This window comes from Thermobia domestica, chromosome 6 (assembly GCF_964235325.1).
Source record: "Thermobia domestica chromosome 6, izTheDome1.hap1.1, whole genome shotgun sequence".
NCBI lineage: Eukaryota > Metazoa > Arthropoda > Insecta > Zygentoma > Lepismatidae > Thermobia > Thermobia domestica.
Window position 1 is genome coordinate 156,356,616 of NC_137459.1, and position 72,089 is coordinate 156,428,704.

At 36.3% G+C, this 72,089-nt stretch overlaps 2 long non-coding RNA genes across 2 annotated transcripts; one reads left to right on the top strand and one right to left on the bottom strand.

The window, feature by feature from the left end:
- The first annotated feature begins 12,816 nt into the window (after positions 1-12,816).
- LOC145688283 (uncharacterized) lies at positions 12,817-27,922 on the top strand. The gene is made up of 3 exons (XR_014131868.1): positions 12,817-13,057; positions 21,716-21,936; positions 24,368-27,922. It is a non-coding gene; the product is annotated as an uncharacterized LOC145688283 (long non-coding RNA).
- Positions 27,923-50,924: 23,002 nt separating this feature from the next.
- On the bottom strand, positions 50,925-54,969 carry LOC145687727 (uncharacterized). The gene is made up of 2 exons (XR_014131725.1): positions 54,667-54,969; positions 50,925-52,780 (listed from the first exon to the last, which is right to left on the bottom strand). It is a non-coding gene; the product is annotated as an uncharacterized LOC145687727 (long non-coding RNA).
- Positions 54,970-72,089: the final 17,120 nt, after the last annotated feature.

Here is a 72,089-nt window from a genome sequence, read left to right on the forward strand (position 1 = left end):
TATATATATATATATATATATATATATATATATATATATATATACAGGGGCGGATCCAGGATATGATCAAGGGAGGGGCTAAACCATATTTTGCCGTTTTATCCAGTGTAAAGCAGGATTGAAGCCCATTTTATCCAGTGTATATCTGAGCGTCAAGGGGGGGGCTATAGCCCCTATAGCCCTCCCCTTGGATCCGCCACTGTATATATATATATGCAGATATACATGTATATATGCAGAAAACACTGGATAGATTTCCACATCACCCGAGGGGTACTATCCATGATGCGTTACCTTTTTATTTTTACAGTGGAAGGTTCCTCTGTAGGCATATGAAACCATTGATTTGCAGTTTCTGTATGCAGATTAAGCTACTGAGACTATTCACTAATGACATCCATTCACTTATTTACAATATTTACATTAGAATACGAGTAATATTTTGTAAACAGTACGTTATTGCAAATGTTTACTGTGATGAATTACATATGAATAGTACAGGAAAAGAATGACGAATATCACATTTTTAGTAAGGTTTGGTTGTTAGGTTTAGAATTTTTTTTTTCCTGCACCAAGATATATAACATGGGTGGTAACAAAAAGTTGTAATCCACTTGTGGTTGTACCCATGAGTGAACTACAACCTGCATTCACTATCCATTTTATATATTTTGGTGCAGAAAAAACATTTTCTGAACATAACCAAACCTGACTGAAAATATAGCTTTCATCGTTCTTCCCATGTACTACTCATATTTGAGTGATATATGAATTTGTATATTTACACAAAGTGACAGTTTCTCACAAATAAACTTGTGCTTAAGAATGCGTTACACTGCCCAGTACATACTTACAATATGCTTTATATTTGTGGCCACTAAATAGTTTTATTGTTACTGACACCGAAGTTCACATCATTACTTCCTTTGTACCTTTTTTGTGGATTGTCATCTGCCTTCGTGAATGGCCTGTTTGGTTCCCTGATTGGGAGCCCACGAAACACACGAGAATCAGCGAGCTCTGGTAGTATACATTTCATATACGTAAAACCATGGCAGTTTTGGCACAAGGTCATTGAGGAAGTCTTCATTACGTTCTATTGTTATAATGGCATAATTTTCATTCTGATTACTAGGTATCTCACTTGCTACAGGGATGAACACGAAAAGATCACACTTCTTCATTCCAGCACAAAGCATTTGCTGTTGAATTTGGTAGTTTTTTTGGGAGAAAAAATTTTCATTCTTGCGTAGCCAGAAGGATTTTATTTTTTCGCAAGCTTCAGCGATACTTTCGCAAAATCGTGCACTGTAAGGGCACTTTATTTCCAAGAGATATGGTTCTCCTTCATCTGGATAAACGACACCATCTGGACTTGCCCCTAGGAAGGGGTTTCGTTTATCTATGAATAGACCACAAGGAATAACAGAGACTCCTAGAACCTGTTCATATTTTCTTCGTGCTATAGCCTCGTGTGCTATCCCCCAATTTGTCGCAACAGTGTTATATTCCTTAGTATACACCAGGTCCTTCACTATCTTTGCACAACTAGTGTTTTGTTTTCTGCAAGCAATCCTTTTCGCATTTGATGCAGTAATCCGGACTTTTCTGTCCTCAAACCAAGTCTCAGTTAGGCTTTGATCACGTGTTTGTTCTAGGGGCGTCATTTCAGACTTCGATTGAGGGGGCAAGAGCACCACCGACATAAGATTTTCACGTTTTGTACCAGTATATTAGTAGACAATAGATTAAAGTATATGTATTCCTCAAACTCTTGGGGGGCAATTGCCCCCTCCTGCCCCTCCTAAATGACTCCCCTGGTTTGTTCCCCAATTATCTTGATTCTTTCACTACTGACTGCCACCTTCCGTTCATAATAGTCCTTACAGGGCCGGATCTGACACGCCGAGTTCTTTTATACAGCCCGCGAAATTGTCCGTTATTAAATTATCCGATAATTATTTCTTGTGAAAATGTCATATATTACCTTTTACAGCCCATGACGGCAGTAAGATTTCTGTGATTCGGCCAATCCCTGTTCCTACTTGCAAATGCCTGATTTATAGCATTTACACTATTAGTAAGCGCTACTGACAAGGGACATCACCCAATTGTCCGGCTCCGATTTCAATGAAATTTTTCTAGCTGATAGAGGACATATATGTATTATTTGTGATGACAGAAATTCTTACCATGGTGCAGGTTTTCTATTTTTTTATAATTTTTAAAAGTTGTGATGTGGTTATTAGAGATTACTACAGAAGTTCCTTACTAACCTTTGTAAACGGAACGTTAATGAAAGAACAACCATGTAGATACATATAATGCCTAGGGGGAAGTTGTACGGTGGGTATGACCTTGACGGAAGCCATCTTGAAATCCTCCATTTTGAATTAAGGTTAAGTTTTTTTAAATGGGAATAGGGTAATATGATACATAATTTTGGGCTAGAATTTAATCAGGAAGACAATGGTGTAGCTAGTTTTGAGATACACCAATTTGGGGAAAAGTTACAGGCATTTAATTGTTCAATTACTACGTGCGGAAGTTCCTCACCTCCGCTTCTAACCCGCGTAATAATGATAATAAGTGGATAAAAGCTTCGATAATACATATTATGCCTCGAGTGAAGTGATAAGGTAAAGGTAATCTTGACGGCAGCCATATTGAAATCCGCCATTTTGAATTAAAGTAAAGTATGAAAAATGAAAACCATAGCATATGACACCTCAATGGTATGCTTATTTCTGTTCCATAGTTAACCAGTATGAATTTCGATCCATTATTCGACCCTTCAAATTGGTAACCAGTAACGTCCATTATTCGCTCCTTCAAACTGGCAGCACTCCTAATTTTCACCACATGTTTTAAGATTCCAACTGGTACTTTGCAATTGTTGTCATGGGTCATGTTTTCTAACATTTATTACATTTTTTAAGAGTTGTGATTTGTCAGTTCATGAATAGTGTTAGAATAAACATCCAGCAATCTTTCTGAATTTTGAAGATTTGCCATGTAATTATTTATTTCCTATACCTGCCCTTCAAAAACTCGTTTACTAACATGAATCATTGCACAACGAAAGAACTCCAACTTTGCATTCAGGTAATGCCAAAGACGTAGCTTGTATAGTAGATGAGACGAAAAATCAAATGATAATCCACTTCAAAAAGGAAAACGAAATATGATTGTTGTGTAAATCTAGGGTCTTTTGTTTTGTTTTATATTTATTTCTTTATTGTATATTTATTTATTTATTTTGTATAAAAAAATTTTTAAGCTAGTCAGACTAAAGTCATTCGTTTTCTAGCGATTGTTGTCGATTTTTCATTTTTGTAAGATTTATAATCAGTATTGATCAGGAACTCAATTAAGTTACACGCCTTTATAACAAGTTACCTGTTTTGATATTATGGTCATGGTACAAACAATGTTTTGGGAACAGTCATATTATGCCTCTTTGATATTATCTATCATTGCTACTGTTCCTTTAAAGTTGTTTTTATTAAAAATATTTTATTGATTGTCGTTTGCGCAACCTGTATGCTACATTTTCTGTTAATTTTGTGTTCGTATAACACCAATTTGTTATAATTTCATTTGTATTTCTTTACGTCACATAGGTCCATAGGTGCTTCATGTGTTCTCGTTTAAAATAAATAATTACATTGCAAGTCTTCAAAATTCAGAAAGATTGCTGGATGCTTATCCCAACACTATTCACGAACTGACAAATCACAACTCTTAAAAAAATGTAATAAATTTTAGAAAACATGAGCCATGGCAACAATTGCTAAGTGCCAGTTGGAATCTTAAAACATGCGGTGAAAATTAGGAGTGCTTCCAATTTGAAGGATCGAATAATGGACGTTACTGGTTGCCAATTTGAAGGGTCGAATAATGGATCGAAATTCATACTGGTTAACTATGGAACAGAAATAAGCATACCCAGGGTGCGAAATCCCGGGGGGGACGGGGGGAATTTCCCTCCCACCAAAAATTTTATGCTTGCTTTTCCCTCCCACCAAAATCTGTAGGGGGGAGACCTTAATATGAACTTATAAGTATAGCAAAAATTCTAAAACAATTTTAAATGCATGCCTGCTCAAAACAAACAAACAAACAAAGAAGTAGTTTAGTTGCAACGATTTGAAGACCTTTATCCTCTAGCGTAGACTTGGAGCTGTCCGAAAGAAAATAAAAGTTCATTCGCTCTCTTCATGTACAATGTTTGTCCGATGCCGACGTGGTGAACGATGTCACCAAACTCAGTATGGGGGCTTATTTATGACCGTTTGGAGGATAGTCGATGAGGATGGTTGAGGTTGACAGTTTGCTTATTGACATATTTCTTTTTTCCTGCTTTTTCTGCAGTTGTTTCCTTAAGATGAACAAGCAGTTGCAAAATTACTAATATAGAATAGAGAGAGGGCACGGTGGCTCAGTGGCAGAGCGCTCACATCCCGTGCGAGACATTGATATGCACTTTTTCACATGTTCCAAATCGTGAAATATTGTACAAGGCTATTATATATTTATTATAGGTATCAAATTGTGTCGTTTGATGTTGCAGTTTAAAATTTCTAGCTCCAGTTTTGCTTCTGCTTCATTTCTGCGTCCTTTCCAGAGAGCTAATTAAGAGTAATTTTACGTTTTTATTGTTAGGATGTACTGTGCATATTTATTATTAAGATCTATTAGTCAATCTGTTTCAAAATAGACTAAAACGTTTACGAAACTTTTTGACCTTTGCGTGTATTATAGAACTTTTTTCTTTGTTTTGCTAAGCCAGTTACTATTTATACAGTACTTACTATTCTTTTTGTTCAATCTGAGTTCAAGAGCGACATTTTCACTTGCTGTGTCACATTGCTTTGGTTTTGCTGTAAAACTATTTAATGTATTTGAGTTGTAATATCCACGATCCTCCTTTTGAAATATTGTGAATTTGAAATTATCTGGTCAAATCCCCGATCCTCCTTTTGAAATATTGTGAATTTGAAATTATCTCGTCAACTCCCGTTTCATGCTCTCTCGGAATCATGTTTTAATTGGCATTGATTAAAAATCACAATGGACACTGGCCACAATAATAGACTTTATTTCCGATAACCAGAATTGTAGTGCAAAATTTATCTGTGCCGGAGCGCTTGCGGAGAGAAAAGAAAACCAGAAATATAGACCCTGATCTAAGCATACACATAAAACTGAAATCAAATTATGAAGGAATTTTATAAGTATAATTATGAATTTTAACATTACATAGTGAAGCAATACATAACAGAAACAGCCGTACCATAGCATAATGCTTTTCGTATTCTGTACTGGAGCGTTTCTCCTTTTTCAAAACCTGTGACAATAAGTAGCCCATTCACAATAGGTTAATTAAAAATTATTGCAGAGCGATTTATATTTCAGTAATGTAGTGTGTTATTGGTTTGGATTGATTTGTATTTAGTGTCCCTTTTCAGCGCCCAGACTGAATGGGACAGCAACTAATGTTTAAACTACTACTCAATTTACATTTGAGATTTTTGAGTTTTACTTCCCACGATTATACCGGCTATGCTGTGTTAAAACCATCGTCATGTACATATTTCATGTCTACGAAGAAATAAGTACTTGGCGAAGAAACGGAAATTTCATAAATAATAATAATAAAAACTATACTCTGACTCTACAGCTCATGGGGATCTATGGCTGGCCAGATGGAGCGCTTCAACTTCATAGGTCTAATGCTTACTTAGCACGTCGGTTCTCAGGCGGTATTATTTCTGTCTTCTAGATCTCATACCCTGTACCGCTATTTTCGTGAATGCAGTCCTCAATATGATGGTAAACTGTGCTCAAACGGAAGTTTAACCCTGGACCATACGCACTGAAGTGTATATTAAACGCAGTAGATAAGTGTACCAATTTAGGTTAAATGAATAAATAACATTATTAAAGTATTTTAAATAACAATGACGACTAGTTTGAACATTTATTATTATTATTATTATTATTATACCCTAATAATAATAATAATAATAATAATAATAATAATAATAATAATAATAATAATAATCCATGAATATTTAAACTTTTTGGAGCCCCCACTTCACGTGTGAAGCACAGCGAGGCATTAGTGTGGATCACTGAACTTCTTCCCCCCACCATTTTCAAACGATTTCGCACCCTGAGCATACCATTGACTTTTTGAGAAAATTTGCTATTAAAATGAGGTGTCATATGCTATGGTTTTCATTGTTCATACTTCACTTTAATTCAAAATGGCGGATTTCAATATGGCTGCCGTCAAGATTACCTTTACCTTATCACTTCACTCGAGGCATAATATGTATTATCGAAGCTTTTATCCACTTATTATTATTATTACGCGGGTTAGAAGCGGAGGTAAGGAACTTTCGCACGTAGTAATTGAACATTTAAATGCCTGTAACATTTCCCCAAATTGGTGTATCTCAAAACTATCTACACCATTGTCTTCCTGATTAAATTCTAGCCCAAAATTATGTATCATATTACCCTATTCCCATTTAAAAAACTTAATTTTAATTCAAAATGGCGGATTTCAAGATGGCTTCCGTCAAGGTCATACACACCGTACAACTTCCCCCTAGGCATTATATGTATCTACATGGTTGTTCTTTCATTAACGTTCCGTTTACAAAGGTTAGTAAGGGACTTCTGCAGTAATCTCTAATAACCACATCACAACTTTTAAAAATTATTAAAAAAAAATAGAAAACCTGCACCATGGCAAAAATTTCTGTCATCACAAATAATACATATATGTCCTCTATCAGCTAGAAAAATTTCATTGAAATCGGAGCCGGACAATTGGGTGATGTCCCTTGTGAGGTCAATAAGAGATGAATTATATTTTTGCGAGGGGCGCATTGTTATAGCATGTTTTCTAACGCACAAAGAGATGTTCTGAATGGGTGCAGCTATGTGTATGTTTAGCCAATGGGGCCATTTGTATCTTCTAGGCTTTGCACTCTAACTCCAAATAATAATAATAATAATAATAATAATAATAATAATAATAATAATAATAATTATTATTATTATTATTATTATTATTATTATTATTATTATTATTATTATTATTATTATTATTAATATTATTATTATATAACTTTTGCCTCCTGGAAATAACCAGATGGTAAAGTTATGGTCGATACATTTTTGGAATTCGAAGGCATTTTAGAATGCTTGTCTATCATCTGGCTATCAGAAATAATTGATCACCATTTTCTATACATATCTATAATTTTCTTACAGGGTAGAAACACCTCCTCGGAAGAGAGAAAAAAAAAAGAGAGAGAGAAAGTGGCCGAACTTGGGCTATTGAACGTGAGGACAGTATGTTTACATTCGCATTGACACCTGCTGTGAAAACGGTCCCTTCATATCTCTCGGGACGAAAACAGAAGAAAAGGGTGGGCGCGGATGCCTTACCCTCGTCAAACTTCTTGACAGGTGGACTTTAATACTTATATTAAAATACTATTTTTTAATTGGCGTATCAGATATGGTAGTGATTAAAACTATTAGAGTCGTTTCTTTTCAAGGAATAAAACAAAAAAAAAGTTGATCTTTCTACCATAATTGGTTCCAAAGTTAGACATATTATAATTTGTATAAAAAGAAACTAATTTATTTATTTTTTAATAATTTATTTCTGCTAAACTAGCAGACAAATATACAATTTAAGTATTTCAACTTGTTAACAAACTTCTGTAGAATGCTGCAAAATTTTTCTTTCCCATTAGAGATACCTAGTTCCTTAGTAACTGAGGAAATTCGGTAGCCATGTTCTCCCCATAAGGTCCAATATAAAAATTTTTGTGCCGAGAAAAGGTAGATCATCCCGTTAAGGTAGTACTGTAGAAACACTGTTAAAACACATTGAGCACGATTGGATATATGCCTCAGGGAAAAATTCTCCCGTGTCACTCTCTGAAATCATCACTGATGATAACACTTCCAATTTATTCTCCAGATACCACGAAAAAGAAAATAAGTAATCTTATTTGGATAACCTTGGTATGGGTTAGTATTTCCTCTTGAGTATAGCCAAAACCCAAACCCAAACCATTGAGTAAGTAGCACCGCCCCTGTATATTCGGTTCTCTAACCATCTTTTCCGCTTTGAATACTTCCAGGTGGATCACTTAAACCCCGTATTAAATAGCTAGTAGAATACGAGTTTTTAAGACATTATTACTAAGTGTTCTGCCTTTTTGCAGGTCCTAGGACTAATGAGGCGGTTTCTTTTCTGTCTTTCTATTTAAAAAAAAAATATTTTAGGCTTCTTCCACATTTCTTGATCTACAATTTCCCCTTTTACAATTTTTCAACTCATCGATCAGTTGTGATCTTTGTACTCTTCGCTTTCGTTCCAGCTTTCCTTCTATGGCGGTATGAAGAAGATAATTTCTTCGCAAGATGTGTCCAATCCATTCGAAAGTAGCTGGCTAAAAGCGTTCTCTTCTCTCCTATCTGTTTTAGAGCATCTTCGTTCGTTATTTTCTCTGTCCATTTTATCTTGTCCATTCCTCTATAACAGACGAAATTTCCAGAAATATCGGGTTTCTAACCTTATTTTATGATCCTTCCTCGTATTAAATGTTTATTTTCCACATCATCTTTCTTAAGGAAGGTTAAAGCCCGAAATCCCCTTAGGTGCGCCACTGGTTCCACCCACATGACAAATCGAACTAAGGACACTTTTGCTGTAGAGACAAGTCATTTAGTTCTGAATGTGTATTAACAAAGATAAAAATACGCAGGAAAAATAGGGAAAAAAGTATGACTTAAGAATGGCATTAAAGGTTGTTGTGTGTAAGAAGAAATCGAGAGCAAAAATGTTATAGTGATAATTCTAATGAATAAAGTGATAATTCTTGTGCTTAATGAATAGTTTATATACCAGTGGCGGGCCCAGGGGGCGATTGCCCCCAGAAGAGGAAACTTTTTTATTTTATATATATAAATAAAACACTCCCAGAGTTTGAAACTGTTAAAAAGTAGTTCTAAGTAGCATTATGACAACCCACCGCCCCCGCCCAGAGTCGGTCCTGGATTCGCCCCTGTTACATACCAAGTTCTATTCCCAAACTTGAAAGCTTCCTGGGATAGCCTATTTCCTGTAAAAAATATTGATTCTCCACCCCCTAAAGAGAGGCAATTTAATGAAAATGGCATGTTAGAAACCCAGCTCTAGATAGGTACTATGTTGAGAAATTTGTATCACACTGTCTAGCTGTTTTTCCGTTATGACGTAACATGTAAAGTCTTGTTCATTATTGCAGTACGTATAGACTGCCTGAAATGCCCATTCTTTGCACTGGGACAATAGATTAATGAAGACTATTTGAACTCTTTCTCTACCCTTAGAAGATGCATTTTAATGTAAGTGCAACGGTAAAAATCATGCGCGCCGACTACGTGGGTGCTCCGGGGCTTCAGTACTCACACAAATAATCTTGTGGGTGCGCCGCACCCACAGGATTTTTTTAGATAGAATCAAAATAAAATAAATACTTCTCACTTGCCATTATCAAAAAAAAATAAATAAATAAATAAATAAAAAATAAAATAAAATAAACAAAACATTGAGATGGAAATTAAAAATACTAACCTCTAAAACATAATTGTTTGTTTCAAATGTGTCTGCTGCAAAGGCAACCAAGCAACACACTTCCCTCTTCCTTCCCTGTCTCTGGCCTAGTCAAAAAGGCAGTCTACACAATGAAAAGTGGAACTATATTTTGAATAGAATCGAGCACAGCCCTTTATGGCAGTGTTCATAAAAGATTTTAACTAAAAGGAAATAATAAAACAAAATATCGAGAGTCCCCTGAAAACACATAACACGCTCCGCCATTGATATGCACCCACATAAATTTTGGAAAGTTGGCGCCGTTGATAAAAATCCGTAATGTTCTACCTACCACTAACCCTTCTCACCTCCACTGGAAAGGAATGTCTCTATTCATCACAGCAACCCCAGAAACTATAGACTGCACACTAATATAAATCCTTTTCAATTATTTTAAGTTTCACGCCCTTCCCTCATTCCCCATGCCAATGCAGGACGAAATTTGATTTAAAGAGTATAGCTCACTATCAATCTGAACGATGCAGAAAACAATGGATATGACACTATTATCGGTCCTTTTCGATTATTTTTATATGTATGCGCCCTCACCATGACTAAAATGTAATGGAAACCTGAATCAGGTCAGGGTTCATTCATATATAAAAAATAATCACAATTGATGCAGTTGTCTAGGCAGGATTAGAAGCCAAATATACACATTTTTACATGTCAACCACCTCAACCGTCCTTGCCGGAAATGTGCTAAACATTTAAATTAAATGAAATGAAATTTTTGAGTTTTACGTCCGACTGTTATGCCGGTTAGGCTAAAAAAGACGGTGATTATGAGAAATGAATGAAATGGTGGAATGAAGAAAGTGGGAGGAAACGGGAGAATCCCGAGGAAACCCATGCACAGGGTGTTTGTTCACCACAAAGTTCACTTGGCGCAAGCTGGGATAAAACCAGGGACCCCAAGCACCAGAGGTGAACGCTCTACCACTGCTAAACGTTTAAGTTAGGCCACGGTGCACTTATACCAAACGTAGTCAAAGTCGGTGAATGATCTAATAGTAGTTCCCAAAAAAAAAAAAAAAAAAAAAATAGTCACATTTATTTTAATTTATATGGATATAAATGGAATTGTGGCAAATTGCCAAATGAAATTACTCAAAAGATGTCCAAACTTTGAAGCAAATATGTCTCTTTAATTCATACTGTTGAAATTTTTGTTTATCATCAGTGAAAAACAATAACCTAACCTCTGCTGTAATTGTCTTCAAGATATAATTTCATTTGCTTTTGATTTAAATTATGTATATTACCACAACAGCATCTATCGATTGTAAATTGTAACAATAGCTCATCATGTTACATCAGTATCTTTCAGCAAATGCTCTTAGGTGGCGCCTGTATCGTGTGTGTTAGTTATTATAAAATTTCAAATCATCAACACGGTATGTTCAATTTTCGTTATATGTATTTCACCTACCACATCATCTGTTGTCTGTAATTTGTAACAGTGGTTCATCATGTTTGAGTAGCTTACAGTAAATGCTATTAGGTGGCGCCTATATAAGTTATTACTAACAAACGAAGGTGTACATATTGCACACTTACTATCAGGGATTTATTTGTAGCCAGGGAAGCCTGGGAATTTCCCCCCTTCTAAATTTTGATTCCCTGTCTCTAGGTTTAATTCAGCCTTACCAGCCTGGGAAGATATTTTCCCCGTTTCTTAAGCTATAAAATTTTTTGAAGTGCAATGATTCAACTTCCTGTTTTAGTAGCGATTCTTTACTTTTTTTCAGTATGTTTATTGTCGCGAGCTATGTTGGTCTTGTTTATAAAATTGCTTTCTGAAGAATTGTTCATAGAATTGCTTTCAGTTTCTTCTGCAGAGTGTAAGAGAGGCTTTTCCAACTTAAACTTACAGCATACTGACGCTAGAAACCATTTATCTGTAAAAACCCTCAAATCTCTTCTTTCCATAAACGTTAATGGGCCAGACATTACATCTTTCAATGCAGAAAAGTATGCCTTCAGCTGGGTAAAAAATGGACATCATATTGCTACCGACAAACCAACTGAAAAAGACGGTATCCGATGTAAACCAACTTCCTATTGGTTCACTATTCTAAAGTGAGGTACGCTGTGAAAATATTGTTAATTTCTAAAGACAGTGTTAGATAACACGCCGTAAGTCATGCTTCGGCTTAACTCAAGGTGAAATCGGCAGTCAATCCTTTCTCGTTATTTTGTTGTAAAAACTGTAAATATTGTAGGCTACAATGGCTGTTTCAATTTCGAGAGTAGAAGTGAAAGAAAAGGTATTTTTATTTTTTCTAGATAGCATCATATTGGTAATTGTTTAATACATGCTCATGATTCTTCGGAGACCAGATTACAGTCTTTGTTCAATTCTGGATTCGTTTTAATACCAGTATGTTTTGTTGACCAGAAGTTTACTTTCAGCAGAACAATGCTAGGCTCACACACCCCTGAATCTAATTTTATTAAGTAGAAGGAGCAAGTGCAAAAACTCACTTATGATATGATGAATAACATTTAATACCGTCTTTCCCCTTCTATTTAATAAAATCAGGTTCAAGTGTATGTGCACCTATCGCTGTTCTGCCCAAAGTAAACTCTTACCTTTTATCATATTTATTGTTCGGGCGAGGAATTTGGTTTTCAAAAACCAAATTAGAACGGACTAAAGAATTATTGTCATAACAAAACTGTTTTACGTAGGAGCGTGACACTTGTTACGACAAGTTGTGCAGATTGCAATGTAACTATAGGGCTTTTACTGGATGCTGCACACTTGTCTTCAGCAGTAGGACGAAAAGTAGCAAGGTAACACATGTAAACTAATTTACCTAACCAAATCTTATATAACGTACCTACCCGTATTTATCATAAAATTGTTTTTAAAAAGGTAAAAAAATGAAGAACTTGGGGACCGCCTATGAAACTAGTACCATAATTTTAAATTAGATAGGTTTAAAAATAACTTGTCCCAACCCGACTGTAAAGTTGTTCTGTGTGGGGGGGAAGAAAACTTTGAAGCAAATGTCTCTCCTAAATTCATACTGTTGATTTTTTTGTTTATTATCAGTGAAAAATAACCTGACCTCTGCTGTAATTGTCTTCAAGGTATAATAGCTATTTGCGTTTAATTTTCCTTGTGCATCTCAACACAACAGTATCAATTGACTGTAATTTGTAATGTTACTTCAGTAACTTACAACAAATGCTCCTAGGTGGCGCATATGTTGTTAATATTAAACCATCAAAACAGTAACTTTATTTTAAATCTCAAATATTATTGTTGTATTAGTGAAGTTAGAAGCAATTACTGACAAATGAAAATTAGAAAATGTACAATTCTGTGAGTAGGGGAAGGAAAATTGAGCACTCTGGTCAAATGGGTATACACGTGTAAGCACAAACAAATAATGGCAAAATATAAATTAAAATACTTCATGTTGTTTACAATTACGTTTTTGTTGCATGCACTTAAAAATAAATATGACTTCAGTTGTGAGTAAACTGGATGCAACACAGAACGTAGAAATGTTTATTGTAAGTTTTAAACTAAATTATACTATTAAAAAAAAAGAACTTAGTTTTCATCTGAAACTTAAATTGAGCAAATTGCATTTTAAAAAAAATGCATGTCCTAGCATGGTTTGAACCTTCGACCTTGTCCGTGGGAAAAAGAAATCGGTTGGTGGTAGTGGCTCACATAGGTGGAGTAAGTTGTAACTGCTACAGTCAGCATTAGGTAGGGGGGAGGCAGGGATCTCATGCAGCACCTCATGAGTCCGGACGCTATGTGCACCTGATCTTCCCCAGGGAACCGGAGGAGATCTTACCATTTCCGATTTCCAGCCTCCATGCACGCTGGATTACAGGTGTTCGCCACAACACCCAGCCACCAAACAACAATCAAATTCCTGTACTTAAGTAGATTTGATTTGGTGTAAGAAGCGATGATAGTAATTTCCATACCAGTAGGCTTACATATCGCTATAAATGAAACAATGGTCGCATAATGAGCAGATAAGACTGCTAGAAACTCTTGCGACCAAAGCTATAGGTCTACGGTAGATAATTTTTCGTGTACACAATGTTATAGAATAAAAGTCCAATTTTATTGTTACAACAAATGTGTGCAGATTAACAATACATCGGCCAACATATGACTACAAATTCATTGTTTTCTTGAAAGATAAACTTGGAGATGAAGATATAAGGCCAACAAATAATAATTATAAATACACTTTTAAAAAGTGTGGTTATTTTTTTTAAAGATTAGAAATAATGACTCAAAAATTAGTTTTCTTTAATTAAATATTTCGGCATACCGGTACTTTCGGATTTGGGGGGAGGGGACAGAATATTTTGCTTCAATTTCGTGCTTTCTTGATATATTTTCTGTATTTTTTGATGGTTTAGGTTAAGTTAGGTCAGTTTAAGTTAGGTTAGGATTTTTGAATTTGGAGGACTAGAATTCTTTGCATAAACTTCGTACTTTCTTCCTATATTTTCTGTTTTTGATGGTTTAGGCTAGTTTAGATTAGATTATGTTATGTTAGTAGGCCTATATACTTAGTAATTACCCTTACATAACATCAACTCATTTTCCCTGTAAAACATTGTGATTTTACCTGATTTTGACCTCCAGTTCCAAAAACGATCTCAATATTTCTCATTACATTTAGGAAAGAAAAGAAACTGATTTTTTTTTCGGTTTAATGTCACAATTATACCCTTAGGCTAAGTGAGACGATATTTAATGCAAGTGAATGATGATGGAAAAAATGGTAGAATAACAATATGGGAGGAAACTGTAGTACCCAGGGAAAACCCACGGATACGATGTTCTCCACTACGAACTTACTTGGAAGGGGATCGAACCAGGGACCCTCTCATTGCAGAAGATATGCACAGTTTAATATGGTATTACTTTTATAGGTGGGTGTGATGTTTAACTGCTACTACAGCTGTGCATAGTTTTTAGCAACATGTATACTAATGCATTATAACCTGGTACCCAACTGGCGTCTTTTATTTGTAGCGGTAGAGTTGAAAATGGCTATATATGATTAATGTAGAAATAAAATGTTTGAAAATAGTTGCTTATTACCTTAAAAGCTCGTGTTCTACAAATAAATTTCTATTTGTGTTAGATATACTAGCATTAGAGGATTTGTTTCGTGACGCACCATAAGGTGTAATAGTCGGACGTCGCGAAGGTAGGCGAGTAACTCAAGCAGTTTGGACGCCAAAGGCAGCTGGTGAAGCATTATTAGAAGTCTTGGTTGTTGCTTCCTAAAGTAAAATTTTGCACCTTTAAATTGGTGCAGGTTTACAATAGGCCATTCTAAAATGGGTTATTTTACAGTTAAAATGAGAGAATGCATATCAGAGAGGACTGTCTAGGATACAATATTCCACTGGCGGAGCACTTCTGCACAATATGAGAAACTAGTATTTTACAAGTATGAAACAATTACAAGTGACAAGTATGAAACAATTACAAGTGCTATAACCATTATAACGGTTAAAATGAGTGAGTGCATATACAAGACGACTGTGTAACATTAATTGCCAGGTCAGAGTGTTTCTGCACAATGTATGGAGCGTGTATTTTATGGTTACAAGTACACAGTTACTGGTATGAAAATATGACAAGTGCTATAACCAATACCAGGGTTCCTACTGGTCAAGGAAGTCAGGGAAGAAGACTGAAAATCAGGGAAAATCAGAGATTTTATAAAATATATTTTTTCTAACATTGATTGTACACCAATTTCAGCTTAGCCAACCATTAATGATCACAGTATGGAACGTTGCTCAGCTTTTTATGGGTGGTAAGTGGAATGTATGTATGAGCAATTGATTACTATAGAATAAACGTTCTCATATATAAATATTCACCGTTATTTATTCCTTATTTATATGTCAATGTCATCCGACATATGTCATGAAATTCAGGGAATTTCGTACCAGAAGTCAGGGAAATAGATTTCTCCAGATCACTAGGAGCCCTGTATCAAGTGCGCTGTAGGTGTAAAATGTTTTTTTTTTTTTCACTAACCTCATTTATGGGCCTACCTTTGTCACTGACGCGCTCAGTCCCTACGGACCTCCTCCCCCCGCGGGCTCCCTTCTGATTCTATCGCTAAAAATTTCAGCAGTGAAACTGCCAACAATGATGTTACTCTTTGGCCGGTTCAGTGGTCTGTAACTTCTGTTCAATTAATATGCAAGCTAATGCTACGAGCTTTGTGTTCCGTGTTTTTCGTTTAAGTTTATTGCAATTTTTATTCACGAATAAATGTACCTCTTCCTACAATATTGTGCTTAATAAATTGTTCCCTGCAAAAACTGGTCGAAGAACCGGCGATTTGCACATGTGCAACAGGTGTATCCCGCTTTATGCTTATCGAAAGTAGCAACCCTAGATTTGAATCACTGTAGTGCGTTCAACTCTTTCCCACCAGGAAACGAACTGGGGTTCTTATGCACTAAGAGTACGCGCCTAGGCCATAAGGCGAGGAAGGAGACCTTTTTTTTTTCTTTTCAAAAATAGATATGAAACGTGTGAGAACCTCAGTTGTAAGACATGCGTTTTCAGAGAGTCGTAAAAGAAGAATGGATTGCCATTGCTATTCTTCGGCTCGTAGAACATGAAACGTGTGTGAAGGAACTGAGGCAGTAGCAATCTTGGAAGGACAAATACAAGAAATGAGGAGCAAAAGATATATCTTTTTCCTAACAAGTCTAATATTGTGGTTTATGAATTATCATGTTTAAAAAATATGTTTCTATAAATATTGAAAAACAAATAATAATAATACTATAATAAAATAAACATATTTAAAACGAATAGGTAAAAACACAAAGTCGCATATCACGATGGCATGCCTTTTTATTTCAAGCGTGCCCTCGGAAAATATGTGAAACATACTTCGGCCCCACCCCCACCATCCTCTTACGGAGGAAACCTTTCCTTTGCTTCGGCTGTGTTGCCTATTTCCCATTGAGCCGTTTGCTCTTGGTGAGTGAAAATCGTAGGCTACTTAGAATCGCTAACAAAACGGTGCACAGTGAAGTCCGCGAAGTAATTCAATGTAGCAACCCTGTCCGCATCCAACCATTGAAGGTTATCGGCCACATCAATTTGTTCCTCCTCTTTCGAGGGAGGTACGGGAGAACACACATTGACAGCAGCGCTGGCAGGGGCACAGTTGAAATACAAAGGCTCTAGTTGATACGCCAATCTATTGTGTTCACACAGAGTATACTTTATCTATATGCGCAACGACCAAGGCGGAAGCCGACGCTACGAACAAAGGAACAAGGATATTCCTAGCGTAGAACTGAATTCAGCACAGTTGAAAATGAATTTTGATTATATCGATAAATACTTGATATTGGCCTTACTAATGCACTGAAGATGCAATAGACAAAAAAAAGTGTGTTTCTATATTTACTGATTAGGAATATATCATATAATACGCAATTAGTTAGAATCTCGCAAGTAGTCAATTTGTGAAATAAAGCAGTTTAAGACTTCGAAATGTTACGCAAAAGTATGGAAATTCTTCTAGAACCACCCTTTCCGTTCATCCATCTATCAACAAGTATGACAGTAAAAACTATTAGAGATAACGAGACTAAAAAAAAAAAAAAAATAGACTTAGTGTGTCAGGAGGAGGTTCCGTCTCAGAGTTTATTCCTCTATGGAAACCGGAAAAAATAGATTTAACTACTTCCGGTTTCAATATTGGATCCGTACAGAACAAAAACGGTATGAGATAATAAAACAATGCATTTAGAGTTCCAAGAATAACTTCCACCATGGCCGGCTCTACCATATGCGCAACACGTGCATTTGTACGGCGCGGCGAAATCTGTCATAACTATATTATTTAAAATAAATATTTCTTGTTAGAAACAGACTTCATGATGCTGGTTGTTAAATTTACTAAGCTCACCTTCTATTTGAATACTACATTCATAAATCATGTTTAGGTCGCATTTCTTTAAGGTCAGCTGGACAGTGCTAAAGTAAAAGGCCAAACAAATTCCAGCATGCATTGATTGATTGTTGTCAAATACAAGAACTCAATTCTTGACCAGTAGCGAACACCTGCTCCATTTAGTAGTTATCACAGTTTTGATATGAAAACTAGTTTTGTCTTTGTCACAAAGTACTTCCTTATCATTGAGGATGGAAACAAGTTTTTCTTTTTAACTTTTTAAGAAATGTACAAAGAAAACCATAAAATAAAGATAAAAGAGATAGTTGAACTGAAATTGCAAACTGATATTCAATTCTATAAAAAGGATTATCTTTCCTCTGCAGGTGTATTTGCTTTATCTTTTACTAACATGATGACGTTGTATTTGTAGTGTCTAGGCCTTTCTGAGTGCGAGTTTATTTACGCTCCCTTCGTTGTTCATGATGGGGTAACATACTTAAAATTTTTAAGATTTGTTCTTTCTGGAGAAAAGGGGAGGTAACAAATGATGCCATTGTATGGGGCGGTAAATTCCCTAGGGCCGGCCCTGGCTTCCATCTCCACCTTTATTCCTGTATTGAGTTGAGTTGATTTTAAGTTTAACGTGCCGTTCAGCAGCGAGGCTATATGGGACGTAGACATACTGATTAACGTGGAATCCGAACCACATGAGCTCTCGCCGGGAATCGAACCCGGGTCTCCCCCGCCAAAGGCGCGTACGCTAACCGCTTAGCCACGGAGGAGCTCACTTTATTCCTGTATTGAAACAAGCAAGATCGTATCTTTCTGATTCTAATTAAACTGTCTTCCCTTCACTCTTATCAAAGTCCATTATACTGATTCTGCAATACTTCTATAAAAAATTGAAAAATCCATAGTGATCGACTTAAAGTTCCCTCTTCAGATCTCGGATATTAAGACGACATTAGCTTTACTTGAAAGCCATCTGGTGAGGGATTTTGGGAACCTGGCTCATGTTTCTTTACAAAAAAAAAAAAAAAAAAAAAAAGAAAAGAAAAAAGAAAAGAAAAGTAAAGAAAAAGAAAAATGCATAGTAGATCTATTAAGCCAATATTTATAGTAATATAGTAATATTAATATTTCAGTAAATATTGACTTTCTTAATTTCTATCTTCCTGGTGAACATAGATTATCTACAAAGCACATCTGAGCCGACTGTTCGCACACTTTATTGGTTTGCTTCCAGCTTTTCACATTTCTGTTCCTCCTCTTAATATATATTATTTTTGATGCGTGTTTTGGTCTACTTGCTCCTCGATTTTCCTGATTATTCGAATCCAATATTTGCTTGACAATGTCCTTTTTTTTTCTTTCTTATTGAGTTATATTGTCTTTACTCCCCATACATCCCTCTGGACCTTGTTGTTTGTTACAACACTACTGCACGATCAGAATAGTGTTTCTCGTAAAAATTTGCGATTTTGAAGAATAAATAGTTTCTAGTAAAAGCTTGCACATGAATATTACCACTAAATTTAATTACAAAAGTTCAAAAAAGTATTTTAATCTACAAAATTATAAATTCCCAGACACACATTAATCTGAAGCTAAAAAAAAAAAAAAAAAAAAAAAAAAAAAAAAAAAAAAAAAAAAAAAAAAAAAAAACGATATTCATAAATAAAATACAAGACGTAGAGATGCATTACATATAAGAAGAACGAACTCAACTAGTTATGACACAAAGAATGTTAAATATTCTCTACTCAAAACGTATAACAAATTTCCAGGTGAATTTAAAAAATGTTGTAGTGAGTATATATTTAAGGAACATTTAACACAGCATTACTGGGAGTACTATAAAGCTGATTGTGAGTAACTACTAAGCTAAATGATATTTTCCTAAGTTTTGTTCTTAGTGTAAATTACATGTACATATAATCCATAACTATGTTATGTTCCTGTTCGTATATTCCATATATTTTTATTCTCGTTAATATTTTATGCAATATTCTAAATTTCTATTATGTGTTGTGTACTTTCTGTGTATATGGAAAATATCCTATTCATGTTTTTCCTACTTATTTACATTATATAGCTAATTATTCTGTATTTCAATTAGTGTTTCTGTATTTGTGTATCTGCTTGCTTAGTGCATTTATGGGTATTTAGTGATGACCATTTCTTTCCTTTCCTTATTGAGCTGAGCGAAGCGAAGCTCTTATACTCGGGTTAGCCGTTTGGTTGTCCGCGAACTCCTCCTAGACCGTTTGGCCGATCTCAACCAAACTTAGCACGCTGATAGAGTATGTCGTGCTGAGTGACAACATAGGTCGAAATCAAAAATCCGATGTACCATCGAGGAAAAATCACCGAAAAACGCTTGCTCCTAGACCGTTTGGCCGATCTCAACCAAACTTAGCACGCTGATAGAGTATGTCGTGCTGGGTGACAACATAGGTCGAAATCAAAAATCCGATGTACCATCGAGGAATAATCACCGAAAAACGCTTGCTCCTAGAACGTTTGGGCGATCTCAAGCAAACTTAGCACGCTGATAGAGTATGTGTAGATGTTGAAAAAGTTAGAATAAACTGATTACGTAGTTTAAGCTCGCTCAGCTCATTTCATTGCAATCGGGTATATCCATTGTATTCCTAGTATACAGGGTGTTAATGAACTATACCGACAAACTGTAAGAGGTGATTCCTCACATCAAAATAACAAAAAAAGTTCATATAGACCTATGGCTAAAACTGCATAGTTTCAGAGATAGGGGTGTCCAAAATCGCGAAAAAGCTAAATTTCAACAGGCCCTATTTCGAGTTCCAGAAACTGGATGGTGGTCCTTATCAGCGTAAAGGAAGCCCCGCACACACAATCCAAAGTGAATATTTCACCAATTTTCAATAAGTGTACAGGGTATTCCCTACACGGTATAATTTTCAGATATGCTCTCAATAGAGTTTTCAGATACACCCTGATTTCAAGGAGGGCCCAAAGTAGGCAGGAGAAAAGCTTTGACAACAATGGACATCCAATGCTTCGGAGGGAAGTTGGAAATGTTAAGAACCGGCAGCTCCATGTTTTTTTTTTTATTATTGTGTGTGCGTGTGTGTGTGTGTGTGTTCGGAATAACGTGTGATGCGATATATTTCATCATGGTATAATTTACTTTCCTCCACTTGAATTATAAGCGTGAAAGAAAACATCCCAGCATGCGTTTTCCCGAGTACGAGAGACGGTGCTGCTGACGATCCTCAACACTTCCGACATTGCGCCAAATTATTTCGTGTTCACTGCTATCAAGGCTTATCATTTGCCTAGTTTGGACCAATCATAAAATCAGAGCATATCTCAAAATTTGGTTGATGGCATGTCTGGGAATTTCACCCTGCAAGGAATACTCTGTACACCAATTGAACGTTAATGAAATATGCATTTTTGGATCGCGTATGCGTGACTTCCTTTACGCTGATAAGGAACAATATCCACAGTCTCTCGAATTCGAAATAGGGCCTCTTGAATTTTTTTTTTCGATTTTCGAGAGCCTTATCTCTGAAACTATGGACTTTTCCATACAAGCCCATATGAACTTTTTCTCTTATTTCGATGTAAGTAATCACCTCTTACAGTTTGTCGGTATAGTTCATTGTACTTTATTTCCATTACTCTTTGTAGTAGTGTTTCTTTATATATATATATATATATATATAATATGGCCGGAGCACGTGCATCCCCGTCCGTTCTGAATATACACTATCTAAAGTGAGAAACTGGCAGTGGAAATAGCAATACTTTCCTAAAATTTCTGCCATGTTTCCGTTTCGGGCTTCAAAGAAAGCGGTTTTGTTAAACACAACAGTTTGTCAGTTCTTCATACACATAACAGATACCTAAAGGCATTTAAAAAAAATTAAATTTGATTCAAATGTAACTGATAGTTATTGGCGACCCCCCCCCCAGAAAATCCTCGATCCGGTCCTGTATATATATAGCTCGTTGGGGCCAATGGAAAGTGCATAAATAAATTTAAAAAAATAATGAAATGTACTAGTATTTAACAAAGCTGTAAATCAATACAAGAGTGTTCTTGTCTGTCAAGGGTTGTAATATCTCTGTGCGGAGGGAATATCGACACCACTATTCTCGGACGATGTTTTGAGCGCAGCTTGGCTGCTGATGGAAGATTATTAAAATTGTCTGACTGACGACCGTCCTGGAGAAATCGCCGAGTTAACACACCTTCTTTCATCACCAGGAGTTTCCATGAAGGATATAATGCATGAGAGAGCATGGGCTACCTCAGATATCTTCAATGTGGAAGTAAGTACCAGTAATTCATTAGATCCATGTAAGACGCTGAAATTCTGAAACAATTATGAAGTAATAATAAAATGCCTATTAAAAAACCCTGAGTATGATTTTTAAAGATATTATTCTGATCGCGGTAAGTTTCTTTGAATGTTATAATATGTATTTTAACAATTATTTAGAATGATACTTACCTCACTTTACCCAGATCAACTTTAAAAAGAAACAAAATATTGTTTTGTGAACTGAGTTCTCTTTGTGGAAAACCACACCAAAAGGTGCAGGGCTGTTGGATTGGGAAACCTATGACAGTATTCTGTTTCTCCCAGTGAGAAATGGAATGAGAAACATCAAACCAGAAGCCTACTGTAGTGGAACGCTAATTCAGTTCTTATGTCAAACGGAAACTTCAGTTAGAAATTATTTTTCCAGCACTAGCATGTAATTATTTTCCAACAGTTCCACTAGTTTTGACTCATCTTATATTTCAATCGATTAAATTAAATAAAAATCTTTAGTTCTACATCCCACGCTTCTGTCTTATTGGTTAAATGACACTGACTATAAACGAAAGTGAATGTATGGAAGAATTGATGGACAGGGTGCGAAATCGTAAAAGTTGAAGGGGGTGGGGGGCAGGAGTAAAAATTTCGCACTGGAATGTTTCGACATAGTGAGTTTACATATTTAAACATCTAAGACTATGTAACCTCTAATTCACCCATTACATTTGGATTAATGTAATTAATTTTGAAACTTATAATAAAGTGTCATTTTTTTCACCTCCCAATAAGTTATTTTATGTCAGTTCATGTAGTTTTATATATATAATTAGGATTATGGACTCAATACTTTGTGTTTTTATTACTGTTGCACAATATAGGTTTCTATTTGCAATAAATTTTAGTTTTGAAATATTGTCTTCATAAGTATTTGCCATTATTTGTAGATATCTTACCACAAGACTCCATGCATTTCGGAATTAACTAACCCTTTCGTATTCAAGTAAGAGTTAACCATTTTAATGCCGTTAAACAATTTTAATCTAGTCTTTTCTTCTTTTGTTTTCCCGTATCGCGATACGTTCTGTGACGTCGTTCAGAATATAATTTCTTTTCAGTGTCTTTAATCAGTATATTATTCTGACCGCCCTAATATTTCTGACGCCTTCTTATTAGCTTTTGGTTTCCATGTAGCTCATTTTTTCATTATTCTCTGTACGTTTCGAGGGTCTTCGGTCGTTTTTCGTTGCTCCTTCGTAACATTCAAGTTTGTGCTCCAAATACTTCATACAAATCAGTCGATGTTTCTCGTAACTCGCTAACTAGGCTTTCCGTGGCGTTACAACCCACAAATATAGCAAAGTAATTAACGCTTGAAGCAAGTTAACATTATAAATATAAGAAAGATTTTTTGGAAGGGGGGGAGGGCTCTCAAGCCTTATATTTAAATGTTCTAAAGAAGTATTTGCCTGCTAAAGCTGAAGAAACCTGTCAGGATAGCTGCAGGAGTCGAGCCCAGGACTTGCTGATTGCGGATAAAAAACACCAAATGCTTTCCTAATAATATGACCTGCGGACTGAATATAAGTTACTGGTTCTATTTTCTTCCTTCCAGCTTCTATAATTGCCACAGCTCCCTTTAACGTCCTTAATATGATTTATCGTTTAAAAAAAAAAATTTAGTACGGACAGTATATATCGTACGCAACCTACAGAAACGGATCTGATCTCTCTTTACTTAGTATGCATGTGAAATATTTTTCTATGTAAATCTTTCATTCTCGTGCTGTTAACTATCAAAGTTGTTTTTCGAGTCACAATTTCATAAATCAGTAAATAAATAATGAATTGCTATTTGGAACAAGAAATAGAATTGCTATTTGGAACAACAAATTAGTGAAATGGATTTGTGAAACGTTAATTTGAGATGAAACATTCAATGTGAAAGTTTGCAAAATACAGAATGATAACTTTTTATATGTATACAGAACGCTTTCACATCACTCAATTAAGTAACTGAAAAAAAATCTTGGGGTAAGAACAACACTGTTTTTAGATAGGGCAAGAAGGTGACTTGTTCCCTCGCCTACCAATATCCATATAATATTAACGCATAACGTAGTATATAATAATTAACTTCAGTTGAGATGCTGTTCTAAAAGTGTCTTTTTAACAAATTCCACTGATGTAAACAATTCTACACTATGGGTGTTCTAATTCGTATTGTGAAGATTGCGTGAATGTAAACGTGCAAACATAAGTGTAGATTATAAGCCATAAAACTTAAATGTGGATTATAGGATATAAAACATAAATGTGGATTGTACGCCACATTAATCTTCTGTCTTCTACCGTAATTATTTTATTTATTTGTTTTCTTATTAAATGGGCTGTGAAAGTTATTTTCCTCTTTTTACTTTTTTTTTTTTTTTTTTTTTCAGAAGGAATTTGATCTGCTATACTAGAGCCGAGTAGTGCAAGAATTTTCTTCCGAAAGGATAAACAAGTTCAAGGTGATGATGGATAGAAAAACGATTCACCTTCTGAAGAGTAGCTGCTACCAACACATTGTCTGCATACACTTTTGTTATAACTCATAAAATCCGTGAATGCTCAGGAAACCATGAAACAAAAAAATCTCCCTGATTGTTTCTTGTGAATTCCCGTGTGTAACAAATAATTTTGCTCCAAACACAAAAATGTTTAACCCGTTATTTGGCACTTATGCTCTCAAGCAACACCGCATTCTATTGCGTCATACGCACGAATTATAACTTCAGTGATCATTTAATTGGCATTATTTCTTTCATACAATATTCATATACATGATGTGCGGGTCGCTTGTTTTAATATTTCTAATCTTCGTCAACAGGAGACAGTCAAATTTAGTATTGTAGAAGCTTCCGCCAAAGTTCTTTTTTTATTTTTTAGTCATGGTTTATTGCTCTGTAGGAAGATATTTCAACGAAACTGCTGCTAATTACTGAAAATATTGTTATGATATATTTGACCATAATAGAGCAATGCTGCTCAGTAGCAACACATAAGACCTATTTTGTGGCAATGTTGCTCTGGAATAAACATCCTGTATTTTGTAACCAAAGTACAAAAATACTTTAAAAATTAAAATTATGACCAGGAAGATATGGTTCAACCATAAAAACAAACTAAATATTTTAATGGTAATGCTATTAATGCCTGCCAATTAAAGGGTTAAAAAAAATTTAGATTTTACCTTCACTTTTTTTTTTTTTTTTTTTTTTTTTTTTTTTTTTTACTTAAAGAACGTAAGGAACACATATTTAAAATTATTACACTCACCTTCATGCTCTGTGAAGTTCCCTGTTACACAAAAATTTACCTTTCACCACCTTCATTTCTTTGTCTGTCGTTTAAATTATTCCAAGTAGCATAAAGGGTGTCGCAGTCATTACAAAAACATTTATTTACTAAATGTGAACAAAATCATAATGGGCGTTTTCAATAACCTCTGTATTGAAGAAAACTCAGAACTAAGAGTAAACTACCCCTTTTGAAGTTTTTAACATTCATTAAAAAAGACGATATAACATATTGTAGGGCTGTGCATGGATTTCCGTCATGAAATATAAATGAAATTACCCAACTTGTCTTTGAGAAAATTGTCCGAAAAGGACACAGCTCCAAGAGTAAACTACTCCGTGTAGATTTTGGCAGAACAAATGAGTTGTGCAATATTATCAGGTTATTAATGAAACATTCGTGAAATATAAACAAAATCGCGTGAGTCGTTTCTAAAAAAGTAATCTAGAAAAGCAACCCTCAAGATTAAATTACTCCCTTCTATATTCTTCCCAGAAAAATCATTTATGCCTTATTATAGGGATTATAACAAAAAATTGATTTATGGAATATGAACGAAATCCTTAGAGAAGTTTTAGAGAAAATCGTGATTTTTGATCTTACATCCTTCAGTAAATTACCCTTATTTTTGAGAGTAGAAAGAAAATTCGAAAAATGCTCTTGAAAGATCTTATAAAAACCTTAAGTTTAAAATTTGACCTTAATACGTTGAACGAAATGGTATCTAGGTGAGTGAAAACATTTACATCGGGACAGACATCCAAATCACTTTTTCGGCATGTAGAAGCCACGAAACATGTATGTTCAAATCTCGAATTCGATTTTTTCTCACTATCAGCGTACTTTCTTCTCTCCTGTTGTCGCTCAAAAGTAAAAAGAGACTCAAGTAAGGATTCTACAAAATATTGTGTGTTCTAAAAAGTTAAAGTGATAAGTTATTTAAGTGAACTAAAAAATTAAAAAAAAAAAAAAAATGTTGGTTTTTAAATGCCACTAAGTTAATACCAACAAACCTTAGTAAATTTTATAGATTTACTTAATTTAAAAAAAATCTGAAAATAAAATATGTAATAAATACGACCATATGAGCTACGTATGTTACTGTCGGGTGAAAAAAAACAACTTATTTTCGAAATGTCAGAGATATTGATATGCATTATCAGACTTTAGGTAACATGGAGTTGAGTGAAATAAATTTATATTTCGGGCACAACTTATGTAGATCTTCTGGATGAAACTAAAAAGTTAGAAACACACAGTTAAAAAATTATTTTGAGGTATTTTGAACAGGACCACAAAGGAATGGTTAAAAGTATTAAAATGACTGCAATTTAAGATAGCTTGACCGCCATGACTAGGGCTAGGATCTGAGCGGTTGCGGCCATTGCATGTTAAATTGCAGTAATTTATTGTACTACTTTTAGCTATTCTTTGTGCTTGTTTTAAATACTTTAATATAGTATTTACTTTTGTATCTTTGTCCTGGTGAAAGATGTCGAGCTGCTCCGAAATATATTGACTCATAGATTAACTACTCTCAAAAAGGGAAAAAAAATGTCATATTCATCTGCTTTTATTTGTAATTGGATTTCCCGTGCTTGACTTCTTTTAAAAAGTGTGTTAAGTTTAGACATTGCAAAACCACGCTCAGGAATTCTAACTATGATTCTACTTATAGATTTTTGCAATTCCTGAATTTTTATAGTTCCAAGTTTTGGACTTTCGCTGGAGTCTTGGTCACGGAGGTTAGAAACGGGAAGAAAAAGAATAGAAATTTCAAGGAATAGAAAGGAACAAACTTACCAACGGAAGAGCTGTATTGTCCAAAAGAGAAAAGAACATCACCCAGTTTCAGTTATTACACGATCCCAGTGAAAAATCGGGTATTTACGAAATAAAATGCAGTTGCAAAGAGAGTTATATACGCAAACGAAAAGAAATTTAAAAGTTCGAGTAAAGGAAGACATTAGAGATTCAAAAGCGGAAAATCCGGTGTCAGATTTATCGAAACATTTAAAAGAAACGCAACACAGGGTAGAAGATTCAAAAATTTTATTTGAAGCTAGAAATGAAATAGAGAGACTGGTTTTTGAAAATTTATTTATTAATTTTTTTAAAAAAAATTAAATCTAGATAAGGGATGGTTGAGTGACGAATGGGAGGCTGTAATTACAAAATTTTCACAGTATTGTCATGGCAATAAAAATAAGATGAGTTGGCAAGCAACCTCCCAACAAAGAACAGGAAAGGCGCGCAAATTGACTTCGCAATATTTTAGTTCGCTCCATCTCATTTGGAGATCTCTGACGCATTGGACAACGTGTTTTTTGTACAACACAGATCTTCCCTTGGTAAGTCCGTTTTTATTCCTTGATGTTTCTATTCTTTTTCTTCCTGTTTTTAACCTCCATGACCAAGACTCCAGGAGAGAGTCGAAAGCTTGAAACTATAAAAATTCAGGAATTACAGAAATCTGTAAGTACAATGAGTGTTAAATTTAACTTGTGCAGTACTGATGAAATTTACTTAACAATTGTGTTGAATGTTTGGATCTTATTTATTATGTGAACAAAGAACTAAGTTCGTCTTTTTTCTGGATTAGCCAGGAGAAAAAAAAATATATTTTGTTGTAATTTTTTTTGTGTTAATAAATTTTTGCAATATGTGTAATACTGTCGTATTGTCTAATGGATTATCTTTGCTGGATTTTATGTTTAATTGCAGTATAGTTACATATATAAGGATGAAGTATTATTATTTGAATATTTATCGATTTCTGTATACAAGCTTGGAACGTTAACTGACCCTCCCCTATGAACATTTGCTATACAGGGGCTGTTACTTGCATGTATACAGAGCGTATAATTCCAATGTACTTTTTTGATTGATGACATACTTGTGCTTTCGTTAGAATGAGTGCTTCATTGCCTTCAAGAATGAGCATCATTTTAATGAAGAAACTTGGTATCGGATATTTCTAACATTTTAATAGTGATATTTATGATCCTTGTGCTAGAATTTCGACAAAATTTTTATTGTCTAATACGATTTCTTCGGTAGTTGCTGGTGATCTATCTTGTACCCATTTCCAAGCAGCGTTATTGTTTGCTTTCCATTATAATACTTGATCCAAATGATAGTTCTAACATAGTTCTGTAATGTGGTGTTAATGGCATATTAGTGACCATGTAATGTCTCTGGATTTAGATCATCTAGTCTTTGTTTATTTCATGATACACACGGTATATCCATTTTTTACCAAGTGAAACGTTCTGGTAAACGTTGAATAGAAAAGGGTATAAAGGGTGGAATTGAGGCTTTCTAAAAGAAACACATAACACAAATAATTACGAATGGTAGCAATTGGGATGTTGGCAGAGCTAAAGATGGTAGAGCTGAATATAACAAATGAACTTAAGAAAAGTCTCACCAAGGTTGTTGTTCGATGATCCTCCCTCTGGCTGGAGCTGAAAAGCGTCGTTGTCGAAGTCCAAAAGTGTCGAAGAGCTAGGCGTCTCTTTCAAAAGTGCTGTCGATCAAATGCTCATCATCGAAGCAGAATGACTATCGGCAGTATGATCAAGAAATGACCAGCGGCTGACTAAATGCGAAATGACCAAGATTATGCTCTCTCAATTGCTTTTGATCCGACAGTCCCTGTGACGCCATAGACATAAAGACAGAAGAAACACTCTGTGGACCTACGTCACACAGAGGTGGCCAATTACCTCAAATCGAAGCAAAGTCCCTAGTTCATCCTTCAGTTGACCCAACACAAAACAGCCAGGCTTAGGAATCAAGCGGCTAGCGTTGCTAGATGTCACATTCTAGAACCCAGGAAGAAGAACTCATGGACGTCAAAGTTCTTCTTTACGGCGACCAATACTTCCTCGTCTCTGCGAGGAGTGGCAGGTAAACGATCAGAGAGGATATTGTCTGGATGTTGACATATGACTGTGAGGGGCCAGTAAGATACAAATTGAAAGTGCCTGATCTCATCACAATTATACTTAAAAGTAGCACGTGTGAGACTTTGTAGACATGATGAAGGAAACCTGAAGGTAGGGGTGAAAGGATAGGGAAACTCCTACCACATTTTATTACAAAAAACTATAAATACAAGGATTTTCTTGTAAGCAGCAAGCAATGAGTAGGAAGCAAACTTATTTTCTAGGTGTTTAAATGTAGCTGTCAGCTAGTGATGTCAAGGTGAATGTCGGTTGATGTTGACCATCTAGGCCAGCCATGTGCAACAGCCGACCCTAGGGCCAGATCAGGCGCATTGTTTCCTTTCATCCGTTCCGTCTGAACCATTATTTAAACTGTAAGTCTTCCTAATATTTAAAACTGAATTGAAACTACAACTCTTGAACACGCAGGGAGACTTACAATGAGAAAACAATCCTGAAGCTCGTATTTTTCTTCAGCACCACCCCTTCCCACTCACCTTTCTGTTTCAAAACTCGTCATAAGTAAGATTTTTATATTTTTCTTTAGTAAGTAAATATTTTTGGTAATCAACAAAACAGTTTTAACGTTCGTGTGATGTTAGTGTACGAGGATGAGATTCTCCATTGAATATAGCTATTCAATTCTTGTGGAAATTGTATACATTGTCTCGTACGGTCCTCGACGCCAGTAAAAGTCCTCTGTGATTGGCCCACCACGTATTCCAAATTGCACATGCCTGATCTGGGACTAGGCATGAACTAGGAGATACATGGAACTGCTTGGCTCTCACTAGGGATGTACTTGAACCTGAACCCACAAAGTGGAAGTGAAGTATTAATATATATTTCCTGAAAGCTTGAGTCAAGGTAAGATCAAAACTGTTTACCAAAATTGGGGAGATCACAAGCATTCCGTTTGAGGGCAGCACGTTACTCATTTTTATTCAAATCTTTAAGCATGTCCATAAAATCCGTTGCAACCCGAAAAATCTGAAACGGTGAGACAGATATGAAAACAGAAAAACATGTCTTTCATCATTTCAAAAGTACAGCGTGTCAAAGTAAAATAAATTGTCTCAGGGTCCCCGCAGGGTGGCAGACGGGCTCCAACTCAAAATTTTTAAATGGTGAGGAGGGTCAACTTGCATATCGTGTGAAAGTTGGTGTTAAATAAAAGAAGATAAATCAAGTCTCGACTCTCTACGATAAGCCTGGGCAAAAGAGAGGTGGGTCGATATATCAACACAATCTTCATTGCAAAGTCTATGGCCGCTCGTATGAATCTGAAACGGTAAGATAGGTGAAAAAAAAGTTTCGAAGTAAAAAAAAAAAAAAAAAAAAAAAAAAGTAGTCCCAGTTTCAACCGCAGGATCCCAGACGGGGTCCAACTCAAAAGTTTCAAATTCCAAGGGGGGTAAATAAGCACATCATGTGCAAGCTCGTGTTAAGTGATACAGAATTGGACATTGGATAAATCTTGACTGTCGATAAACATTGCAAAATGGCAGCAGGTCATTTCGTTCGATACATTCTAGTGTTTTTGTTTTGTATTTACACCTATTTCGCCGTTTCAGATTAACATGAGTGGAAGTAGACTTTTCCATCAAGAGTCGAGACTTGTTTCGTCTTCTTTCACTTAACATAAGCTTTCATACGATACCAACTTGAACCCCTTTCCATTTCAACATTTTGAGTTGGACCCCGTCTGAGACCATGCGAGGAACCCTGAAATTTTTTTTTTTTTTTTTTTTTTTACTTTGGATCATTATACTTTTGAAATAATGACGTATCCGTGTTTTTGTTTCTACACCTATTCCACCGTTTCAGATTCATGTAAGTGGCCATAGACTTTGCAATGAAGATTGTGTTGATATTTTGACCCACCTCTCTTTTGCACAGGCTTATTGTAGAGAGTCAAGACTTGATTTATCTTCTTTTATTTAACACCAGCTTTCATATGATATGCAAGTTGACCCCCTTTCCATTTAAAAATTTTGAGTTGGACCCCATCTGGGACCCTGAGACAATTTATTTTACTTTGATACATTGTACTTTTGAAATGATGAAAGACATGTTTTTCTGTTTTCATTTCTGTCACCGTTTCAGATTTTTCGGGGTTGCAACGGACTTTATGGACATGCGTAAAGATTTTAATAAAAATTAATAATATTCTGCCCTCAAGCGGAATACTTGAGACCTCCCCAATTTTGGTAACCGGTTTTGATCTTACCTTGACCCAAGCTTTCAGGAAATATATACATCAGCCCCACTTTGTGGGTTCAGGTTCAAGTACTTCCCGGGTCAGTGCTAAGCAACAGCTTCCCAATTTATCGAAATTAAAGCATTTAGCATTTAGTTAGGAACGTTTATTGGCATGATCTGTGACAAAACTTGCTCTTCCCACTGTTATTCTCTGGCGCGCGCACTTTCGGTGCACATGGTCTCGGGTTCGATTTTCGGTGGGAGGGCATTGAAATCTCAATGCACTATGGTTTGGATTTCACTTTAAACTGTTAGATCTAGATCCACGTCTCACATAGCCTCGGTGAAAATAAAGCTAACCTACAATTAATAAGTATATATGATTTAACTTAAAAAAAAAAAAAAAAAAAACTCTTTCCACATCTTATAAAGCATGAATACTTAAAAGTCAAATCGTAGCATTTGCGTTGTTTATGATTGCTTTCCTGCAAAGAGTGGCTAACTCGCATTCTTCAAGTGTGCGTGCAATCCAAGTTGGGGAGTAGATTGAAAATGAAATGAAATGAAATGAAAGTGTTTAGTTTGCATCGTAATGCAATTGAGGAGTTAGTCGTATTTAAAGTCTCCCCTCAATAAAGCCAATATATTTATATGTTCATTCACTTGTCCCAAAGCACACAACAGTACGTTTCATCACATCATCTGGTTTGGATTCTCAAACTCCCTCTCGCACGATCTTTCAAGCCCGTCAGATAAAATGGAAAGACACACTATCATCCTATCCACAGCCTGCCCATTATTTCCTCTACATATTCTTCATTCAGTATTTATCTCACTATTAATATTATTATTCTTGGCTTTTATAATTTTATATTATACTTTGTGTATTCTCCTTTCTCCAATATCCATATTGATCTACCCTCCACTAGTTTTACCTTTCTCTAGTTTAACCCTGAAAACACAATTATGCGTCTTTGCACTTCAACATGTCTTTTACCTGAATACTTCATAATCACTTTTGTCTTTGATATTTATTTTGTTCATATTCCTATCTGATAAAATATTCTGCGAAAGTGCAGGTAGTGTACATTTTTAGTATGAGTAATTTCGTTGATTTAGTATGAGGAAGGATCAGAGACTAAGGTTAGAAGACTGATATTTCTGGAGTTTCGTCTGTTATAAAGGAATGAGGAGCGTGCAGTGATTTTTATACATGGAGTTGTGTATAGTTCAACTGCATATAGGTAATTATAGTTAGTATTGATTGATGTTTTGGTGGTGAGTGTGTTCATAATAATGAATAGGTAATTAAGTCAAGTACCAAGGTGAAAGTTAGGATTAAGATTACAATTTTTAGATTTCTGAGCTTTTGTCATCTATGGCCGTGTTACAGTTTTAAGTACCTTTAAACTTACGCACAATCTTAATCTACGTATTAAACAAACTCCTTTACTGGCTTTAGATTCAAGTTTAAGGATATGGTCGTCCCAGTTCAAATGATTATCAATTAAAAACCCAAAAAAAGAATGGAATATTTTAAAAGTTCTGCATTCGAATATTTGTTATTGTAAGTAACCACAAAGTCTTTGATCTTATCAGAGATAATACAAGCAAGTTGGAAGTACACCAGTCTTTAATAATATATGAGGTGATGTTTAATATAGACTGAACTGAGTCTTTTTCAATAAGTAGCCTTATTGTTTTTATTTCTGTTATTCACAGTCATGTTAAAAAAGTCTACTCATTGTATTTATTATTATTATTATTATTATTATTATTATTTAAATTATAATAATAATAATAATAATAATAAATGAAAGATGATTATTGAAAATGAATGATTGTGTAACAATTGATGGAATGAACGGGGTGAATGAATTAATTATTATGGTTTAATGGGGCGCCAGCAGTGAGGCTATTTGCCCCCTTAATAAGTGAAATGAGAATGTGGAACGAAACAGGAATACGCCAAGAAAACCCTCGGACACGATGCTGTCTACTACAAAACTTAAATGGCTTGGGATTAAACTGGAGAATCCTTATACAAGAGTTGAGCGCTCTATCAGTTCCTCACCATGTCCTCATTATCCATCTTTGAAAAGCCTTGTAGATTTAACGAAGGGTAATATTACAAAAGGACAAAATCATATTCTTTATTCTATGAAACCCAAGTATTTGAGGTTCGTTTCTACTTTCTCCTAAACTTTTTTTTTTTGCTTTCTTTTTTCCTTTTTGTAAATGACGCAATAACAAGAAGCAATAGGGTAATTTTGTGCAGTGGACTAATTCATTAGTCGCTTTTAAGGCCTTTCATATTACACATAAATTTGAGTGTCCCACCCTTGTAATAAACTCCGCAACCAAATTTATGGTTTCAGAGGAAAGACTTCCAAACAGTTATTTGCATTTTCTAGTTTCTATCACCTCATTTTCAAAATTTACTATATTTTTATTGTCTTTAAGTTATCCAACAAGATTTTAAAAAGTGAGATCTTAAAGGGTAAGAAAAAAAAAAGAAAAAAAGGATGTCACAAAACTGCATTTTCGAGGAAACGGTGTTTTAATATTGAAAACCGCGTAAAAGGAATAATGTTAGTTAAATATTTGCCCCTTTGTACATGGACATTTCTCCATCTACGCATGCATGGCATATACAGTCAAATAGTACCAAGAGTCACCAACAGATAGGACAAAGCACCCGATAAAGCACATACATGGACATTCCTTGTTTTTCCCCCTTACTCTTCATATATAAATTACCTATTGTTATGAATAAAGCCTTTTGCAGAAGATGAAACCCATAGTTTAATGAATTTCACTCAATAAATTAATCGATACACACTAGACACATACAGTACTAGTTCATGCCTGGAGATCTTAGAATTCAACCTATACGAGAGGATTTATTTTAAATAGCCACATATCTCCAACATGTGCATGTACTCCATTGAAATCATTCTATATTTTAAGGCAATGTGGCATGGCGGAAGTTTGGAATTTCAGTTCTTACAACGGGCTAGTCAGGGGCGTACGCAGGGGATGGGTCCTGGGGGTCCGGACCCCCCCCGAAATCCCGAATTTTTGTAAATGTAGTCTACTTTTAGGGGCAATTTTAGAAATTTTCACATAATTTAGCCTCAAACTGTATTTAGACCCCTCCCGAAACGCTTTAGACCCCTCCCGAAATAAATTCCTGCGTACGTCCCTGGGGCTAGTTGTCCACTAAATTTAGTTGAGATCCAACCAGTAATTATTTAATTCGAGAAGAGAGGCCAGAAGACAGTAGGAAAGTACCACAGCGAAGAGGATTGTCCACCGAAGAGCACGAGACTACCGATAGTGATCAGTGTCTAGTATTAATGACTGTGAAAATTAAATATACAGTAAATTCAATAATAATAATAATAATAATAATCCGCATTATATATATATATATATATATATATATATATATATATATATTTGAAAATATCAGTTTTGTCTGTATATGATAAAGTGTATGGTATCTGTAATGATGTCAGTGTTCAATAAAATTGTTATTCGTAATTCTATCTTGGAGCTGTGATCTTTTAGACGTCTATGTTCCCGGAGGCAGAGGTGAGTACTCTTGAATATTTGCTTCTCTCTCTTTCAGATGTGCCACTTGAACGGGTCCAGAGGAGGCTGTAAACACTCTTTCTCAGTCTTCATTTAAATTTTATCTGATGATAAAATATTCTCCGGTAAGGAAATGGCAGAGAAAATTGAGTTATAAAGGTCATACTAGGGGAAGTCATCAAAGGGGTAAGACGACTATAAACTCTGAACTCACGTGGGAGGAGGATATTGGTTTCTATAAGAGAAATATATTAAGATTAGTTATCTAGAAAACTTCATTTTGGCTTACCTGTGCCAAATTTATTATCAAATCTAATTATAGTCTGGTTTGTTAATCGTTTAGGCCGCTTATACAAGACCTATTAAGTGAATTACAGGTGTCGATATTTCCTTCACCCATCTCTCATGTGCTGGAAAATCGATAATCCATTCATTGTGTTGACTTTAGGTGAGTACTCAACCACAGACATCCAGTTTAGAGCGTGAGAGAGCCCTCTACATTAAGTTTTCGAGGACATAGTCCACAAGTAAGCTCACCCGAAAAGTAAACTATGGCTTTTAAGATTTATTTACGAAAAATTATTTATTTTACATTGATGGTTATTAATGAAACAATTACTTATGAAATATGAACAAAATCGCCTGAAATTTTGAGAAAATCATTTGGGAATAAAAAAAAGTCACCCCCGAGAGTAGTGTTCCGTTCCTTGTGGATTTTTTCATGAAAAATGAGTTAAGCCATGTTATCAGGCTATTAAGCCATAGATAGTGTTGTTATAAAATTGTTATAGTAGTTTTATAGGATTCTTTTTCACGCTTCAGGAAACTGCCCTTATTTTCTAGGGTAGGAAGAAAATTTGAAAAGCGCCCCTAGAAATTCTTATAAAATTTATGTTTAGAATTTGGTCGTCATACGTTGAACTGTATGGTTCCTATGGGGTGAATATATTTACATCTGCACGAAGGGACATCCAAAAATCTGTTTTTCGGCATGTAGGACCATTAAACATGTAAATTCATTGTAATCTCGAATTCAATTTTTTCATGAGCACCAATCTTTCTTCCCTCCTGCAGTCACTCACAAATGACCTTTTTTCTTCTTTGAAAGCTTTAGCTGAAATCACGTAGTAATCTATTGTACCCCACTTTCGAAATAAGCTGGGAATTCTAAGATGGCTAAATAGTACGCTGTGGAAAAAAAAAAATACAAAGAACGATACAACTACTCTGAAAATTCCAAACGTGACCTTGGTAATTTAAATATGTAGGTATATATGCTTACACATATCTTGTGAAGATCAACTTTGCTTTCATACACATTACCGAAGTAAATCTACAATATAACGCGATGCCAATAGAGAAATGCGCAGTTGCAATGAAATGCGAGCCTTTCTTGGATATGACATCTAACTTATGAAAATATTCGCCAAGTTTATAAGCTCTTCCTCTTTGAAAGTTCTTTGATTTGCTGTTGATAAGGCAAGACGCGTGATAAATCTCCGCTCCTTGGTCCCTGAGCCATGAGGAGCCTTTACACCGGCTAGGGTAAAGGAGACGGTGGTGAGAAATGAATGGAATGGTGGAATGAATAAAGCGGGAGGAAACGGGGGAACCCGAGGAAGCCCACGCGCACGGTGTTTGTCCACCGCGAAGTTCACTTGGCGCGAGCTAGAATCGAACCAGGGACCCCATGCACAAGAGGTGAACGCTCTACCACTGAGACACTGCGGCCCTCCCGCAAAAAACGAATCACTGCCCAGAACTCCAAGCGAGACCTCTCAGTGCTAGAGTGCTTACCTCTGGTGTGTGAGGTCCTTGGTTTGATCCCCGGCCAAGTGTTTGTGGTGGATAACATTGTACTCCCGTTTCCTCCCACTTCCTCATTCCATCAATTCTTCCATCATCATTCACTTGATTTAATCATCGTCTCCCTTAGTCTAACAGGCATAATCATGGGACTTTAAATTCAAAGATTTCCTTTTTCAAGCGAGACCATTTTTCTCAACGTCTTGATGTTTCAGTCTCTCTGACGTGTCTGCGAGCTCACAATAGCTACCCACACAACCGCTGACAGACAACTAGCGCCATCTGCTTGAACCCTCGGGAAACAATATTCCCTCCACAATGCTTTCTTTTGCTATGGTGCTGCTTATAACCTTGTTTTTTCTTTTCTTTTTTTTTTTTTTTTTTTGATCCAACCGCATAGCTACTATCTTCAATCGTGTTTTTCCACATGCCTATAGTTTCAAAATTGCCTTAAAATATGTATTTATCAACACGAGATCTCAAGAACAGAATACCATTGGAAGAGAACATATGTTTGGGAATCTTGATAACAAATTTTGTCCGCGCTTAGTCAAATTCTCTGTAACAATGTTCAACTGTAATCTGAGACAAGAAGCAAACTATATTTCGTTTGTTTTTGTAGTACATATTCGTGTATTAGTACAAATAAATAATAAAGTGTCTTTCTCCATGTGTCAATTAATTACAATTCACTTGAAGAAGGTAATCACTAAAGGTATATTTCTGTTTACTTGGATAGTGTTGGCCTTGGGATACTATCCCAGCATTTGCCTCGCGTGTTTTGAGAGAAACTAAAGAAATGTTCAGTCAGGACGGGTGGACCATGTATTTGAATCCTGAGTGTAATATGGGATTTTATTTCTACTCTATGAGCATTTTATAAGGTGTTTGACTTACCTAAACTCCCTTATATATTTACGTTGCCCGTGTGTCAATCCGGAAGGTTAATTTGATGAATCAGCCATCAGTTTGAGGCAAGATGTAAAGTTTTTAAAAGGTAGGACTCAAGCCAATGGTGATATTCAAGCCAGAATAGGGTTTCCAACCGGCCGATAATTTACCAGCAGGCCAATATTTTTAACAGACTCAACAATATATTTCAAGATTTAAAGTACAATTATTCTTCATTTGTTTTGGGGGTTATGAGAGAGTGAAGGTAATCTTATTTTTCAGAGCTGGAAACCCTAAGGCGATCATTTCTGTTTTTTTTTTTTTTTTTTTTTTAAAGTTGAACACTATTGAGAAAAAACGGTAACGGTAATATAGATTCCGAGAAACGGTTTCTTGCAATCGATTAAACGTTCTAAGAATTCATTTCATCTGCACCCTTTACCCTTTATTAAAACCTGTAGTCATAAAAATCCATTTCTACTTCCTTTTTCAAGATTTATATACATAAAATAAAAACGATAATAGATAGCGAGATACAGCAGAAATACTTCCAACTCGGCTACGTTGATGGTCCGGAATGCGGTTATAATGCGGTCTTGCATGTTGCGAATTGTAGTTGGTCGGTTGACATACACAAGATCCTTAATTCGACCCCGGAAAAAATAGTCCATACAGGTAAGGTCGGCGACCGCGGAGGAAACTGTGGATTGGAATCTCTTCCGATCCAGCGTTGCGGAAATAGAACATTTAGCTCTTCTCTACATATGGCAGCATTATGGGTTGGACAGCCATCTAATTGAAACCACAGCGTCTGACGTATATGGAGCGGTACGTTTTCCAATAGCGGCTGTACATGGTGTCGCAAGAAATCACAAAACATTGCACCTGTTAAATGACCAGCAAAAAACCATGGCCCAATGACCTGAGTTCCTACAATGATACCCCACACATTAATGCGCCATCGGTGTTGCCGATTGACTTCTCTCATCCAGTGAGGGTTTTCCGCTGCCCAGTAATGTGCATTGTGGAGATTCACGTTGCCATCACTGCAGAATGTCGCTTCATCAGTCCATAATATGAAGTGAATGAAATTCGGATGTTCTCTCACGCGATTGACCACCCAGTTGCAGAACAGAAGCCGTAAATTACAGTCCGCATCACTTAGATCTTGATGCAGAGAGAGGTGGTACGGGTGAAAATGTGATTTCCACAGAATACGCAGGAAACTACCTTGATTGATACCACGATCTCGTGCGATCTGCCGCGAAGATACATGAGGATTTACTGCAATAGCGGCAAGTACATCAATGGCAACGTCTTCATTTTGTACTCTTCTCCGGACACCATAGCGTCCACGCATGTTGCCTGTTTGCCGCGATCGTGCTGCTAATCTCCGTAGCTTGTCGCTGTGGATAGCGTGCAGAGTATAACCGAGCTGCAGTCCTATAATTTTCCCAGCATTCCCCTAAAATCATGAGCATTTGGAATGCCTCCAAATTCATATACCGCATGAATGTTATTTACTACCGACACTTCCTACTACAATCACTCAAACATCAACACAATCAAAGAGGTTTCACTGCTTGTGGAAGTTTCGTATTCGTCCCGTCACGAGCTTGTAATGCACAGGGGTAGTAGAACTCAATGCACGACACCTTGTTCAGTACACGGACCACTTTAAGTCACTGCAGAGGTTAATCACCCTCGGACTCTACACGCTTGTGTTACCTGTTTTGGCTACAGCATCGCTCCTTCTGCCCTCCGTCTGACATAGTAGCAATCGCCTGTTCGAGGCCGCATAGACTATGTCTTGAGCAAGGTGATGTACGTGTTAGCTACTGGATCTACAAGAGTACCACCACACAATCACTGGCAACAATAAATAAGTGTGCTGTTCAAAACAACGACAAACAAGCCCACAACACATGCTCCCGGATTTGGGAGATATTTCATGTTGTACGTACGCACACAAGATACATCGCGCGTCCACGTCATTGTGGGTCTGGGCTACCCTTGGCTTAGGCCCCGAGTTAATCCTGCAAAGGCGTCGGTGGTTGTTTGCCAGGGCATGGTTTGCTCGTACCCTCCCGGCATTCGCCTGGTGTGACTGGGGACACCCTCGCACCATCTGACTTTCACCCAGTAATGCGGCCGTGTTGCTGCCACAGAGGAAGAAATTGTGATAACGTGTTTCCTCTCGACGTTTCTCTGATTGTGCTCTTGTTTCAATGGAGGCACAACCAACCCCTGTTTCCATGTCAAATTTTGCAGATGACCCCGTTGGAGATATTTATGATACGCCACTGGTGTCGCTACTATTTTTATTGCATTCTACACATACGATTTGATAATGCATTTTTTTTGTTTGTTTGTTTGAAGGCTCCACGTGCAGTATTAGCTGCGATATAGGCCTGGTACGTTCTTATTGAATCACCCTGTATATATAACGGGTGCTCTAAAATGGCGCCCACGGAACACAGAGCACTATTCTACAGGCCAAAATGAAGGGAAAATGTTATATGATGGTATGCCCTCCGGGGCCTCCTTAAGCCGCTATAAGGAATCAAGATTTCACAATGTGGCAACGTCGCAGATTAACTTGGAGCCATTAGCATTAATCTACGAATACAACAAGCAGTTGAATCGATTGCTATATTAATAAGTGATTCTAGTGTCAATCAATATCGATTTTAACTGCCATCTGGAAAGAATCGATATAACTATTTGATAGGTTGGTAGATCTAATCTATGGTTCTTTATTTGCGACGTTACCATATAGTGCAATTTGTGTCTTACGACGTGCACGCGAAAGGTATATATATATTGAGTTGTAGAATAATGTTCTGTGGTAGGTGGGCGCCATTTTTAGAACACCCGCTATATATATATAAGGATGGCAAAACACAATAAGTCACGTTTTTGCCATTTTCTAACTTTCGCTTCAGTAGTTGGTCACAGCAAGATCTAAATGGTGAAAAATTGATAATGGCTCAATTAAAAAATCTCCATATTATAGTTTAGATTTGAAAATGAAATCTTAATTCATAATTTAGTGTCATTCAGCAATCTCATTCATATCAAAAAATGGTTTTCCCGTGCTGTATCGATGAATGGAGGCTATCCTTTATTGAAGTGTGTAATATGTATAGAAAAACTAGTTGAAGGGTTATATACTAATGAAAGGAGAAAGCAACCGACTTTTCTTTTACACACCAGATCCTCTATAGGTGCGAATTCTATTAACACACAAAGAGTGAAAAAGTGACCGACTGAATCGGGATTTTTCCGTAGTGGTTAACGCACCGCTACCAGGTTATAAAAGTATTTTTTGTGGACGCTCTGTATATTTCGTAAAGACAGTGATTATTATTTTCGATTTATACTTTATTCTGCGACGCATTTAAGTTCTTTCTTCGGTGGGAATTGCTTCTCTCCCACGCAACTGGACAAAGAAGTCTTTCATTGTTTTCATATATATATATATATATATATATATATATATATATATATATATATATATTTAAAACATTGCTCTTTGGTGAGAACATTTCAGTTAGTGACGAACCTTTTCAGTGTTTCTCCTTGACTTATTAATATGCACAGTATATATTCTGCAGTTATTTGGAACTGAACTAAGTGCTTTCTTTAATCCTTTATGGAGACACTAGCTGACCAGATTTTCGAGCACCAGAGTGGCACCAACTACATTGTTTTTGCAATTTCTTATTTGCACTTTCACACGCCCGAGTTATCGCAATGTCTCGTGTATTGTGACCAGTGGACTAAAATTAACATAAATGCTTTTCCGTATTCTGTTTGCATGTGCATGCAGGTGATTTAACTGAGTGGTTTTCAGAATGAACTGCCAACACTCTTCAGTCGACCACTGCAGCTTGTATCTAGAACTTTTGAACTCGGGGAGTTTGACTCCGGAATTGTGTGCAGCCACCACGCACGTTGCGTCGGGAATTAAGTCTGATTTTGTGTTAAGGGGCACAAGCTATTAGCCGGTGAAGGACGTTTTCTTACGGCTAGCCCCAACTAGTGAAGTCCCAGGTTCATAAATCTTGTGCGCCAAAAAGTTATAAATGCGCCCTCCAACATCAGCATTCCACTTCGGAAATTATTTCGCTGAAGACTCACGTCGACTCTTCAGGACTGTTTGGAGTAGCAACCAGGATACTACGTGGGATTACTCCAGCGATCCATTCCCCAGTGCTAATCCCCCAAGTGCGTCAATGGTGTGAGAAAAGTATTTATAGTGTAATTTCAAACATAATCTCATATATACAGGGTGCGGCAGGTAAAACCGGCCCGTAAAGTGAACACATAAAATGAAATGTAATGTATTGAATATGATTAACTACAACACATAAATGAAATGTAATGTATTGATATGACTACTCACCTTCACAGCAGCCTTCACAGCAGGTGCTGAAAGTGTCCTCCGCCCACTTCAACACACATGTGAGCACGATTGAACACACGATTGGCGCACACGATTGGCGGAGCACGATTGGCGCACAAGGGTTTCATATATACCCTTGTCAGTTCTTGTGTTGTAATACTATTGGTGACATCCTGGATCCTGGTCTTGAGTTCTTCAATTGTGTGTGGGTTTGTTTCATATACTCTTCCCTTTAACAGTCCCCATAAGTAAAAGTCACACGTGGACAAGTCTGGTGACCGAGGAGGCTACAAGCCTTTGCTGATTGTCCTCTCTGGTGTAAACATCTCATGCACAAGGGACAATGATGCAGTTGATGTGTGGCATGTTGCACCGTCCTGCTGAAAGTAACATAACTGACGCTCCTCTTCGGTCAAGTGTGTATAAAACTCCTCCAGGATTCCCATATACACGTTACTGTTCACTGTCGTCTCAAAGAATATGGGCCCAATAACGCGTGTGGCGGAAATGGCACACCAAACACCAATCTTTTCATCATGCAAGGGTACCTGGTGGATTGCGTGTGGATTTTCTGTCGACCAATACCGGTTGTTTTGGGAATTTACGTACCCAGACAGGTGGAACCACGCCTCGTCACTCATGATGAGCATTAGTGGATCCAAGAAACCACTGGCAACATTGCTCAACAGCCATGAACAGAAATGCACCCTCTTCTGCAGGTCAGCCTCCTTCAGTTCTTGCACAACACTTATCCGGTACGGTTTTAACTTCAGTCCCCTTAAAACACGTCTGCAACTTCTCTCACTCGCATGAACCTGTTGACTCAATCTCCTAGTTGACTTTCGAGGACTTCTTGTCATTATCTCCTCCACCTGCATCTTTAATTCAGGTGTGCAGACAGATGGTCGTCTGTTCCTGGGAGCATTTTGAACCGATCCTGTACGCCGCCATTTTTCAATCAATTCCTGAATGGTGCTTCTTGCTGGCACAGAACGTCCTGGAAATTTCTCCCGAAACAAATTCTTTGTTTTCACAAAAGATCCAGTGAGAATGAACCCTTCAACAATGGCAACACGCTCGGGTATCGAATACGGCATTATCACACACTGACACTCACCCGGCTTAACACAACGAGGCCTTTTTCTCAACTGGTTTCGACAAGTTTCACTGGCTGCGGCTGCACGTGACTGCTGCAGGTCACGTAAGTCGACCCGACCTCGACACGCCATCTCTTGGTAGGAAGGTAGATTATTTAAGTGTTGCCAAAAACACAATATACCAGAATATTACGACGGGCCGGTTTTACGTGCCGCACCCTGTATATATATATAGGGCTACAGTGCATTAAAAAAGCAAAGTTATTTTAGTGATGAAGATTATTATACATATTCTGTGTTAAGTGTTTTGTTCATTCCTCTTCGCTATTTTTTTTTATATAATAGTATTCTAATAAATAACTATAGTGTTATTTAATCCGTGTGTTTTCGTTGTTTGTGTGAATGATGTTTGTGTGTGTTATGGTCTGGATGACCGTCTGATCGTCCGTGAGGTTTTCGGGATGAGACATCCGAACCTCTCGGCGCCTAATGCTCATCTCATCATTGAGATCGACGAGCGATTTGGAAACAATTTGTAACCCCTTCTTGGAGAGGTTCTTCATCGCTCTATCCAGGTAAGTTCTGGTCTCAGGAGAATACTTATTGGCAGGACCACGGAGGACAGAACCACGAACACCGGACTCGAATTGGTTATAATCACACATACTTAAAAGGGTTCCCTGTAGGTACTTTCGCTAAATTATTTATCAGATAGACAAGTAGTGTTAGATAAAAGAAATTAAAGAAGAAAGAAGTACTTGTGAAGTATCCAGGTAGATTCCATGTTGGAATACAGAGTCATGTGACAGTGCTATCAGGCTGACAGTAGGCAGAGGTTAATGGAAGAGGATAAAACTAATAACACAAGTGGGTTGGCAAGAGTGCAGGGGAGCGCAGGAATCTATATATATAAAAGAGAACGTACAAAATCCTTTGTCCGCTCATCACGCTAATACGGCTGAACCAATTTCTTTCATTTTTGGGGGGTTATTAGGATTTGGACCCTAGATGGTTTTTATCATATCACTTTAATTTTTAATTACCAGTGTCTTGAGATAATTGATCATTCAAGTGTCCATAACGTACAAATCCTTTGTTATTAGTTCATCATAGGTAAAAATAAACGTATTTATATGCAACCCGCATGACCGTGTCACTCGGCGGGTTAACATAAATGACAGGCGATATACAGCGGAAAATAGCTTGAATCTTCTGTTTAAAATTTTTTAATTGATTTGCTTATTTTTACAGACACTTTTACAATATGCCAGCACCGGGATGACCGCAGCGAAGCGGGGCGGGTTAACTTAAATGACAGGCGATATAATGTTAAGATTTACTGCAATCTTCTATGGTTTTTATCATATCACTTGAAAGCGAAAAAGTAAAAATTATCTAAGTAACAAAGTTTATTGCGTTCCGGGGTGACCGCAGCGAAGCGGGGTGAACGCTGCTAGTAATAATATAAATGAGAAGAAAAGTATATACATACAATATAAGGAAAGAAATGTCAACATATCCAGCCAGATTATAAATAGCTTGCCTGGATTTAAAGTAAAATATGTACAAAACTATTAACGCAATACCTTTGTGCTAATAATGAGACGAAACAACATATTTGACAGTTTAATTTCTCGTATTCCTAGCTTTTGCATATGATGACAGATGCCAGTACAATCCTAGCTTTTTCAAAATGGCGTCTAACTTAGTAGAGGGCGTTCTATATTTTGGAATATAAGAAGTGTTTTTCCGCTTGTTACCGTACATCGTGCACTCCATAGACAGTTTGCAACTGTACTGCCAGGCGACCAAAGTATTCTGAGATGGTATCGGCAAGCTTAAGTACTTTGGCTGCCTGTGAAAATGTAAAAGAAGACATTCAGGGTTTATGATAAAATAGTTGAGCGAGTGTCCTACGTAGCTCACAGAAGTCAACATGGCGCACCAGTCGGGAACTTGATATTCCACAACCAATTGACTGGAAGATTTTGCGAACCCAGTTACGACTGAAACCGTGAAATCATACCACACACAGTTTTTGTTAATGTTACAACGAGACGATATATCTTGTGAATGATATGAATTTTGTAATTCTATGCAGATCGTATAGAACAAGACCCATTGTTCTCGTAAAATATTTTCAATAAAAAATTTGCAGAAGAGCTGACGTTGGGATAACTGAACTTCTTTCATTAGAAAAAGGGTTAAAGAAATTACTATAGCCTAATTTTGAATTTTTATTCATAACAGATCAATTGTTTCATTTGCGATAGGTGAGGATGTGAGTAATTGAATGAATAGTATCCTACTTTTTGTATACTTTTCTTTTGAGGAGAGAATAGAGTTAGTTCGCTGCCCTTTTGCGTTTTCCAGAGCCAGAGATTTCGTTAGTTACTCTTTTGAAATGAAACTATTACTTGTCTTCATGATAAGTCTTCTCGGGGAATGTGTTACAAGATAACCAAGGAAACTGCTTAAGTCATTCCGAAGAGAAATTTGCTTATTACGTCTAACTATAAGTTTTGTACAATAAATTTTCTTTATAGTGTTTAATATATTCACTATTGTGCTTATCACATGTGTATAAAACTTAATTTATGTAAGTGTCACAATTTCCGCAGTAATATGCGTTTATTTATTTATTTATTTTTTATTTTTTTCATTTCAGTATATCACAGTTTTCAGACTTCGTGAATTATGAATTAAATTTCAATGAAATCAGAGGATTAAGTTCGATTTTGTATTCTGTTTGATTAAACTATTTTCGTAGTTTATCGTGAGTTAAAATGGAATCTGGATATTTCCTGGTATGCAATTGAACAAAAATGTAGCTTTTATAATTTTCGATTTTCTATAATGAATTTTTCCTGTACGTGTTAGGTTGCTCTTTATTGATGTATTTTCTTTTCCTTAACTTCAATCCGAACTCTAGCGTCTATTTGGGGGGCGCGGTGGCTCAGTGGTAGAGCGTTCACCTCTGGTGCTTGTTGTCCCGGGTTCGATCCCAGCCCCCGCCAAGTGAACTTTGTGGTGGACAAACACCGTGCTCGTGGGTTTTCTCGGGTTCTCCCGTTTCCTCCCACTTTCTTCATTCCACCATTTCACTCATTTCTCATCATCACCGTCTCCTTTAGCCTAACCGGCATAACCGTGGGACGTAAAACTCAAAGATTTGATTTCATCTTTTCTAGCGTCTATTTTTTATTATTGTTAATATAATTATTAATTGAATGCAAATTAAATAGTTGTTTTTCAAAGTAACTCAGTTGTGTTTCTCAAAGTGAAGTTTTTTCGCTCTATTTATGAACTTAAAGAAAAATATTGTGATCATTCTCAGCTTAGATAAGATTAATTATTGTATACAACATTACTTGTATTCTGAGTTCTCTTTCTTTTTCTTCTTCTTCTTCTTCTTTTTTTTAAAATAGGGTTGGTACCGAGACCGAGATTAGAGAATTTCGATACGAAACCGGTTCAACATACCGAGGCTTTCCCTAGAGAGACAGTTATAATAGGAGACGAGCCTAAACGCAGTCTCGGAAATCTTGGTCTCGTCTCGAACATTGACCAAACGTTACTGAAATTATTGTTAGTCAATTATACAATAATGGGTATTTATATTACTCATTCTTTTACTTTTAACGAAGGCGTTTCTCTTCATCATTTATTTCTCTCATTTCTTTATTTTGAAACTTTGCATAAACCTCATTCTCCCCGTGTAAGTCAGGTAGCGTAAGAAATGACACGCGTTACCGTTCGTTATTTATTTAACTTACAACATGTTTCAAAAAGAATTACCTGATTTTGGACGGTAATAATTACGGAACATGGGACATGCTGGCAAGGAAATAAGTGTTGTTTGAATGAGCGTGGCCTAGAGTTTCAGAAAATAGCAGTTAGATGTCAGCCAATGCGTCTTCTCAGTTTGCAGTCAGTCAGAAGTAAGATGGCGTCCGCCCAACAAAGGGCATTTTGTGTGCTGCAGTTTGCAAAGACTGAGTCAGTGATTTCGGTTCAGCGTGCCTTTCGTCGGCGTTTTGGCATTGATCCGGAGTGTGTTCTTCCGCTCTTTACCTCCTGACATAGAAGTGAACAACAGTATAACAGCCGCCATAACTGCTGTAAACGCAAATACATTGTGTAAAGTTTATGACGAATTTAATTATCGTCTACATGTTGAGTGATGCTTATGGTGAACGCATAGAGCATTTATAATAGCATAGCTAAAACTTGAAGATTTTGCTAGTTATCCCATTTTGGTAGTGTGCTTTAATCAATACATATGGACTTTAAAAATCATATCATTCTTTTTGAAAGACCCTGTATTTCCTTACCTTGACATTGCAATATCTTATTCTTCTTGTGCATGTCAGCTGGCCTAAAAGTTGACAGGTACAGCAACGCCCATCCCGCTGCTCTTCGTTGTCACCTATTTTACTGATTCCTCTATTTGCAATGAAGGCGTGGGAAGGGAACCGTCGGCGACATGGAGAGTGAAGTATATGGTTGGAATGAGGATGACATTGTGGATTTTTATCATTGCACTTTCGTTGAAATGCGTATGCTGAGGAAAGGGTGCATAAACTTTCCATAAACCAATTTCCTCGCTGCGAAGATGGAGCACTTCAGCTAGTATTAAAAATACATTCATAAATAAAATGTTAATTACTTCCTCCTAGACAAACAGGTTCTTCTTATTTGGATATTTGCAAATGTTAAACTCCCATGTCTTATGCATTGCAAGTACATAATAAATTTCCGAAATTTTCTTAACTTGAATACTAAAAAGAAACTGATTTGACAAAATTTGCCGCTACCCTAGGCCATGGCCCATATGTGAATACAGCCCTGATTGTTGGTATAGAAAATTTCTAGTGTGCAAGATGATAGGAAATCATCGATAAAATATCCTCAGTTGTCAGTAGCTCAGGTGAACGCACTGAGTAAGAAAGCAGCAACATTGGTATACATCCAGAAAGTGTAGGTCTTTTTTTTTTTTTTCTACAAGCAATCGTCTGTTATCCTATTGGGGTGTGTGTAGCTTCATGTAGAATCTGCAGAAAAGTTACTTTTGACCGTATCCAACACCCCTTCGAAACATTGTTGGATGGTGAACGACCTCAGGGTGTCTACACAATATGGCGCCAAAAATCCCTGACATTTTTCTGAACAAAGATCCAGATTTCCGTGATCATTGAATAATATAAAAAGAAAATAGAAAAAAAGAAACCCCAAAAAATGAAATCTTTAAGTTTTACGTCCCACGGTTATGCCGGTTAGGCTAAAGGAGACGGTGATGATGAGAGATGAGTGAAATGGTGGAATGAAGAAAGTGGGAGGAAACGGGAGAACCCCGAGAAAACCCACGAGCACGGTGTTTGTCCACCACAAAGTTCACTTGGCGGAGGCTGGGATCGAACCCGGGACCCCAAGCACCAGAGGTGAACGCTCTACCACTGAGCCACCGCGCCCCCCTAAAAGAAACCCCAGTCTCCACCTTCCCCGTAGCTGGCTTTGTTCTCTCTCCACTTCTGTTTCTTTCTTTTTACAATTTTATTTAATCCAAAAGAATGTAAATTTACAAACACACGCATAAGGCCGATATTACACTTACTATTTCATAAATTCAATAACTGAACAATGAATCTAAATCGATTTTTCCCTGACTTTCCCCGACCAATCCGCCACTTTCCTGGCTTTCCCTGATACATTTTTACTCTCCTGATTTTCCCTGACTTTCCAGAATGTGCATACCCTGGATCTGTCAATGAATAATAATTGTTGCAGGAAGGCATGAGATCCTGTAACGACGCATGCCATAGCACCCATTGCTGGCCCGATGTAGCGATGAAGAATACAGATGTCACTTAACTGTTGGTGTGCATGGCACCGTCAGATATTGATGTGGCTATCATGATGCTGCAGACAGAAACGAAATTAGTCAGAGAAGAGAATGACATGTAAGTTGACTTTCTTTGCCTCACGTTAGTGTCACCATTGCAGTTGCGAAAATTTATGAATGTAATTTTATTTAACTAATTATTACTATTATTTTTAGTTACGTTATAAAATCTTAGAATCGACATTTGGGGCTCAAAAAAATCTTAATTTAAGCCATTTTGTCCAAAATCGTATTTCTAGGTGAACTATATAATTCAATATAAATCTTTTGCGTTTTTAGAACTTTCAGTGTCGCCTTGCTGGTTTTGATGTAATGTTTTCGTAATGTGTGCAGTGTGTTAGAACAAAAACATTATTGTTCTAAAGTTACTGGGAGACTTTGTTCCCACCTAAAGCCTCATGGGAACGAACTGTAACCATTGTTCAGTTTTCTAAAACAGCATCGTGCTTTGTACTACGCAGCCAATCAGAAAGAAGGACACTTCTTGCCAAGCGAGCTTTCCGTAAACCCTGCTGTTTTTGTGGGGTTATATCCCCCCTATGGTTTATGCCTAGATAAAAGCTCTGTAGTGATTATTATATACGAGGCATTAAGCACCAGATTTTTTTTTTTTCTTTTAAGGAGCAGTACCTTAATACTCCTGGGCCACGTTGTCAGGAGTGGATTGAACCACTTGTGTCAGTCTTCAATTTCAGCAGAGGTGGCAGAATAGTTACTTCTTGGCAATAGTACGTTTCAGAGTACCTCGCGCGCGTGCGATAACAAAGCACGAACTATTACAAACACTAAATATTCAGCTACCTGACACTTATAAAATCAGTGATCTCAAATATCTCTACAAACTCACACATGTCCAGTTCAGATCCGAAACATTACTCTCAGAATTGTATTTCCGAATTCCATTCAGACAAGCTCGAAACACACATCTTTTTCATTTAGTACAACCTAGATTGTCAATAGTTCAACGCTCTCTGTTCTACAGGCTTCCTAAGTTATACAATGAAATATCACATACACCCGCACATTTAGTTAATTCTGAAACAGCATATAACTCTGCACTATGACGTCATTTTAATGGATAAATTCTAATCACTTATTGTCAATCTTTCTTGTTATTACTTGATGTTTTTTTATTATTATTATTATTACTATTATCTTATGTTATCATCTCTTAGATTTGTAAGATATTGCAGTGTAAACTGGCTTTCAGCTGTATCTGGCATTATGTTTGTAAATAAATAAATAAATAAAAGCATACTACTAACGGACACATACACACACAAAAGCAGAACTCAAGAATGAAATGTTGGATCTATGTTGGTAAAAAGACAGTGGTTGTGGAGTAAAAGCGGCACAAGAGTTAAGTAACCAAGTCAAGCAAGTTCACTGCCGCAAGTCTATTGGTAGCTCGGAGCAAATCGAGTAAACCGCGAGAAATAAAGTTCTGGAACGAAATATCCTGGAAAATAAAATACAACGAAAATATTCTTGTGCTCGTTCGCATTCACTCACACTCTCGTACAATTCAAAATAGAAAGGGCATGATTGATTATTTTTAATATTAAACACTAGGTCAACTGTGTTTAATCTTTAATAGGGTATTTAGTAACGAAAATTACAAAAGTGACGTTATATTGAAAAATTTAAGCATTTCATAAAAATTAAGAAAAGGTCAATTAGCACTCATTTTAAGTAACAGAAATATTACTATAATATTTTATTTATTACATACGATTAATAAATTTGAACGCAATTGGTTAGACTTGAAATGTTTTAAGGAACAAAAAAATCTTAAAATCAACATATGGCAATTATCACAAATTTATATTCGAATCTCACTGGTTTATGGAGATAATTGCATCCGAATTACAAAGATAATCAACAGGATCACATTAAGAAATCACATTAAGTTTTTTACCGTATCTCTATAATTTAGCACCTCATATTTTAAATTATCACTGAATTTTTGGTTGTACTAACACTATAAGTTCTTTCGGATACCATCACATTGTATACTATTATGATTTTTACATTTCTAACATTTTTTTTTTCTAATAATGATGGCTTAAAGTTTCTATTCAACAATTTACAGCACTTGCTTTACTCTCTGAAAATAAGTAAAAACAAGAACTTGGAGATAAACATTCAAACTCTGCATTGTTATTCTATTTACTTCAACAATTACATGTAAAGTATTATTGCATTACACTTTTATTATATACACAACTCTCAATAACTACGACGAAAACAATTGTGTTTGTGTACTATATTACGATACAAATATAAAATATAATAATAAACCAAATTACGATGTAATAAACTATAGATTAATATATCATATGGTAGAATTATCTCAATGCTTCACGAAATAAATAAATACACTCACACACAAAGATTAGCAAAATACCTAAACAATAGAAATCAACTACACAAACAAACACTACGTAAAGATGAAGTAACTAAATATAATGTCATACAAGAAAGAAAATGTATTTGACACTCGAAGTTTTGCTTTAACTTTCAGCATGGCAAGGCATTTTGTGAAGAAATGAATATTGTGTAATGATGATACGAAGAGACATGTGATGTATTAAAATCCATAACATAATTCTAAATCTTTAATGTTAAGACCATAGATGATAATATTTCAATAAATTTTGAATTAGAACACAGATCACTTCCGGATATATCTGCTATCGAAATAGTATCAGCAAGGACCTGAATTCTTAACACCAGAAAGTTGACAAAGCAAAACAAATATTACAGGCATGTTTAGGAAGGTTAAAAAATTACGTTCATGATAACGGCAGCCAAAAGATATCTTGTGGCAACCGAGAGATATACGCCAAGACCAATAACTGTGACAGTAGAAATTCAACTAAATTTGGTACTCGCAGTTACAATAATAAATTAGGTACAATACAAATGTTTAGCTTTCAACTCTCATTCATTCATTGATAATTAGAACAATTTTCTTTAGTAACTACATATAAATACTTATACTACAAGCTTTCATTAACGCACATCAAACTGTTACAATTGAACTTATTTTTCTGAAATTTATACCTTTATTATCTGTACAGTTTGACTTTCCGGCGCTTTATGGCCGTACATAAAAATGGTGCAAATAACTAATAATACACCTAAAGCAAACGGAAATGATGTCTGGAAGTTAAACAAGTAAATTGAGACAACGCACGAAATAACAATAGCTAATGATGTAGCAAAACCGTTTAGAATATTGTCTGCATATTTCACTACCGTAGCAACAATAAGTCCACCTGCTGCCTGTAAAATTATCACTTAAACAACAAGTTAATCACATGCAAAGAAGAATCCTTTGTTTTTGATTGCTTCATTACCAGATGCAAAGCAGGTAATTAATCCAAATGGTAAAGGTAATAAACTTAACTGCACATTTCGTATACAAACCGAGATGCCTAAACCTTTCTAGGTCTTCTCAAAATATATTCCTGTCAATCCGGAAAGAACACACGCAATGAGAGCAGCAGCAAAAACTAGAAAACGATTCTACTGAATTTCGCTGTTATAATGGAAGGTTCTGTTTAAGTAGCTGAACTAACACAACAACACTGATGATACTGAAACATCACTACTGGTAAAAATTGGTCCTGATAATAGCCTAAATTATGTAACATCTGAAAAATAAACAAATAAATAAATAAGAAAACATATGCAATTAATGAATCTACATCACAATAATGTTACATAGATATATATATTAATAATTAGCATTATGTTTTGGTGTTTAAAGACTTACTTAGTCTATTGCATAAACAATAAGAAACTTTATTGTTCCGTAACGAAAGCTCGTCAATAAGTCACAGTCTGTATCAAGTTAATCCAATCACAATTTTACAGGGTGACCCCTAATTATGTATGTGATGTTTGACTAACTGTAATATTTGTAATTCTGGACAGAAAGTTTAGATATAGCAACACTGTGTGGCCCGAGAGTTGGGATAACGACCACTGGACTTAGAACCGCTAGTGTATGTCAGATAGGATGGTGGAACGGTTGTCTCTGGAACAGCATGTGCGTTTGTATTCTGCAATAAACAATTACGCTGTGAGACGGAGGATGGCAGACGAGTTTGGGGGAAATGGCCTCTCTGTGTTAACAATCACAAAAATAAACAATAAATTTGACGCTACTGGCAGTGTTCTGCGAGCGAAGTGAGCGGGTAGCCCCGGAGTATGCATACTGACGATAACAAAGATCGTATGTTGGAAACCATTAACTCGTCCCCTCGGAAGCCGAAATATCAAAAGTGTATGTCCAGAGAGTTGAACATTTCACGCACAACACTGCAGGGAATAATGAAGGATCTGAAATTAAAGCAATATCATCCTCGTTTAATAAATTATATTAACGATGATAATCAGAATAAGCGCTTGGAGTTTGCAGAAAAATGTCTGGGAATGCTGAAAGAAAATCCAGGTTTGGAAGAACACATTATTATGGGGCGTTTTAAAGGACAAAGTGTATCAACATCACATATCAATTTGGCCAAACTACGCGAAGCTACCACAGAAGAGTTCCACAGGGTATCAGTACGGGTCTGTGAAGCTGCTTGCGATAACGTTTCTCTTCATCTTCAGGCATGTATCGAGTTGGATGATGCATTGGTGAACAAAGATTAAAATTATTGTAAAGAACGGGATGAGAGTAATGTGTTTATGTTCAAGTTGTGTTGCTAGTTTCTTTACCACAATCTTAAAAATATCATACATATAATTATGGGCTACCCTGTACATAGAAAATCAAAAGGAAAAATGTGGCTACGACAGTGTTCTGTGAAGTTGAGGGTATTATGATTTGATAATGGATTTTAGGCGCACATTAAAAAAAAAAAAAAGCAAATTACGAAACATTAATTTGTGCATAGCAGTTCTATTTACAATTTTCATATATGTTTTATAGCAGCAATAAAAAGGTATTATTTGAAACTGATATTATATCTGTGTACCAATTTGCACTGACTTACAACATTGCACTGGGTTTCTAACTTCCCGTTTTTCCTTACTCGTCTTTTGTTTCTTCCTTCGCTAATTTATTTTGTTTAAATCGTGCAGTTTAAAAAAGCGTCATATGGTAGATTTTCTATTATAATAGAAACCACAAACTTTATGATAAACTTATTGCTACTCTATGATATTATTAAAGATACTAAAGATTATTAGACAATATTTTGGTATGTAATAACGTTGAGTTGAGTTGAGTTGATTTTAGTTTAGCGTCCCGTTCAGTAGCGAGGCTATATGAGACGTGGACCTACTGATTAACGTGGAATCCGAACCACATGAGCTCCCGCCGGGTATGTAATAACGTGTTTGATGAAGGCAATGATATATATATAACCGAAATGTAACATAGATTAGGAGTAGTAACTGATTGCTTTGGTTAGCTTTTATTTGTATTTATGTAAAACTTCCTTAATCAACAACGACATAATTATTAATTTTCTGTATTCGTTCTGGCAAATAAACATTTAATACACCTAATAAAAACAGTGGTACGTACGCTATGGCCTTGATCCTGGTTTTGATCATTCATGTCATCCGATTGACCAGGTCTTGTACTTTCAGCTTCTTCTTGGTCTTCTTTAGTACTCAATTCACTGTCGAATTTAAGCCTTTTAGTTGCTGGTTTGAAATCCGTTTGAGATCCTGGCCTGATTTCAGAAGAAGAGGGTTCTATAATCTCAACTCTAGTCGATAAGAAGGTTGTAGCATGTTGTAAGATAAAAAAAAAATAAATAAAACTAGCGCCACTTCTAATGGGTGGCAAAAATAGGAACTACTATTATTGTAGAGGTAGTTAACTGACCACCTTCTGGTCATTGGAAAATTGAATTAACGACTGAGAGCACATGCTCATGTATATCGTCGGAAATGGTGCAAATTCATAGAAAATTTAGAACTTTGTCATCCACGTTTTATAATTTAGTGAATTCTTATATTTCGACATAAAATGGATAAGTATTTATACTAATTTTTTGAAAGTGACTAGCATAATCAAATGGAGTTGAATAGGAGCCTAATTTGAATACTTTTATGAGCCATTTTTGTGTTAAAATTATCTAGGAATGAAGTTTGGAATTTCAATGCCTATGTTTGATACATTAAGTAATTATATCAGTGATTGTGAAGTTTTTATATAATATTTCCAAAAGTGTTACCAGAATTAACTTTTATTGTGTGGCAAAAGATATTACAACGAGTGATTCAAGGGAACATTTAACAATATTTACCATAATTCATCAATGGAATATATAACCAGAATTGCTGTATGAGTTATTACAATTATCTACATCCTAGTGTGATTTTGAATATAATCCTTCCACGTATTAGTGTAGTAATGGATTTAGTGATATTTGTGCAAAATTTCATTAAAAGTTTGAAATCACTAATGTCACCACGTTTTTCTATTTCAAATACACTCACCCAAATTCCATTATAATAACAGTATTTTTTAATAATTTGTGTGGGTTTTATACTCTGCACCAACGGCGTCTAAATTAATACAAGACGTCGGCACAAAAGTTCAATTTTCCAATCCCTAATTATAAATGGAATTTAATTAGGAGTGTCTAAAGTGTGCTTGGTGGAAGAATAGTGAACAAGTATTGTCGTTGAAAAAAAGAAAAAAAAAATACTAGGCATAAAACTTTCAGTCGGAGTTTGCTACACCTTGGAAGATACGTAAATGTTGGTCATTGGTTCGTTTTGTCTGGCTGTTGGAGTGGGAAGAAGAGGAGAACTATTACGACATTGTGCTGTGTGTGTATGGCTGTGATTACCTGGTTGAATTATGTGGAAGAAAAGAAAAGTAATAATATAAAGTTTGTGGTTAATAATAATAATTAGTTTAGTGAATATGGTTTCAAGAGAAGAAAATGTGGAACGTATTCCACAGTTAGTGTTAAATCATTTTTCGAATGGAGACACAGGAATCTTCAGAAGGTCAGTAGAAAATTACTCGGAAAATCAAGGACATGGGCCGGCTTACGGGTAGGTGATTCATTTATTATGCCTAGGGGGGCTGTTTGCTTCAACAAACCTAACTTATTATCAGGGAGACAACGAGAACCACAAGTGGACAGGTGCGCAAGGTCAGTTACTCCTGACATTGATATAAACAGACTTGACTTAAATGAATGAGAAAATCAGATGTTTAATATTTTACATTGCGATATAGAACCAGCTGAATTCTTTGACGAATACAAAGAATTACCGCAAAGAAATGAACTACACTGCTTTGAGGATTTAAGACTTCCAAAATTGACTGAACAATTTGTTACTAATAATCAAAATGTGGGTAATACATTTAGACCCTTTAATACTAATTTAGAGAAAATTACGATAGGTGTTGCTAATAATTCCTTTTGTAATTTAAGTCAAGAAATCAATTCTTGTGACGGAAGCGATGACTTGTTGTTATTTAAATTTTTACTGGAAGTACAGAGTTTAAATAAGGGTAATATTTATCCATATGAATCAATAGTAATAGGTGCCTTAAATAAAAGTAAAGGCATTTTGCGTACTAAGATCTTAGAATATATGAGACAATATGATAATTGGTTGATGCTTGCTCACAAAGTGTTTAAAAATTTGAGTTCTACCTTAGGAAGAAGAGTTGTAACACGTAATTATGTTGAAACGATACAGTCTGTAGGTCAAGATCCCATTCACTTTGTAGAAAAAGTAAAAGATAGTTATATAATACTGCATGGTAACTTAGATGAGGTTCATGTGAAAGAAATTATATTGAGCGGCGCAGATCCACGACTCATAAGAGATATTTACGGGGTTCGAGTTCCAGATACTTTACAGGAACTTGAAAGGGACTTATTTTCGTATGTGACTCATTTAAAGAATGTAAACATTTACAAGGCAATTAATAAATTTTCTGAAAGTGAGGAAAATGTGTGAGCGTGTGGCCCCCCTCACTCCCATTTCATTTTAATTTTCCCAGTTTCTCTTGGTTGAAGTGGAATAAAGCTCCATGGATTATACGTCGACGCAAACTTTATGCTAGTTTTATCTTTTTCTATGAGTTGGCAGTCCTGTGAGTGGTGACTTAAACTTCTTGTGTACCGGACAAAGGAATGTTATGTGGTCATGACTTCATATAAAAATAGTCCCTTAAAATCTGATGTAATCGAAAAATATTTTTACTATTTTCAATACTTTGAATATATTGCCATAATGACAAATCCTTATAGTACCTTGTGATATACATATTCTTTGTAAAGAACACTTCGTATAGATATTATTAAAATTTCTCTCTGTCATCACTAGCGCAAGCATACCGACGCTAGATCGAGAAACCGCGAGAACTATTGTGCCAATGGACGCCGTCGAAAGGAGAAGGTGTGCACAGCTTACCACCGAAATCCAATGTTAATTTGGTGATCATTTGTATAATTGTACAAACATATGTAATAGTGAACTGCAGAAGTTACGATATTTTGTTACCTACGTATGTTAAAGTAAAGTTCAACGAAAAAGTTTTGAAACGACTTAATTTGTCTAAGAATGGATATGCCACGTTGCTTCAGTTCCTTACAAATGTTGCTGTTTTAAAACAAATACCGAATCTATTATTGAATTCTACTTATATTAGCGATAAAGTAATGTAAGTAAGACAAAGTATGAATTTACATCTTTAATTATTGATTAGTAGCACCACAATTAACTTTACGGTCGACTGCCCAACGGACAATGGAAATTGGAGTTATTCAAGGAAATCTGAAATCTATTCAAAAATGGGAAGAAGAATTCAAAAAGGGATTGCCCTCCAAACGAATCCACTAAACCCGCCCCACTTTTCTTGTGAAACCTCGAAAACCAAAACGTTGTGTGAATTAGTGCTCAGTGCGTAACGTGTGAAAAATGATCATTTCTCTAATCGTGCAATAAGCTGGCTTCGTCGTCATATATTTTTGAGTTAAAATTTTAAAATTCCCTCTTTTATTTTTTTATTCTTTTATTAGCAAATACATGGGCTTAAATTCATCATGTTCATATGATAAAAGGAAAAATCTAAAATACAAATCTTCTAAAGGTGTCAATAATAATCATATTAACAAAATGGAGTAGTAAGTATGTATATGAAAAGTGTAATGTTTTGTGCTTGAGTAAAACCATTTTTTTTTTGTATATTTCTTGTTTTCAGTTGTAATCCATGTTTCTCGCATCGATCACTACCAGAATGGTAAGAATTCTGTACTTAATATCATAGCACTTGAGTGTATGCGAAGCAGGCGTGTCACTGAAGGTGGGTACGCGCATATACAACTTTGGTTCGGACTCATCTCAAGTTGCAATCTGGTGCAGTTCCTTATACGAATTCTAACCACTAAAACCACTCTTAGTAAGCCGTACCGAACAAGATTCGAACTCAGAAGGTCATGAGAATGTCTTCCCGAAAGAGGACAAGCGGGAATCGAACCCCACCATGTTATAAGAATGGCCTTCCCGAACAAGAACACGAACCACTCGTGTTATAAGAATGGCTTTGCCGAACAGGGACAAACAGGAATCGAACCCTTCCTGTTATAAATGTTAAAAGGAAAGGATTGAAAAAAGCTGTCTCATGTTTTGAATGTGGAGGACCACATTATGCTAGCAAGTGTAATTTGAAAAGAGTATTGAATTTGTCTAGAAAGTTTCATAGTTTACAATTAGTAGAAAAAAGGAATGCGAATGTTGGAGGAGGAAGCAAGGTTAAAGGAAGATATAGGCAACAAAAGGGGGAAAATAGTACAGATATTGATAGAAAAAGTAAGTAGTCTGTGAATTCACTCACAAGCATGTGGAGGGAATACACATGCAAAAACAGAGATTTATTGGAAAAGAAGGATACTATTAGGTGTCAATAATAATCATATTAACAAAATGGAGTAGTAAGTATGTATATGAAAAGTGTAATGTTTTGTGCTTGAGTAAAACCATTTTTGTGTATATTTCTTGTTCTCAGTTGTAATCCATGTTTCTCGCTTCGATCACTACCAGAATGGTAAGAATTCTGTACTTAATATCATAGCACTTGAGTGTATGCGAAGCAGGCGTGTCACTGAAGGTGGGTACGCGCATATACAACTTTGGTTCGGACTCATCTGAAGTTGCAATCTGGTGCAGTTCCTTATACGAATTCTAACCACTAAAATCACTATTAGTAAGGCGTACCGAACAAGATTCGAACTCAGAAGGTCATGAGAATGTCTTCCCGAAAGAGGACAAGCGGGAATCGAACCCCACCATGTTATAAGAATGGCCTTCCCGAACAAGAACACGAACCACTCGTGTTATAAGAATGGCTTTGCCGAACAGGGACAAACAGGAATCGAACCCTTCCTGTTATAAATGTTAAAAGGAAAGGATTGAAAAAAGCTGTCTCATGTTTTGAATGTGGAGGACCACATTATGCTAGCAAGTGTAATTTGAAAAGAGTATTGAATTTGTCTAGAAAGTTTCATAGTTTACAATTAGTAGAAAAGAGGAATGCGAATGTTGGAGGAGGAAGCAAGGTTAAAGGAAGATATATGAAAGAAAAGGGGGGAAATAGTACAGATATTGATAGAAAAAGTAAGTAGTCTGTGAATTCACTCACAAGCATGTGGAGGGAATACACATGCGAAAACAGAGATTTATGTGGAAAAGAAGGATACTATTAGGTGTCAGTAATAATCATATTAAGAAAATGGAGTAGTAAGTATGTATATGAAAAGTGTAATGTTTTGTGCTTAAGTAAAACCATTTTTGTGTATATTTCTTGTTTTCAGTTGTAATCCATGTTTCTCGCATCGATCACTACCAGAATGGTAAGAATTCTGTACTTAATATCATAGCACTTGAGTGTATGCGAAGCAGGCGTGTCACTGAAGGTAGGTACGAGCATATACAACTTTGGTTCGGACTCATCTGAAGTTGCAATCTGGTGCAGTTCCTTATACGAATTCTAACCACTAAAATCACTATTAGTAAGGCGTACCGAACAAGATTCGAACTCAGAATGTCATGAGAATGTCTTCCCGAAAGAGGACAAGCGGGAATCGAACCCCACCATGTTATAAGAATGGCCTTCCCGAACAAGAACACGAACCACTCGTGTTATAAGAATGGCTTTGCCGAACAGGGACAAACAGGAATCGAACCCTTCCTGTTATAAATGTTAAAAGGAAAGGATTGAAAAAAGCTGTCTCATGTTTTGAATGTGGAGGACCACATTATGCTAGCAAGTGTAATTTGAAAAGAGTATTGAATTTGTCTAGAAAGTTTCATAGTTTACAATTAGTAGAAAAAAGGAATGCGAATGTTGGAGGAGGAAGCAAGGTTAAAGGAAGATATAGGCAACAAAAGGGGGAAAATAGTACAGATATTGATAGAAAAAGTAAGTAGTCTGTGAATTCACTCACAAGCATGTGGAGGGAATACACATGCAAAAACAGAGATTTATTGGAAAAGAAGGATACTATTAGGTGTCAATAATAATCATATTAACAAAATGGAGTAGTAAGTATGTATATGAAAAGTGTAATGTTTTGTGCTTGAGTAAAACCATTTTTGTGTATATTTCTTGTTCTCAGTTGTAATCCATGTTTCTCGCTTCGATCACTACCAGAATGGTAAGAATTCTGTACTTAATATCATAGCACTTGAGTGTATGCGAAGCAGGCGTGTCACTGAAGGTGGGTACGCGCATATACAACTTTGGTTCGGACTCATCTGAAGTTGCAATCTGGTGCAGTTCCTTATACGAATTCTAACCACTAAAATCACTATTAGTAAGGCGTACCGAACAAGATTCGAACTCAGAAGGTCATGAGAATGTCTTCCCGAAAGAGGACAAGCGGGAATCGAACCCCACCATGTTATAAGAATGGCCTTCCCGAACAAGAACACGAACCACTCGTGTTATAAGAATGGCTTTGCCGAACAGGGACAAACAGGAATCGAACCCTTCCTGTTATAAATGTTAAAAGGAAAGGATTGAAAAAAGCTGTCTCATGTTTTGAATGTGGAGGACCACATTATGCTAGCAAGTGTAATTTGAAAAGAGTATTGAATTTGTCTAGAAAGTTTCATAGTTTACAATTAGTAGAAAAGAGGAATGCGAATGTTGGAGGAGGAAGCAAGGTTAAAGGAAGATATATGAAAGAAAAGGGGGGAAATAGTACAGATATTGATAGAAAAAGTAAGTAGTCTGTGAATTCACTCACAAGCATGTGGAGGGAATACACATGCGAAAACAGAGATTTATGTGGAAAAGAAGGATACTATTAGGTGTCAGTAATAATCATATTAACAAAATGGAGTAGTAAGTATGTATATGAAAAGTGTAATGTTTTGTGCTTAAGTAAAACCATTTTTGTGTATATTTCTTGTTTTCAGTTGTAATCCATGTTTCTCGCATCGATCACTACCAGAATGGTAAGAATTCTGTACTTAATATCATAGCACTTGAGTGTATGCGAAGCAGGCGTGTCACTGAAGGTAGGTACGAGCATATACAACTTTGGTTCGGACTCATCTGAAGTTGCAATCTGGTGCAGTTCCTTATACGAATTCTAACCACTAAAATCACTATTAGTAAGGCGTACCGAACAAGATTCGAACTCAGAATGTCATGAGAATGTCTTCCCGAAAGAGGACAAGCGGGAATCGAACCCCACCATGTTATAAGAATGGCCTTCCCGAACAAGAACACGAACCACTCGTGTTATAAGAATGGCTTTGCCGAACAGGGACAAACAGGAATCGAACCCTTCCTGTTATAAATGTTAAAAGGAAAGGATTGAAAAAAGCTGTATCATGTTTTGAATGTGGAGGACCACATTATGCTAGCAAGTGTAATTAGAAAAGAGTATTGAATTTGTCTAGAAAGTTTCATAGTTTACAATTAGTAGAAAAGAGGAATGCGAATGTTGGAGGAGGAAGCAAGGTTAAAGGAAGATATAGTCAAGAAAATGGGAAAATAGTACAGATATTGATAGAAAAAGTAAGTAGTCTGTGAATTCACTCACAAGCATGTGGAGGGAGTACACATGCAAAAACAGAGATTTATTGGAAAAGAAGGATACTATTAGGTGTCAATAATAATCATATTAACAAAATGGAGTAGTAAGTATGTATATGAAAAGTGTAATGTTTTGTGCTTGAGTACAACCATTTTTGTGTATATTTCTTGTTTTCAGTTGTAATCCATGTTTCTCGCATCGATCACTACCAGAATGGTAAGAATTGTGTACTTAATATCATAGCAATTGAGTGTATGCGAAGCAGGCGTGTCACTGAAGGTGGGTACGCGCATATACAACTTTGGTTCGGACTCATCTCAAGTTGCAATCTGGTGCAGTTCCTTATACGAATTCTAACCACTAAAATCACTATTAGTAAGGCGTACCGAACAAGATTCGAACTCAGAAGGTCATGAGAATGTCTTCCCGAAAAAGGACAAGCGGGAATCGAACCCCACCATGTTATAAGAATGGCCTTTCCGAACAAGAACACGAACCACTCGTGTTATAAGAATGGCTTTGCCGAACAGGGACAAACAGGAATCGAACCCATCCTGTTATAAATGTTAAATGGAAAGGATTGAAAAAAGCTGTTTCATGTTTTGAATGTGGAGGACCACATTATGCTAGCAAGTGTAATTTGAAAAGAGTATTGAATTAGTCTAGAAAGTTTCATAGTTTACAATTAGTAGAAAAAAGGAATGCGAATGTTGGAGGAGGAAGCAAGGTTAAAGGAAGATATAGGCAACAAAAGGGGGATAATAGTACAGATATTGATAGAAAAAGTAAGTAGTCTGTGAATTCACTCACAAGCATGTGGAGGGAATACACATGCAAAAACAGAGATTTATTGGAAAAGAAGGATACTATTAGGTGTCAATAATAATCATATTAACAAAATGGAGTAGTAAGTATGTATATGAAAAGCGTAATGTTTTGTGCTTGAGTAAAACCATTTTTGTGTATATTTCTTGTTCTCAGTTGTAATCCATGTTTCTCGCTTCGATCACTACCAGAATGGTAAGAATTCTGTACTTAATATCATAGCACTTGAGTGTATGCGAAGCAGGCGTGTCACTGAAGGTGGGTACGCGCATATACAACTTTGGTTCGGACTCATCTCAAGTTGCAATCTGGTGCAGTTCCTTATACGAATTCTAACCACTAAAATCACTATTAGTAAGGCGTACCGAACAAGATTCGAACTCAGAAGGTCATGAGAATGTCTTCCCGAAAGAGGACAAGCGGGAATCGAACCCCACCATGTTATAAGAATGGCCTTCCCGAACAAGAACACGAACCACTCGTGTTATAAGAATGGCTTTGCCGAACAGGGACAAACAGGAATCGAACCCTTCCTGTTATAAATGTTAAAAGGAAAGGATTGAGAAAAGCTGTCTCATGTTTTGAATGTGGAGGACCACATTATGCTAGCAAGTGTAATTTGAAAAGAGTATTGAATTTGTCTAGAAAGTTTCATAGTTTACAATTAGTAGAAAAGAGGAATGCGAATGTTGGAGGAGGAAGCAAAGTTAAAGGAAGATATATGCAAGAAAAGGGGGAAAATAGTACAGATATTGATAGAAAAAGTAAGTAGTCTGTGAATTCACTCACAAGCATGTGGAGGGAATACACATGCGAAAACAGAGATTTATGTGGAAAAGAAGGATACTATTAGGTGTCAGTAATAATCATATTAACAAAATGGAGTAGTAAGTATGTATATGAAAAGTGTAATGTTTTGTGCTTAAGTAAAACCATTTTTGTGTATATTTCTTGTTTTCAGTTGTAATCCATGTTTCTCGCATCGATCACTACCAGAATGGTAAGAATTCTGTACTTAATATCATAGCACTTGAGTGTATGCGAAGCAGGCGTGTCACTGAAGGTAGGTACGAGCATATACAACTTTGGTTCGGACTCATCTGAAGTTGCAATCTGGTGCAGTTCCTTATACGAATTCTAACCACTAAAATCACTGTTAGTAAGGCGTACCGAACAAGATTCGAACTCAGAATGTCATGAGAATGTCTTCCCGAAAGAGGACAAGCGGGAATCGAACCCCACCATGTTATAAGAATGGCCTTCCCGAACAAGAACACGAACCACTCGTGTTATAAGAATGGCTTTGCCGAACAGGGACAAACAGGAATCGAACCCTTCCTGTTATAAATGTTAAAAGGAAAGGATTGAAAAAAGCTGTCTCATGTTTTGAATGTGGAGGACCACATTATGCTAGCAAGTGTAATTTGAAAAGAGTATTGAATTTGTCTAGAAAGTTTCATAGTTTACAATTAGTAGAAAAGAGGAATGCGAATGTTGGAGGAGGAAGCAAGGTTAAAGGAAGATATAGTCAAGAAAATGGGAAAATAGTACAGATATTGATAGAAAAAGTAAGTAGTCTGTGAATTCACTCACAAGCATGTGGAGGGAATACACATGCAAAAACAGAGATTTATTGGAAAAGAAGGATACTATTAGGTGTCAATAATAATCATATTAACAAAATGGAGTAGTAAGTATGTATATGAAAAGTGTAATGTTTTGTGCTTGAGTAAAACCATTTTTGTGTATATTTCTTGTTTTCCGTTGTAATCCATGTTTCTCGCATCGATCACTACCAGAATGGTAAGAATTGTGTACTTAATATCATAGCACTTGAGTGTATGCGAAGCAGGCGTGTCACTGAAGGTGGGTACGCGCATATACAACTTTGGTTCGGACTCATCTCAAGTTGCAATCTGGTGCAGTTCCTTATACGAATTCTAACCACTAAAATCACTATTAGTAAGGCGTACCGAACAAGATTCGGCCTCAGAAGATCATGAGAATGTCTTCCCGAAAGAGGACAAGCGGGAATCGAAACCCACCATGTTATAAGAATGGCCTTTCCGAACAAGAACACGAACCACTCGTGTTATAAGAATGGCTTAGCCGAACAGGGACAAACAGGAATCGAACCCTTCCTGTCATAAATGTTAAAAGGAAAGGATTGAAAAAAGCTGTTTCATGTTTTGAATGTGGAGGACCACATTATGCTAGCAAGTGTAATTTGAAAAGAGTATTGAATTTGTCTAGAAAGTTTCATAGTTTACAATTAGTTGACAAGAGGAATGCGAATGTTGGAGGAGGAAGCAAGGTTAAAGGAAGATATAGGCAAGAAAAGGGGGAAAATAGTACAGGTATTGATAGAAAAAGTAAGTAGTCTGTGAATTCACTCACAAGCATGTGGAGGGAATACTCATGCAAAAACAGAGATTTATGTGGAAAAGAAGGATACTATTAGTTGTCAATAATAATCATATTAACAAAATGGAGTAGTAAGTATGTATATGTAAAGTGTAATGTTTTGTGCTTGAGTAAAACCATTTTTGTGTATATTTCTTGTTTTCAGTTGTAATCCATGTTTCTCGCATCGATCACTACCAGAATGGTAAGAATTCTGTACTTAATATCATAGCACTTGAGTGTATGCGAAGCAGGCGTGTCACTGAAGGTGGGTACGCGCATATACAACTTTGGTTCGGACTCATCTCAAGTTGCAAACTGGTGCAGTTCCTTATACTAATTCTAACCACTAAAATCACTATTAGTAAGGCGTACCGAACAAGATTCGGCCTCAGAAGATCATGGGAATGTCTTCCCGAAAGAGGACAAGCGGGAATCGAACCCCACCATGTTATAAGAATGGCCTCCCGAACAAGAACACGAATCACTCGTGTTATAAGAATGGCTTTGCCGTACAGGGACAAACAGGAATGGAGCCCTTCCTGTTAAATATGTTAAAAGGAAAGGATTGGAAAAAGCTGTCTCATGTTTTGAATGTGGAGGACCACATTATGCTAGCAAGTGTAATTTGAAAAGAGTATTGAATTTGTCTAGAAAGTTTCATAGTTTACAATTAGTAGAAAAGAGGAATGCGAATGTTGGAGGAGGAAGCAAGGTTAAAGGAAGATATAGGCAAGAAAAGGGGGAAAATAGTACAGATATTGATAGAAAAAGTAAGTAGTCAGTGAATTCACTCACAAGCATGTGGAGGGAATACACATGCGAAAACAGATTTATGTGGAAAAAAGGATACTATTAGGTGTCAATAATAATCATATTAACAAAATGGAGTAGTAAGTATGTATATGAAAAGTGTAATGTTTTGTGCTTGAGTAAAACCATTTTTGTGTATATTTCTTGTTTTCAGTTGTAATCCATGTTTCTCGCATCGATTACTACCAGAATGGTAAGAATTCTGTACTTAATATCATAGCACTTGAGTGTATGCGAAGCAGGCGTGTCACTGAAGGTGGGTACGCGCATATACAACTTTGGTTCGGACTCATCTCAAGTTGCAATCTGGTGCAGTTCCTTATACGAATTCTAACCACTAAAATCACTATTAGTAAGGCGTAACGAACAAGATTCGGCCTCAGAAGGTCATGAGAATGTCTTCCCGAAAGAGGACAAGCGGAAATCGAACCCCACCATGTTATAAGAATGGCCTTCCCGAACAAGAACACGAACCACTCGTGTTATAAGAATGGCTTTGCCGAACAGGGACAAACAGGAATCGAACCCTTCCTGTTATAAATGTTAAAAGGAAAGGATTGAAAAAAGCTGTCTCATGTTTTGAATGTGGAGGACCACATTATGCTAGCAAGTATAATTTGAAAATAGTATTTAATTTGTCTAGAAAGTTTCATAGTTTACAATTAGTAGAAAAGAGGAATGCGAATGTTGGAGGAGGAAGCAAGGTTAAAGGAAGATATAGGCAACAAAAGGGGAAAAATAGTACAGATATTGAAAGAAAAAGTAAGTAGTCTGTGAATTCACTCACAAGGATGTGAAGGGAATACACATGCAAAAACAGAGATTTATTGGAAAAGAAGGATACTATTAGGTGTCAATAATAATCATATTAACAGAATGGAGTAGTAAGTATTTATATGAAAAGTGTAATGTTTTGTGCTTGAGTAAAACCATTTTTGTGTATATTTCTTGTTTTCAGTTGTAATCCATGTTTCTCGCATCGATCACTACCAGAATGGTAAGAATTCTGTACTTAATATCATAGCACTTGAGTGTATGCGAAGCAGGCGTGTCACTGAAGGTGGGTACGCGCATATACAACTTTGGTTCGGACTCATCTCAAGTTGCAATCTGGTGCAGTTCCTTATACGAATTCTAACCACTAAAATCACTATTAGTAAGGCGTACCGAACAAGATTCGGCCTCAGAAGATCATGAGAATGTCTTCCCGAAAGAGGACAAGCGGGAATCGAATCCCACCATGTTATAAGAATGGCCTCCCGAACAAGAACACGAATCACTCGTGTTATAAGAATGGCTTTGCCGAACAGGGACAAACAGGAATGGAGCCCTTTCTGTTATAAATGTTAAAAGGAAAGGATTGGAAAAAGCTGTCTCATGTTTTGAATGTGGAGGACCACATTATGCTAGCAAGTGTAATTTGAAAAGAGTATTTAATTTGTCTAGAAAGTTTCATAGTTTACAATTAGTAGAAAAGAGGAATGCGAATGTTGGAGGAGGAAGCAAGGTTAAAGGAAGATATAGGCAACAAAAGGGGGAAAATAGTACAGATATTGATAGAAAAAGTAACTAGTCTGTGAATTCACTCACAAGCATGTGAAGGGAATACACATGCAAAAACAGAGATTTATTGGAAAAGAAGGATACTATTAGGTGTCAATAATAATCATATTAACAAAATTGAGTAGTAAGTATTTATATGAAAAGTGTAATGTTTTTTGCTTGAGTAAAACCATTTTTGTGTATATTTCTTGTTTTCAGTTGTAATCCATGTTTCTCGCATCGATTACTACCAGAATGGTAAGAATTGTGTACTTAATATCATAGAACTTGAGTGTATGCGAAGCAGGCGTGTCACTGAAGGTGGGTACGCGCATATACAACTTTGGTTCGGACTCATCTCAAGTTGCAATCTGGTGCAGTTACTTATACGAATTCTAACCACTAAAATCACTATTAGTAAGGCGTACCGAACAAGATTCGGCCTCAGAAGGTCATGAGAATCTCTTCCCGTAAGAGGACAAGCGGCAATCGAACCCCACCATGTTATAAGAATGGCCTTTCCGCACAAGAACACGAACCACTCATGTTATGAGAATGGCTTTGCCGAACAGGGACAAACAGGAATCGAACCCTTCCTGTTATAAATGTTAAAAGGAAAGGATTGAAAAAAGCTGTCTCATGTTTTGAATGTGGAGGACCACATTATGCTAGCAAGTGTAATTTGAAAAGAGTATTGAATTTGTCTAGAAAGTTTCATAGTTTACAATTAGTAGAAAAGAGGAATGCGAATGTTGGAGGAGGAAGCAAGGTTAAAGGAAGATATAGGCAAGAAAAGGGGGAAAATAGTACAGATATTGATAGAAAAAGTAAGTAGTCTGTGAATTCACTCACAAGCATGTGGAGGGAATACACATGCGAAAACAGATTTATGTGGAAAAAAGGATACTATTAGGTGTCAATAATAATCATATTAACAAAATGGAGTAGTAAGTATGTATATGAAAAGTGTAATGTTTTGTGCTTGAGTAAAACCATTTTTGTGTATATTTCTTGTTTTCAGTTGTAATCCATGTTTCTCGCATCGATTACTACCAGAATGGTAAGAATTCTGTACTTAATATCATAGCACTTGAGTGTATGCGAAGCAGGCGTGTCACTGAAGGTGGGTACGCGCATATACAACTTTGGTTCGGACTCATCTGAAGTTGCAATCTGGTGCAGTTCCTTATACGAATTCTAACCACTAAAATCACTAATAGTAAGGCGTACCGAACAAGATTCGGCCTCAGAAGGTCATGAGAATGTCTTCCCGAAAGAGGACAAGCGGAAATCGAACCCCACCATGTTATAAGAATGGCCTTCCCGAACAAGAACACGAACCACTCGTGTTATAAGAATGGCTTTGCCGAAACGGGACAAACAGGAATCGAACCCTTCATGTTATAAATGTTAAAAGGAAAGGATTAAAAAAAGCTGTTTCATGTTTTGAATGTGGAGGACCACATTATGCTAGCAAGTGTAATTTGAAAAGAGTATTGAATTTGTCTAGAAAGATTCATAGTTTACAATTAGTAGAAAAGAGGAATGCGAATGTTGGAGGAGGAAGCAAGGTTAAAGGAAGATATAGGCAACAAAAGGGGGAAAATAGTACAGATATTGATGGAAAAAGTAAGTAGTCTGTGAATTCACTCACAAGCATGTGAAGGGAATACACATGCAAAAACAGAGATTTGTTGGAAAAGGATACTATTAGGTGTCAATAATAATCATATTAACAAAATGGAGTAGTAAGTATGTATATGAAAAGTGTAATGTTTTGTGCTTGAGTAAAACTATTTTTGTGTATATTTCTTGTTTTCAGTTGTAATCCATGTTTCTCGCATCGATCACTACCAGAAGGGTAAGAATTCTGTACTTAATATCATAGCAGTTGAGTGTATGCGAAGCAGGCGTGTCACTGAAGGTGGGTACGCGCATATACAACTTTGGTTCGGACTCATCTGAAGTTGCAATCTGGTGCAGTTCCTTATACGAATTCTAACCACTAAAATCACTATTAGTAAGGCGTACCGAACAAGATTCGCCCTCAGAAGATCATGAGAATGTCTTCCCGAAAGAGGACAAGCGGAAATCGAACCCCACCATGTTATAAGAATGGCCTCCCGAACAAGAACACGAACCACTCGTGTTATAAGAATGGCTTTGCCGAACAGGGACAAACAGGAATCGAACCCTTCCTGTTATAAATGTTAAAAGGAAAGGATTGAAAAAAGCTGTCTCATGTTTTGAATGTGGAGGACCACATTATGCTAGCAAGTATAATTTGAAAAGAGTATTGAATTTGTCTAGAAAGTTTCATAGTTTACAATTAGTAGAAAAGAGGAATGCGAATGTTGGAGGAGGAAGCAAGGTTAAAGGAAGATATAGGCAAGAAAAGGGGGAAAATAGTACAGATATTGATAGAAAAAGTAAGTAGTCTGTGAATTCACTCACAAGCATGTGGAGGGAATACACATGCAAAAACAGAGATTTATTGGAAAAGGATACTATTAGGTGTCAATAATAATCATATTAACAAAATGGAGTAGTAAGTATGTATATGAAAAGTGTAATGTTTTGTGCTTGAGTAAAACCATTTTTGTGTATATTTCTTGTTTTCAGTTGTAATCCATGTTTCTCGCATCGATCACTACCAGAAGGGTAAGAATTCTGTACTTAATATCATAGCACTTGAGTGTATGCGAAGCAGGCGTGTCACTGAAGGTGGGTACGCGCATATACAACTTTGGTTCGGACTCATCTCAAGTTGCAATCTGGTGCAGTTCCTTATACGAATTCTAACCACTATAATCACAATTAGTAAGGCGTACCGAACAAGATTCGGCCTCAGAAGATCATGAGAATGTCTTCCCGAAAGAGGACAAGCGGGAATCGAACCCCACCATGTTATAAGAATAGCCTCCCGAACAAGAACACGAACCACTCGTGTTATAAGAATGGCTTTGCCGAACAGGGACAAACAGGAATCGAACCCTTCCTGTTATAAATGTTAAAAGGAAAGGATTGAAAAAAGCTGTCTCATGTTTTGAATGTGGAGGACCACATTATGCTAGCAAGTATAATTTGAAAAGAGTATTGAATTTGTCTAGAAAGTTTCATAGTTTACAATTAGTAGAAAAGAGGAATGCGAATGTTGGAGGAGGAAGCAAGGTTAAAGGAAGATATAGGCAAGAAAAGGGGGAAAATAGTACAGATATTGATAGAAAAAGTAAGTAGTCTGTGAATTCACTCACAAGCATGTGGAGGGAATACACATGCAAAAACAGAGATTTATTGGAAAAGGATACTATTAGGTGTCAATAATAATCATATTAACAAAATGGAGTAGTAAGTATGTATATGAAAAGTGTAATGTTTTGTGCTTGAGTAAAACCATTTTTGTGTATATTTCTTGTTTTCAGTTGTAATCCATGTTTCTCGCATCGATCACTACCAGAATGGTAAGAATTCTGTACTTAATATCATAGCACTTGAGTGTATGCGAAGCAGGCGTGTCACTGAAGGTGGGTACGCGCATATACACCTTTGGTTCGGACTCATCTCAAGTTGCAATCTGGTGCAGTTCCTTATACGAATTCTAACCACTAAAATCACTATTAGTAAGGCGTACCGAACAAGATTCGAACTCAGAAGTTCATGAGAATGTCTTCCCGAAAGAGGACAAGCGGAAATCGAACCCCACCATGTTTTAAGAATGGCCTTTCCGAACAAGAACACGAACCACTCGTGTTATAAGAATGGCTTTGCCGAACAGGGACAAACAGGAATCGAACCCTTCCTGTTATAAATGTTAAAAGGAAAGGATTGAAAAAAGCTGTCTCATGTTTTGAATGTGGAGGACCACATTATGCTAGCAAGTATAATTTGAAAAGAGTATTGAATTTGTCTAGAAAGTTTCATAGTTTACAATTAGTAGAAAAGAGGAATGCGAATGTTGGAGGACGAAGCAAGGTTAAAGGAAGATATAGGCAGAACACGAACCACTCGTGTTATAAGAATGGCTTTGCCGAACAGGGACAAACAGGAATCGATCCCTTCCTGTTATAAATGTTAAAAGGAAAGGATTGAAAAAAGCTGTCTATTGTTTTGAATGTGGAGGACCTCATTATGCTAGCAAGTGTAATTTGAAAAGAGTATTGTATTTGTCTAGAAAGTTTCATAGTTTACAATTAGTAGAAAAGAGGAATGCGAATGTTGGAGGAGGAAGCAAGGTTAAAGGAAGATATAGGCAACAAAAGGGGGAAAATAGTACAGATATTGATAGAAAAAGTAAGTAGTCTGTGAATTCACTCACAAGCATGTGAAGGGAATACACATG